General features: G+C 46.1%; 2 protein-coding genes across 2 annotated transcripts; one reads left to right on the forward strand and one right to left on the reverse strand.

Annotated features, from left to right (window-relative positions):
- Positions 1-3,612: 3,612 nt before the first annotated feature.
- Positions 3,613-7,896, reverse strand: LOC119384137 (arginine-glutamic acid dipeptide repeats protein-like). Its single transcript, XM_037652432.1, has 4 exons — positions 6,950-7,896; positions 4,822-5,851; positions 4,265-4,320; positions 3,613-3,643 (listed from the first exon to the last, which is right to left on the reverse strand). The coding sequence occupies exons 1-4, from the start codon at positions 7,894-7,896 to the stop codon at positions 3,613-3,615; spliced, it is 2,064 nt and encodes a 687-aa protein (XP_037508360.1).
- Positions 7,897-25,305: 17,409 nt separating this feature from the next.
- LOC119384146 (neprilysin-1) lies at positions 25,306-59,931 on the forward strand. The gene is made up of 8 exons (XM_037652441.1): positions 25,306-25,565; positions 26,569-26,796; positions 33,403-33,754; positions 40,731-40,847; positions 43,868-44,041; positions 49,961-50,251; positions 52,266-52,457; positions 59,575-59,931. Exons 1-8 carry the CDS (start codon positions 25,306-25,308, stop codon positions 59,929-59,931), a joined length of 1,971 nt encoding a protein of 656 aa, XP_037508369.1.
- Positions 59,932-69,488: the final 9,557 nt, after the last annotated feature.

The following is a 69,488-nucleotide window of genomic DNA, read 5'->3' on the forward strand; positions in this document are numbered from 1 at the left end:
ACTGGGCTCCCACACAGAGGGCCCAGGTTCGAACCTCGTTCCATCCTGGAATTTTTTTCTTATTTCGTTTTTTTTCTTATTTCGAGCGATACTGGTTACGGACACCGGCGGCGGCGGCGGCGGCGGACAACTACGGCGCCAAAAACGGCCGGTGAAATGATCTCATAACAGCTTTCGCTGTAAAATCACGCCATATCCCCGAAGTGAATTATGATTGAGGAGCTGGCGCCACCAACTTCAGGTATTGCGACCGCTTTCGGCGCTTGGCCGCTGCATCCCGCGCCCGTACCTCTTCGAGGTACTTTTGCCGCCGCTTCCGCGCTGCTTCGGCTTTGCGGGCTTGTATCTCGGGGTCCGCACGACGCTGACGTCTCTCTGTGGCCTCGCGAGCTCTCACCGCAGGGTCTTGGCGGTGAGCCCGCGATGCTGCTGCCTTGCGAGCACTCCGCTCCGCCGCCTTGTCTTCTTCGTTCATGGTATTAGTAGAGACCGGATTTTAGGCAAATGCCTATTTTGTTCCTTGCACTCTTATCGCGCCATTTTGATATATGAGCATGAATTAGAGGTTAAGAAGGGTTTTTATAGTGTTTTTATAGTGCGTATAAATGCCTATTCTTGGTGTTTGTGCCTAAATGCTTACAAATGCTTATAAATGCCTATGTTCAAAATGGGCACTTATATTAACGCTATTTGGCCTCAAGTTTCGCTCCCGGGAGCAGTTTGAGACCGTTATTCATGTTACCGCGCAACATTGACTGTTCGGAACTATGGGGTTCAACCTAGTCCTCCAGTTCAACCAACTCCCAGCAACAAGGGCTAGCAGCCGAGACATGGCGCGAGCGGTTAGCGAATTCGAGACCGTGGAGAGCCGTTAGCAGAAAGGAGAGTGAAGAGCAAAACAGAAAGAAAAATGTGATGTGCGCGCGGCTTTTGCTTTTGTAATTTACTTTGCAAGGTGTTCACTGCACTAACATAGCCAGAAACTTATTTTTGGAGGGGGGGGGGGGGCCTTCAACCATACTTCATTTATGTACTTACATCCGTGCGCTTAGATGTGTGCGTGTATTTATACACATGCAAAACGGAAAAGTTTAGGGGATGGAGGAGTTGAAGGAGGTGTTGGTTGAACCCCCCGAAACCCCCCTCCCCCCTGGCTACGCCGGGTCCACTGCCAGGGGAGAAACTGGCTTTACGCGATTCGACCCGGCCAATAGGAGGAATTCCTCCCTTCTGGTCTTTTAGCGATCTGGCTATTTGCTCCTGCTCTGTCCTTCTAAGTCATGCCGAGAAGACACCCATGAGTGAGTTGAATCGACAGTGGACACTCGTAGACCGTGTTCTGCGAACCGTGCGGGACAAAGCACGGCCATGTTCAACTGTTGGCGCCTTTGTGCCATCTTAAACTATAACATTTGTGTTTTCCTGTTGTAGATAGAGGTCTCGCACATTTTCGTTTGAGATTATTTGCATTTATGTGAAAATTTATTGCGCCTATATTTACGATTTTGGAAGCCTAAAACGTTGTTTTGCCTGCCTATTTTTGGCGCCCATAAGGAGCTTTTTTAATGCCTAAAAATCCGGCCTCTAGTTATTAGTATCGAAGCGCACTGACTGACGACTGTCGAATGAGAGAGGAAGCGCGCAGTTGTGGCCCTCTAGCGGTCTCCTATCAAACTAGAGCACGCGCCGGAGTGGAGCGAGCGCCGCATGCTACAGTTGGCTATGCTATATGTGGTTTTGCCTGCGTTATTATCATCATCAAGGTGCTCGAAGAACATTTTTCGCGCGAGCGTGCGCATGCTACAGTTGGCTATGTTATATGTGGTTTTTCCTGCGTTAATATCATCATAAAAACGCTCGAAGAACAAGAGGAAGAAGACTTCTCTTTCGCGCGAGCGTGCGCATGCTATAGTTGGCTAAGCTATATGTGGTTTTGCCTGCGTTGTTACCATCATCAAGGCGCTCGAAGAACATTTTTCGCGCGAGCGTGCGCATGCTACAGTTGGCTATGCTATATGTGGTTTTGCCTGCGTTAATGTCATCATCAAGACGCTCGAAGAACAAGAGGAAGTACACTTCTCTTCGCGCGAGCTGCGCCTGTAGCGGACGCCTCTGGAACTAAGGTTACGGCGCGGGACTTCGCCCAAGCTTAAGAACCTGGCGAGCCAGCTCCTAAAACTTGGAGGACGCTTGAGCGTCGCCTAAAAGAGTAGAATGCAATAGCGTAATCGCGCCCTGTGAGCGTCGTCTTCGGTTCTCGGTGCATGCCTCAACCGTGCTACAAGGAAACGAACGACTGTGCGCGTAACATTAGCCGTTTCAAACTATCCTAGAATGCCACTGCAAGTGCAGTTTCGTAGTGCCCACTACGCCATAATTCTTCCTTTTGCGAATCAGCGAAGGGCCCACTTCCCGTCCGTAAGGCAACACGCGAACCTACGCAGCTGCTCACTTTGTTGATGCTTTTGCTGCTGATCATGATGGTTAAATATGTCTGAGCGCTTTGTAATGGGTGGGCCTTTAAAACACCCACTCGATGCGCAATTCACATGTTTTGACACCGGGCGCGATCCTACGCTTCTGCCACGCAATATTACATGCGTTAAGGAGACTCCTCCCACTACACGACATTCATATAGTTTTTTTTTTTTTTTCGAAGCTGTTTCAAGCAATGGCGTGGCTCTGTGAAAGAACACCTGCTTGCCATGCAGACGGCCTGGGTTCGATTGTCACTCGAAGCAAAATTTTTTATTATTTGTTTCATTTGCATCTTTCTCGATTTTTCGGTCACGGACACCGCTGATTTTTTGCTCACAACGAACGACGCCGACACCGACGGCGGAATTTCTGCGAAACGAGCTCTCTAACGCTATCGCGTTAATATATGCACACTTAAAGGGGCCATGGCAGCCAATTTTCGATCATAGTCTGTGTTACGTGAGTTAATCCTTGTGGCTTCACAAAGAAGCTGGACAAATTTTAGCGCATTTGGTCGAACACTTAATTTATAACGGAATATTTTTACAAACATGCAAGCGGCGTGAGAGTAGGGCAACATTGGCGCACTCGCGAGCCGTGTCGTAAAAAACTGCTTGCTGTGCGAGTGTCTGCATTCTGGCGAATGATTTTGTTCCGTGCTTTGCTGCGCGTGCAATCGAGCTATCTAATATTTGTTCAGCTTGGCACTGAACGATTTGCAACGGCTGAAACTTTGATGTAGAAGACGATGGCTCCGCTCCATGCAGCACATGACGTCACACACGCCATGGCAAAATGGCGGTCGCCGGTGGTGGGAAGGGTTTATAGCGCGCTACTTCTAGGGTTTATTTTGCATTGAAATATTATTTTACAGTCCATTTTTCATATATGTGTAGGCACAATAGACTCTTCTATTTTTCGCTGAAAACCGCAAATTCTTGGGTGACCGTGCGGCAGACGGCAGTGCGAATTTTCCCTGAGTAGGCGGTTTCACGACATAGAGACCCCTGCTGCAGTGAAACCACCTTATCAGGTAGGTCACATGCGGTATATATGACGAGTACTACATATGTGGGCACGTGGCCTTCATGTACTCAGCCGAGAGACCTAGTGCAGCTGCCACATTCGGGATAGTCAGACTACAAGACGCGTGATCACCTGGCTTCTGAAAGAAATACGAACAAAAAAGAGACAGCCTGTTAAGTGGCCAGTAAGCATACAAAAAAAAGGGGGGGGGGGGAGGGGGCTACAAGTAACTAGAGAACTTGACAAGGGAATCCACGAAAATATGCCGAATCAATTTATAACAAATTCTCATCGTGGTGTCAAAAGCGATCGCGTTACCATAGAATTCTTGTTTACTTCTGTCACTTGCTCAGCTCACGCAATCATTATGCGTGATTGCACATTACATTTATGGTCCAATATTTACGACCTAACGTTCACAGTCAAATAATCTACTTGCAACCACGAGGGTCATAGCCAAAACCTAAAAATTACACACCGCACAAACCTTCCGCTGCCGTGCACGTGTTATCTTCGGGATTCGCTGTTATATAACTTTTCGTGCTCGTCGGACAGCTTGTCGTGAGGGTACACTGTACAGGTGCTTCTCTCTCTTCTGGACGTCAAACCAGTCGCCGTGGCCTGTGGTTCTAATGAAGTCTTTTTCGAAGACGTACGGCGCGGCTGCCCAAGCATATGCACTTCCTGAGTGCCAGCGGCCGAGCAGCGTCGCTCCCTGCCTGCTTTACTTGCAGGCTTACTGAGCGTCGGTGAGACTGACCCGATCACAGCATCATCCTCGCTCGATGATAGTGCGTCCTCTTGTTCTGCTGCCGTCTGCAGTTGTTGGCACAGTCGGTAGATGCGTTACTAGAAATACGTTGGTGTCAATTCGATAGCGCTAATACTGGTGCACATACAACATTTTTTTTTTTCCAAAACCTCCATTATTCCTGTCAGCGCGCAACAGCGATACGTGTGCCCCCTAAAAAACTTTATTCACGAAGCCTTTAAGAAATATAGACAGCTATAGCTGCTAGTCTTAACATTCCAATTTGTTGCTATCTCGCATTCATTGCTTCGCCCTTGTGGCGAAACTGTGACTTTTTTCGCTCGCATGAGCATTCCCATACTAATGCACTAAAAACGAAACGTGAGATAAGCGAAAGTCACGCGTGCAGTACGCATCAGAAACTCAATGGAATCGACGAGAAGAAAAATGATCAATGGAACAGACTGACAGAAAAAAAAAATTGTTTTCTCTTTCGAGTCGACTTAGGCGAATGCATAAAAATGCGTCTGACTTTTTGCTGAAGACCTTGCAACAACAGTCCTCACCTGGTTGTCTTGGCTGGCACCAGCGGATGAGCGAGCTATTTCTTGATCCTGCGTGCTGGCCAAAATCTGCAAGACGGCTGCCGTGGCCCTGGCTTCCGCTTCACTCTCCCTCTCGAGTGCCCGCTGCAAAGCCTTGTCGGCCTCACGTCTTCGCTCAAGGTCGGCCAGGAACTGTCGCTCCTCGCGGAGCAGTCGTTCCTGGTCCTGCATGCGCTGCCGCTGCTCAAGCCTCTCCTCTTGGCGAATTCTCTCTTCGCGCAGTTGCCGGCTACGCTCGCGGAGCTGCTCGTCCCAGCGAATGTCGTCGTCGTGTCGAAGAATCTGCTCCAAGCTCGCGCCGCACAGATCGTCCGGGTAACTGCGATTCTCACTGGCACAGCTGTGACACTTATGGCAACAGCTGATCGTTGTTTCTGAGACATTCCTGCTCGAAGTAGACGGAACAGGCTGCTCAGAAGGCCTGGATGATGTCGGTACTGAACGTGGATGACAGGCGCGCGTTGCGGCCGTCTTATTCATGGTCCAAGCTATTACTTTTTTAGCGGGAATTGGCCGCTCCTCTCTGGAAGTGCTCGGCCGGCTAGGCGGGGGTGCGGTTCTGACGGCCTCCGTCTCGACAGAAGTCCCAGCATGGAAATGTTCGCCAGCCTGCTGTGTAGATTTAACGGCTGAGCTGAAGGCACTGCGACCATGACGAGTGCTGCTGGTATCCATAGCCTCAGGCATCATGTTCCTTTGAGAAGGAACCGCGGATGTGTTCGTTACAGCAGCTATAGCGGTTTGCGGTCCGACGTTCCGTGCTGGCTGAGGCGTCTGCGGGGGCTGAAAGTAGGTCCGGGTCGCACTTGCGTCGCCGATGCTTGTAGGCATGGCATTTTGGGATGCTTGACTGTAGTTGGGAGCTCGATTTGGCTGTTGTGCATAAGCAGCGTCTATGCTGTAGATCGGCCGCATTGCGGACGGTTGACCACTCAGTCGCTGGCCGCCAGCCCCAATGGAGCCTCCCGTTTGCTGAGAAACTTGTGGATACCTGTAAGGGGTAAGTGGTGCTCTCGGCAGGAAAGGAGACCCACGAGGGTATCCTTGGCCTTGTGCGAACATTCCTAGGTTCGACGGCGGTAGCGCTGCCCTGAAGCCTTGATAAGGACCTTGGTTAGCGAAAGGCACCAGCGGAGCCCTAGGACTATTTAAAAATAGTGTAGGATTAGGCTGTAAATACGGTGGCTGCATTATACTTGGTCTATATGATCGGTATTCAAGGCGGGGGCCGCCATAACAGTACGGCGGAAGGAAGCGCTGGTCTCTCATGAAGGGTGGCGATTCTCGGTACATATAGCCTGCACTCCTGGTACCGTCTGTGGGGTCGATCCAATCATACATGACACCACTGCGCACCTCTTGCTCGGACATCGCAGCTTCTCTATCGTTCTCTAACGAAGAGTAACTACGCGATCGTCGGCGGGGTATTCCGGTGGATTCAACGTATTCTCTGCGATTTTCTCGCTCATTGTCGTCCCAAAAAAAGCTTTCGTCGTAATCCCAACCATTTTGTTCCACAGACTCTTCATGTGCGTTGTACTTGCTCCCTTTAGTTCTCGCAGGCTTGCGTTGTTTCCTTTTGTGCTCATGCCTTCTTCCAGGTACACCGCATTCATCCTCATCGCTTCCGTCTTCGGATAATTGATCGGCATCCACCGCGCTGTCTCGTTGTTTCTTTTCTGCCGCCTTACACTTTGCGCATACGTTTGCTCGAGCCGTTGTGGCGTTTCCCGTGTAGCGACTTTTGACATTTTCACCGCCGCTTTGGGAGGCAATCCCTGAGGCCAAGTTTTCCACTCTGTTGAGAACAGAAACTAGCTTACTTGCTACGTCCGGTGATAACACGACTGAGTCAGCCGGAACCGTGCGGCTTCCCGCCGTTAGACTGAGCTGTTCTTGAGCGTTTGCGGGCGTTCCTGGCGTTTGTGTGACCAACTTGTATTGTTGCGCAGACCTATCTTTCATATGTATTTTAGAAGCACGGCGACCAACTTTTCGCATAAATGGAAATAGGGCTTCCTCTTCGTCCTCTGAAGCTGATTCCTCATCGTCGTCTTGGGTCATATGAGCGTTGGGTCTCTGCGCCAACTTCGCAGCCATGCGCGCCAGCGATGGTGACCGTTGTCTTATTGCACCGTTGGGCCGAGCCGCCGTGTGGTGGGTGCCACCAGCAGTAGACGTAGAAGGGTCGGCACTTGGGAGTTCACACTGCTGCATCGCTAACTCGCTGAGCGCAGCGCAGGCTTCATCAATTTTCTGCGGAATATCTTGCGCCGGAGGTACCAGTGGAGGAACCAACGCCGCCACAGTGGCTGTGCGGGTGGTTGTTGCCTGTTGCTCAGAGCCAGAAGGGGTCGCCTTGCCAAAGTCAGCAACTTGCCCCGAATACAGTTCTTGTTGCGCAGCTGTGACGGGCATCCCTGGCAGACGCTCTGGCGGATACGGGGCAGTCGGAGCAGCCGTCGATGACCCTAATGGTGCCACCATGACAGGAGGAGGTGGTGCTGGCGCGGCCTGTTGGGTGCCGCCTAATAAGTATCCCGCGTCGGCGGCTGCACCTTGTAAAAGTGGTCCAGACGTCACGACGGCCATTTGCGGCGGCACCTTCCCACTAGCAGTCGTGCCTTTCCTCTTAGGCACGGCTGTTGTACCCGAGGTGCCCGCCGCTGTGCCTGAACTAAGCGCTTCAGGAGGGATGGGTGCCGCTGTAGTCTCGGTACCTTCGTCGACCTGTAATGTAGAATGCTTGCGACGGCGGCGGTGACGTTTCCTTTCTTTCTTGGGTGCCATAATCGACGCTGGCTGGTCGGGCGCCGGCTGGGTAGGTGGTGGTGGTTGTTGCTTTCCGATGGGTGCACCCTGATACGGAACGCCGGCGCCGAGATCCATCGTGATTGCCGACTCCATGTCCTTTTCTCGGAGTGTGGGCGAGACTCCTTCCGCGTCATCTGGAGCTGTGGCCCCAAACGGGTCATCTTTCTTACTTCCCCGCCGGCGTCCCGACTTGCTTCTGCGGCGCGTCTTATTTGGTAACATCTTGTTTGTTTGTTTGTTTTGCCTTCTGTTCTATGGCACGTACCCACTCTGGGGGATGGGCCAAGAATGCGTAGTTGAAAGTTAAAATCTTATTCGAAGAATGTAAAATGTTTAAAAAAAAGGGAAGAGAAGAAACGGCAATAATAAGTAATACATCAAATTAAGACTTCAAAAATTATGCTGTTGAGCTCGTATTCCAGATAGCCATATTAACCTGATCGGAACAATTTTGATGAGATTAGATAGATTTAACCGCATTTTAATGACGAGTATTTTTTAATTCAAGATTAAAATGGCACACGTTTAGTGGTTTTCATGAAATTACACACGGAATCGAAGGCATCCCTATGGCAGTATCGCAACCCTGAGGCTCCGAAGCTTAGTACAATTTCTTCAGTTAAGTTTAAGCGTGTTGGCTGGCGCATGCTTGCATGCATGATCTTTAAACCATGACGCTGACCCACTATGGAAATTTATTTTCTATAGCTCAGATCTACACGACCAACTTTGGGCAATCCAGCGGGCCCGGGCAGCGGTGGAAATGATATGCCTCACTGCACATAATGCCCGGATGGCCTGACCCCCGGCCGGCAACCTTGCAGGTGCTTTTCTGAATCAAGTTTTTTTTTCGTCTGTCCTTCTTATCCCACAAAGCCTTGTTTAAGGTGTCTGCGTATCATGACCACTGAGCAGCTGGTGTGAAACGAACACAAAAATATATGGAACTGAATTTTGCGAAGCTGTACTTCGTACATCCACTTTTTCACTCCCCTGTCTCCTTTGGCAATTGTACGTTTGTCCGTAAGGATTCGCTAAAATCTTCTTTTACAAACAATTCTAGAGTAAGGGCCTTTTGTAAACTTACAAGAAATCTGCGGGGCAAGTCGGCTCATTCTAGCAAGGAATAAAAAGCACGAACACATGGGACAAGGGGACGGCCCTTGTCCATTGTCCCCTCGTCACGTGTAATGTTTACGCTTTTTATTCCATGCTTCTTGTGAATATGGCACCCAAAATACGTGATTTTATCAAATCACGAGCGTACGAAGGCAATCCTATTACCAAAATATAAACATGGTTGCATTCTACCCGTACTAACATATCGGAGAGAAAGAAAAAAAGCTTGGAATTTAACGAAGAAGCCTGCGACGATCCGCGTAACGAGTTAAAAGACAGTTAAACAGTGGGGTAAATTAGAAGGAAAGCTTTCGGCAACCGATATTCTTTAGTTGATATTAAGAGGAAGAAATAGAGTGGAGCATAAACCAGGCCTCGTAAAAATCGTAAAAAGGATCACGTGCTTCGTGACGCCAGCAGGCAGAAAAAGAGTGTTCCACACTCGCCGTCATGGCTACTAGCGGCGCTTAAACTCCAAGGTTTAAATGCGCATATATACCCCATAATGTGGGCGGGAGGATGACCGCTGCCGTCGCTCACTTGGTAGAGCATCGGATCCAAGCTTCAAAATTTATTGCTGAAAGCGAGCAAAGTCACAACTGGATAATATATTCTGACTCCAAATGAGCACTGCAAGGGATTGAGGAATTTCATTTTCATATAGATCATAGCATCATATATGAAATCCTGAAAAAAATTACCATCGCTTCTCCGGCGGGTCACAAGATCTGTCTTCAATGGCTACCGAGCCACTTAGGAGTGTTAGGAATCGAGATTGCTGACAACTTAGCCACTGCAGCGCACAAAAAAAGTCACTTGACACCAGTGACTGTTTACTACTCAGAAAGCAAGAATGTTCGTTCCGAACTGCGCCACAAATTGTACAAGGACGCTTGGTTTGATGACCATACAGTCTTCACACTTGTATTAGGTAGATCCGTTTCTACGATTTACGCCGAATCAAAAGATCGATCGACCATTTGACTCACTCCTGCATCGTCTACAATTAGATGTTGCATACACACCTTAAAACGGTTAGGAACTGCGCGGTTGACAAAACACAAGCAGTAGTACACCGGACGAGCGCAGTCCTGTGTACTGCTACTTCTTGTGTTTCGTCAACCGCGCACTTCCTTACCGTTTTAATGTCGTACCAACTAGCCCCCCAACGCACTTTACTTGCATACGCACGTCACTTCTTGTGCCGCATCAAAAGAAGAACGTCCCTACACTGCGACCGCTGTGATCATCCCGATGCGTCAGTGGAGCATATCTTTATTGAATGCCTGAAATGCGACGAACAACGCGCTCAATTGAGTGATCGATTGAACAGCCTCGACAGACGACCACTTACAATTAGCAAAGTGCTTGGACCGTGGCCACGTCCTGATAATCAAAGACACTCAGTGAGCGCTCTTCGTGATTTTTCAATGAACGCAAGTTTAATGAACTGTTTATAGTTGTTATTATTGCTCCCTTTAATAGTGTTGAGTTATTACTGAGCATATCTCATACTCACGGTGAGTATATTTCATAGTCACGATATATATTATCATTATCATTATCATCAGCCTGTCTACGCCCACTGCAGGGCAAAGGCCTCTCCCATGTTCCGCCAATCAACCCGGTCCTGTGCTTTCTGCTGCCACGTTATACCTGCAAACTTCTTAATCTCATCTACCCACCTAATTTTCTGTCTCCCCCTCACGCGTTTGCCATCTCTTGGAATCCAGTCAGTTACCCTTAATGACCACCGGTTATCCTGCCGACGTGCTACGTGCCCGGTCCATATCCATTTCTTCTTCTTGATTTGGACTATGATATCCTTAACCCCCGTTTGTTCCCTGACCCACTCTGCTCTCTTCCTGTCTCTTAAGGTTACACCTATCATTTTCCTTTCCATCGCTCGCTGCGTCGCCCTCAATTTAAGTTGAACCCTCTTTGTAAGTCTCCAGGTTTCTGCTCCGTAGGTAAGTACCGGTAAGATGCAGCTGTTATATACCTTCCTCTTGAGAGATAGTGGTAGACTACCATTCACGATATATATAACTGCACAAAAAAAAAATATCTGTACGGACTCTATCCGCTGTATGTACTCGAATATGCCCTTAGACTATGGTGATGCTTTATACGCCACATATTGTAAATGTACATAGTGCTTCTGATTATTTTTTTTTATTTTCTTATTCTTTTAAATGTGAAGGATTTCTTAGCGAACCTTTGGCACTTGGAGCGTTTCTATCTATCTATCTATCTATCTATCTATCTATCTATCTATCTATCTATCTATCTATCTATCTATCTAGCCGCCTACGTCTGGGTGCTCTCATGATCGCCCCCTTAACCTGGTGTAGACTAAAATTGGCGTGAGGGTAAGAGGATTTGAAGAATATGACTGTCGGGTCATGACATGAATATCGTGAAAATCCTGTCGCGTACGTCGTCAAACCCTTTCCTCCAGACACGTGTGGCACATACCCGTTTACCGCGGTGTACGGGTATGCTCCACAGGTGATTGACAGTTTATATCTACCCAGGAAGGGCGAGAACAGACATTGCTAATTTAAATGCGAGCGCCTTAACAAAAACCGGCGTCGGCAGCGTTGACCCGACGAGTGGAAAGAATAAAAATTTGGATCCCAGCAGGAATCGAACCCAAGCATGTTGCGTGGCAATCAGGTATTGTACCACAAGGCCACGCCAGGTTTATCAATTGGTTTGGAAAAAGAGCGTATGCAGGCGTAATGTTGGTGCAACGTCAACTGTGGTTGTGGTGCTGGCTATCTAATTTTACAAGAAAGCAATGAACACTACATGATGCTCCTACGATACAGGCGTCATATCAGATTGACGTCTGTGGTTCCAGTGTTGACTCCGCTTTTATAGCAGTCTAATAAACATTACATTTGTATTGCTATGATTCTGCAAGCTATATTGAAGCGTTGCTCCTCCCCGCAGGAATACATTAAAGAAAGTTACGTATGATATTCACATGGTTGTTAACTATAAAGTGCACTTAGTTTCGATACTACTGACGTATGCACTCTAACGTGAGGGCTGACGTTACGTCGCACCATAAGTTACCCTTTAAACGTCAGTGTTGTCGACGTGCCTGTTAAGCCCACGACGTGCACAGAGCTACTACACTTACAAAAACACGTCGATGCACCTCGTAACGCTTGGCTCAAAGCCATAAAATACAGCATAGAAGTACTCGCTGACTGCTTCGCATGAAACCGATTCCCACAACGCGTGGGATCTGCCGAATTTTTATTCTTCTTATAATTTTTCTTGTCTTTGTGTGTTTCTTCAATACTACTATCAGGATGATGGGATAGCCGGCTCTAACGTAGCCTACCTACCCATGTTTTTTTTTTCATATATAAATAAAAAAAAGTTATTCGAAGGTAGCAGGTTCAGTCACAGCCAGCGGCAAGTTATCTTTTCGTCCACTTTACTTTTTTCACATTGTATCATAATTACTACAAATAACATCCCGTATACTTTCCTTGGCTCTCTTGTCAGTTCTAAATAATTTTGAAAGTACACTCTTTAAAAAATGTTTGTCGTATAGCTTTTATCTATCGGTTACTAGCTACTTGTCGCATATGTTAGAACCGCGTTAGCAACGGTAACGTTAGTGACAGGTATACTAACGCTTCATGCTATAAGTACAACTAGTTTTCTTTCAATCTGTTATTGCATCTTGCGCACTTACTGAGTCGTGAGGCCAACAACGCCGGTGCCGGCGATCCTCATTACGCCAGCGTTGTTAGGCGGCTATATAATGTAGCTGCCGGAATGTTTTTCGTATACGATGAGGTAATAGTTTCCTCGCCTATATGTCGCTCCAGCGTGCACCTAGAACAGTCGCTGGGGAGCTGCTGTGCAATGATAAACCTTGCTATCAGATTTAGCACTTGACCATTTGGGTGAAACTGCCAATATATTGCACGACTGCACATGAGTTCAAGTTGAACGATGATTTAGCACGTTGCTTCAGTTGCGTACACCTCACGTATAGGTGGCGCACATGCGATAGTTTGACGGAGGGGCGGAGGTGGTACATTTTTGTGGAACGTAATTGATTACGTACATCGTAATTCCATCCTCCCTCAATTTGCCGCCAATGATGCCTCTTGACCGTTTTAGCTATCGGTCATTATATACGAAGTTAAAAATTTTCCTTGACCTATTCTCACCTACTTCACTCAAATTTACTCCTAGCACCTATACGCTCACACATTCTATAGGAAGCGGCCGTACTATTATCCAAAGCCGCTCAGCTTGTAGTTTCATGTAGTATACGGTATCTAGAATTAAAAAGGAATTGTAGGGTTTCACCTGCTAAAACCACGACATGATTATGAGGGACGCGCTGGAGGGGAAAGTCGGGATAAATTTTGACTACCTGAGATTCCTTGTGTGGGAGGCGCGCAGCAGCCTACAGGGACAGTGGAAGCGCCAGAGGCTGAATCGGTATCTGCGGCAGAGAATAGCAATAGCACGTTTAGACAGGGCGATTGAGGATCACGCGAACCGCTCAGCCCGACAGCAATGGAAGTGCACGTGCAACAGCATGGAGGGCCAGCTCGGGCTGAGCAAAGCGTGGAAGCTCCTTAGATGTCTCGTAGAACCTGGGGTGGCAAAACGGCACAGAGACAGAAAAAAGTCACTCTTGCGCGACGCGACGAAATCATTCGCCACACACAGGACAGATACATGGGCAACATGACACGAGAATCGCATAACGCGTACACTGACAGGGAGAAACCTCACGATTGACGAGGAGATCACCGAGGCCAAGGTGAGAGCCGAAATACCCAGTCTGCGTACAAATCGGCGCCGGGCTCGAATAGTATCACGAACAAAGTTCTCCGAAACCTTAGCGACGAAGTATCACTGCAATCACAAAGTACATAAACGAGTGCTGTGAGCGGGGCGCATTACGCGGCAGTGAAAAACTGCGCATGCGGTGATGATCCGAAAACCGGCAAGAAGATTACTGATTGAGAACCTCAGGACCATCTTTCTGACCGTCGTGCGTGGGGAAGCTGATGAAGCACATCGTTCTCACTAGATGCAACAACTACACAGAGGGCGGAGACCTGTATCCTGCACTCAATGATTGGGTTAGGGCTGAAACTTTCCACGTAGGACCTCCTGCTCCAAATCAAACATCAAATCCTCGACGCGTGGAGCAGAGGAGTGACCATCTTTGGACTTGACGTCACCAAGGCCTTCAACAACATTACGCGTAGTGCGGTTCTGAAGAACCAAAGGGACCAGGACGTGGTTCGCAAAGACTACGCCTACGTCTGTAACTTTTTCTCGAACCACACAGCTCAAATCACGATCACGAAGACATCACGAAGACATCACGAAGATCAAGCGACATTGAACTCGTTGTTGTCCCTCCTTCTGTTCAGCGTAGCCATAATAGGCCTGTTGAAAATCGCAAGATCCGTGGCCTCAACCACAGCTAGTACGGTGATGACATAACACTGTGGGTGACATGCGGCAGCGAGGCCCAAATTGAGGAAACCGTCCACCGGGTTACAGAATCCGTCGAATTCGCTACGCGACGGAGAGGGGTTGAAGTAGCTCCCCGCAAAAGTCCAAACTCCTGTCGATGTATCCCGCGACTAGGAAGCAATGCGGTGGAACACCGAACATTAATATCACGTCTAACATTAAAGGGGCCCTGCAACACTAACCGTCTGATAGCTTCATTATTAGAGCTTATTGCCTCACGAATCAACGGCCGCAAAATGTTTTAGAATCCGTCAAGTATGAACGGAGTTACAGGGATTTGCCGCACGCTTTAAGTGCTTTCTCTCTCCTTTCGTACCAGCGAGCGGGCTGAAAGCTACGCAGGGGGAACGACAAGGGGGCAAGAAGACGCGTCCCTTCATCGGCGCGCGCCATGACCTTAAGCACATGCTTTTCATTTTTTCTTCGAACGCGCAGATTACTTTCAGTGTAATCGCGAGAGCGCACGCGGGCGCGGGGCGGCATCCCGCGGCGGCCGCGGTGACTATGCAGCTCACGATGCTCAAATCAGCCAACGGCCGTGGACTTTGGGTATATGGCGCAGTATTTAGGGTATATGGCATCATTTGTAGAGAGAAGAGTGAGCGATTTCTAGCTGACTTTGAGAATTAATTGTAAATTCCAGGCCGCGTGTTGCGCTATAATGTCTGGCTCTCGTATTCTCAGGAGCCTCGACTACTGGTCTGCAGCTTTTTCTGACCATGCTGAAAAAGTGTTGCAGGACCCCTTTAACATTTTGATTTTGCCCCGATACCCATCGTGGACCAGATCGAAATATTCGGACTCCGTGTGCATCCGGAGCGGAGAAACCTCGATACCATAAAGGCGCTACAGAATATAGTGCACAACAAACACTAAGACTAATCCACCGGATTCCCAATAAACACTAAGGCATGAGGCAAATCGGCCTAATTAGATTAGTGCAGGCCTTCGCCACCAGCTGCATCGGTTATGTGGTACCGTACCTCAAATTTGGCGTAGCAGGAACAAACAAGATTGTAGGCATCATATTGTACAAACAGGAAGTTAGCGTCCCAATCACAATACCGTCCGGCAAATTCTTAAGATTTAGGGATACACAACACAGCTAGACAAATCAATCGAGGCGCACACCACCGCACCACACGAGTGACTCATGCAAAGCTCCACGGGGCGACACATTCTGCAGAAACTCAATATTCATTACGAAGCGCAACGTGGCACGAAACGTACACCACTATAGAGACGCGGAGAAACTCGGAAATTCCTCCGCTGTCCTTAGAACATACACCCGGAGCAATATAAGTAGCGATGAGAGCGATGCAAGGGCGGTCCACATTGAGCACAAATACCACAAAGTAAAGGCGTGGGCTACGTAGACGCCGCGGAATATAAAACAAGCATGGGCATATCCGTCATGATAGCAGACGCGGTCAGAGAACCTCTCGCGAGCTGTGCCTTGAAAACTGACAATCCGAAGTAGCGGAAGAGGCAGCAATAGCATTAGCGGTGGCCTCTACCAAAGCTATACTCTATTATCATTAGCGACAGTGCTGGGCAGTATCGAAGATACATGTATCTTAGATACTAACTTAGATACTCTTTGGGTATCTTGTACCTGTATCGAGAGACGTCTCGCAAGACGTGTATCAGTATCTGTATTTCCGATACATTGAAGAATGTATCGTGTATCTTAAAGGGACACTAAAGGCAAATAGCAATTTATGTCAGAGTGAAAGCTCAATGTATGACAACGTCTTAAACGGCAGTATTATCAACAGCAGTGCCCTACTTACCGAGAAATTAAGCTAAATGTATCACACGATGAGTGCCACGAGTGGGACATTTTGGAAGTGATCCCGATGACGTGGGAGAGTCTCAATACAATTAATCACTAGTAATCAAACAAGCTGCAATAAAAAAAAGAACCTTCCGTGCATCAAGAGACGTAATAAAATGCTGCTTGTTCGTTTCTGTTTCATTCATGGAAAAAAGAACCTCTTTGGCGTTGCCATGGTGAACGGCGCGCGTGGTTCAAAAGTTCCGTTTTCGCCGAACTGCGCTTCGCCCGGCGCCCTGCTCCGCTCACGCGGTCGTGTCTCAGTGGTAGTTTCGGTATCGCGTACTGCGTGTGTGTTTTGCACGCTCGTGCAAGTCGCTCTGACAGAAAGTTCGACAAAATACCGCATGCACGTGATGTTGCCGGATGCCCGAATGGTGCACGCCGCCGCGCAGTAAAGGCGGGCAACGTTGGGCACGGCAACAGTGACGTGCGAAATACCGCTTTCAGGCGGGTGATTCGAAGTGCGCTAACGCGATGCGGACCACTAAAGCGTGATTTTATTTCAAAATAAGCACTTCCTTGGCATAAAAGTAGCACTACGAGGTTTCTGGACCGCTATTTCAACAATCAACATCGACTTAATATTTGCCTTTGTGTCCCTTTAAGGTACAAGATACTGAGATCGCGCAACTACCGTGCAAAACAATAAACGTTGGCTGAACTCCGCTTCTCAAGCTGATACTGCTGCCACCAGAATTAAACTAAAGGCAGTGACATATTATTTTACCTTTACACCAGAGTTTTCCAGCGAGGATAGGCGAAGAGCTCTGAGTGTCCCTATTGGGGGATCAAAGTCACGTGGTGGCGCTCGCGTCGTCTCGACAAACAAGCGCGCGAAGTGCTTTGACCTTTTGTTTTCTCGTTTTTTTTTCTTTTTAGTTGTGTGAGTGTCATGACACTTGGCACTTAGTTACTGTCCTGCATGTGCCGCGTGCTCCAATGCGTGCGGCGTCTTTCGCACACATTCTGATGCCGCTGGGGTGTCATGATCGAAGTTTCTCTTGCGTGGTACTTCGTTACGAAGGCTGAAGAATGCAAGAACGGCGGGGGGGGGGGGGGGGGGGGTTGCTTTGCGTCTCGTGGCTTTTACAAATCGGCGATTGAAGGATTTTGTGGATGTAAGTTTGCCTTACACGCAATGAGATTGACTTATATGCAAACAAAATTCTAACAGCTATAGCACCACCGGTATCGATGTTGGACCTAACAGAGCAAGCATTCACCTGACAGACTATCTTGGCATACGTCTCTTTTTCTTTTATTCAAAGAGCTTTAATATCATAACTTCATTGACAGAAAAAATTTTGTTAGCTGTCCTTTTCCATCCAATGCATTACCTATGTGTCAATATTTTTTTTTTTTTTGGTCTGCTCACAGAAATATGTCTTTAACGTTCTGCAAAAGTAGGGTCTTTGCTTTATTCTTACTTTTAACTGTCTGCGTCATTTCTGCTACTGTTTAGATACTCATATTCCATTTGAAATTACTGATATGTAAAGGCGATGTTGAGAACAAACATCCGGGCGCGCCTGGAGTATACAGTAACAAAAATTCGGCTTACTAATCAGTAAAATAGCGAACTTGAGTTTGCATTATAATAACGCAAATTATAAGGAGCCATCTTGACTATGTTAGCAAAGGTACTCGAGAAACATTGTTATTCCATATGCTCAGTTTTTCTGATGAGCTAGTTAGTTAGTTGATTTGTTTTTTTATGGCGCAAAAGCAGCTGAGGCTATGCTGCGCCAGGCACAATTTTCTGATGAGCGTCCTAAGGAGATGTTTTACGCTATTTTCCATGGGCACTGAATTTATTTGTCCTAGCTATTAGTGGTAACCCGCCGCAGTGGCCTAGTGGTTATGGTGCTTGACTGCTGTCCCGAATGTCGCGGCGGCCGCATTTCGATGGAGGGAATATTCCAGAGCCCCGTGTGCTCATATTTAGGTTTTAGAACCCTAAGTGGTCGAAATTTCCGGAGCCCTTCGTTACAGTGTCTCTCGTAATCATATCGTGGAATTGCGACGCGTAAAACGCCACAATTATTATTAGTTCTTGTGAGTGCCGCCTGTATAGTGTTTCTATAATTATTAGTCGTGTTTGATAGGCAACCGCTTATTTATTTTACTTAGGTATATTTGTTTTTCTTGGTTTAGGCTTCCTTAAGTTCTTTTACTGTTACTAATCACCAGGTAATCGGAGCTATAAGTGGCATGGTGGGAATAGCGGCGGTGTCCTGCGGCGCTTTGGGCAACTGTACAATACGTCTGAAACGTTTCTGGTCTGCACATGTTCTTGGCGACGTACACCTCTCCGTGGATACGTTATCGCGAAAACCGTAACACGTTTACGGGCAAGGAAGAACTACACAGCGCCATCGTGCCGGATACTTCTTATTAAAGTTCCTGTGATTAGATGACAACCCGCAAGCAGGTCGGCAAGTAGAGCAGCGACTCCTATCAATTACAAAAGCGACCAGCAAAAAGTCACAGTTTCGCCGCAAAGGCGAAACAATGCATGCGATAGCAAAAAATTACAAAGTCACATGAAGAACACCAAGCAGCTCGATACTTGCAGCGTGCCCATCAAGCGCAGTGTACTCACGAAAAGAACACACACAGGATGACCACGAACTAAAAACGACAACAGCTCGACCCTTGCAGCGCGCTGCGCTGCTCAAACACAATGAAGGACGCTCGAAAAGAGCGCACAGGTATACACAGGACGAGCGCGAACTAACAACTGTCCCAGTTACTTATTCGTGTTTGAGCGGCGCTCTACAACCCAGCGCTCTTAGATATTTTTGTTTTATTTAAAACTGCGGCGCGTGGAGTGGCCTCTCCGCGTCTCCTGCCGCGCGGTGGCGTTCGACGCATTGTTTAGCCGGCGTTCCACATCGCGCGTGGGTGCAGAAATGGGCCACTTCTTAGTGCGCGTCTCCAGGGCTGTTTTCAGACAGAAGCAAAATCTAAGAGCATTAAAGCAGGGACCTTAAGGAGCATTGCTTTGAAGCGCACCCTACGTGCAATCTCGGGGGTGATACTGCACAAGCGGAAGCACCTCCGATATCTGCATACCGCCAGCGTTAAATGGTGTGTATAACAAGCAATTCTGAATTTCTGGACATTACGCAAACATGTATCACACCATAACACCGCCTTTAATTGTACAAACATGCTACCCACCCCTTATGTAATACCCCTAACGGGGTCTTTAAGGTATTAAAATGAAATGAAATCAAATAAATAGCTCGCCGTTAGTATTCTACACAACCGGTGGCGCGTGGTTGAGTTGTTTAAAGCGGCGCGCTGTACAGCGAAGGGTTGCAGGTTCTAATCCTGGTGGCGCACTTCGAAATTGTTTTTCTTTCTGATTTATTTTTCTCTGTTGGTTTTATTTGCATATACATACATATACATATCCGGGACATGACGGCGACCGCAAAAATCAGCCGAGAGTGTCCATATAATTGTCATCGCAATAAAAACCGCTCTCACCAAAGTGTACAAAGAGCTGTAATGTTAAGGAGCTAAAGCAACGCCAATAAGTTGTTTCGGTATGAAACTAATATACCTTGGGCAAGAAGTACAAAACCTTTGAGATGTTAACAAACATTTCATTTGATTGAAACGAAATTGGTTGGACTTAATAAATTTTCAAGCTAATATTTTAGTGCATAGGCGTTTAGTGCTACATTGTATAGATAAAGAACAACAAATTTCCGAATGTATCGAAGTGTCTTAAGATACAATTGGAATGTATCGTATCGGATACAATCAGCGTTGTAGTATCTTGTATCTGTATCTGAAATACTTCTTGCCCGAGTATCTTGTATCGTATCGCGATACAATTTCAAAGTATGTTTGCTCAGCCCTGATTAGCGACTCAAAGGTCGCGCCTCATACTTCACGAAAGGACGCAGGGGCCCTAAATGTGCTAAATACTAACAGCGACCGCCATCACTGAACGATCCAAGTTATTTGGCCTGGTGACGAAGTAGGAAGCTGGGGACCCGGTGGTCCCTGTTGCCGTGGATGCTGTTTTCATTTGAAGTGGTCACACGCACACGTACACCTTTGTTCGCGGCGCCCCTAAACGGGACATTTAACGGGCACAACCGGCCCTAAAAGGTTGGTGGCGCTGATATCCGAATGAAGAGTTCCTTGTATGCTTGTAAGCTTGTATGAAGGATTCTTCCTTCGCCGAAAGTTGTCGACATGGTTGCCTTATTTAGCCCCCTTCTCCTCCCCTACGAGATCTTACGAGGGCTGTCGTGAACCGTCGGCAGCCGAAATATTTCCTCCGCTTGACGACTTTCTTCGGAGCTTCTGGTTCCTTGTTGTGGAAACCGACGATGTCAGTGACCATTGCTGAACAGGCAAGTTCAAGCCGTCCCTTTATGTCAAACACTGTAGAGACGCACATGTTTAGGCGTTTCCGACCGGAACAACCAGATCAGGTGGGCCCGCGCACCTGACCTCCTCAAAAGGGGGTAATGAACTCGAGAATACCGGAGAAAGGCTCTTGAGTGCGGTTTCACTACGGGCGCAAGCAGCACGCACGCACATCAGCGCGCACTCAGATGGTGAACTGTGGGTACTCGGTAGTGCACAGGCCCTTCCGAGAAGGGGAGTTCAGGCACAACAGCCGCCGCCGTAACTGGGATTCGAACTCGCGTCCCTGATTCACCCGCGTCACAACATAGCCGCTGTGCATGGAGTATCGAATGTAATGAACACAAAGGACGTTAACGTGGGCTGCTTAAAAATATTAAGGCAGCTTCGCACTCGGGGTGCCAAGCCTGAAGGAAGTGGGAATCACATCTTCTAACATCACCAGTCAGCTTTTCTTTTCGCCCACCTCTCAAGATTACCTTTGTCTTGTAGTGCTGCCGTGTCCACACACCATTGTGAAATGTATTGGCGAGTGTTTTTCTCTGGCCGGAATTTTGTTATTATCGGGAGATGTTGAAAAAAATCCCGGGCCTACACAGGCGGAAATGATTAGGGAACTTCTTGAAACACAGAAGGTAATCTTGAGCAAACTTTCAGAGATTCAGGAAAAACAGGCGTCTTCTGAAGCAAGCTTGGTTCAAATGAATACCAGACTATCAACCATTGAAGGAAGTTTGAAGGAATTTGAAGCTGTGAAAAACAGACTAACCAGCGTTGAGGGTGCTCTGAATGAAAGAGACAGGAATATAGATTCACTCAACCGGAAGGTTGATGAATTAGAAAACAGATCCAGGCGAAATAACCTAATGATAAGAGGTATTAGAGAAGAGGGACGTGAAACTGATGACATTTTGATGAAAAAGGTGAATGACGATGTATTTAGCGGCGTCCTGAAACTTAAAATAAATTCAATTGAAAGAATACATCGCCTAGGTCAAAAGACTGCAGGTAGAGACCGTCCCATAATCCTCAGGTTAGCTGACTTCCGAGATAAAACTAAAATTTTGAGTCACTGTTCAATGCTTAAGGGAACGAACATAAGCGTCAGTGAGGATTATTCGAAGAGGCTTGTTGAAATAAGGAAATGCCTTTGGACGTCCTCGGAGGAGGAACGGTCAAAAGGAGCAAAAGTTAAGCTTCTTCACGACAAAATCAAAATTAATAATGTCCTTTACGCGTGGAACGAAAACACGAAAGAGCGCTGCAAGTGTCAAGCTCGTCAGGAGAATAATTCTGCTTGAATTTTGGAAAGGGATTGCTTCAAGATATTGAATGTGAATGCTAGAAGCATGTTAAAATAAGGTCGAGGACATCGAAGCGCTGACAATAGAACATGAACCGGATATTATGTTGATTACGGAGACATGGCTTCATAAAGATATATTAGATAGCGAGATAACTCCCAAATCTTATGTCATAGTCAGGAAAGACCGGAATGGTAGAGGTGGGGGGGTTGCATTGCTAATTCGTGACAATATTGAGTTTACTGTACTTTCTGTTCCTTATGACATTGAGGCAATATGCATTAGGGCAGTTTTTAAGAATCGCGTCGTGCATATATGTGGTATATATAGGCCTCCAAGTTCTCCAGTCCAGGTTCTTTCTAGTCTCCGGTGCTTCATGGATCGCAATGTGCAATATGGGTGATAATATTATACTTTTGGGTGACTTCAACCTACCTGGAATAAACTGGAACGACTACTCTCCTGGAGTATCAGAAATTTCGAATTGTGAACAGCTCCTTGAACTTGTTTTTTGTTTTGGTTTAAGCCAGGTGGTGAATGACTATACAAGGGTCTGTACGCGTACTTCATCTATCCTCGACCTTGTTTTTGTGTCTAATCAATTGTTGCCTTTTCTACTGGCCTGTGAGACCAGCGATGGTATCTCGGATCATAAGCTTGTTATACTCTCTTTAAGTCTTTTGCCCACTGTTGTCAACCATTCACCAAAATATGTTTTAAACTTTGCTAGAGCTGATGATGTTGGAGTTCTGGATTTGTTAGAGGGCTCCTTTGAGCGTTTCTGTGAGTATTGCAAGCACAACCAGAACCCAGATTATCTCTGGGGATACTATTCTAACTTGGTCATGTCTTCTATAAAACTCTTTATACCAAAACGTCTTAAGAAAACAAGTAATAGAAGCCCTTGGATAACAAGAGAAATAATACACTTAAAAAGACAATTAAAACGAAAACGTAAGAATTATAAAAGTAATCCTAGTGCTCAGAATCAATCAACCATTCGACGTCTTGGTAAGGATATAAAAGTACTTCTGAAGGAATCCAAGCAAAGGTTCTTTGGCATCACAGTTTCGAAATTTTTAAGGGAGGCCCCGGATAAGTTTTGGAGATATGTTAATCCATCAATAAAAGCTCGCTCATTGACTCAATCTACAGGAGGTCCTACCGCTGAGAGTTTTAATGAATACTTTGCATCAGTGTTTACAGAAGATAACGGAATTTTGCCAATCATGGAATCACCATTAGACAGGCCACCTATGACTGACGTCGAAATTTCTGAACAGGGCGTCCTAAACCTCTTGCTCAATTTGAACATAAAGAAAAGCCCTGGGCCCGATGGCATCCCTAATGAGTTTCTATATCGATACGCTGAATGGAATTCGAAATACCTCGCATTAATTTTCAGGTCTTCGCTTCTCTGTGGTTCCTTACCCAAAGAGTGGAAGAAAGCTAAAGTTATTCCCATTCCTAAAAGCGGCAGTACTGACAATGTAGCAAACTATCGGCCAGTTTCAATTACTAGCACTTGTTCAAAGCTGCTTGAACATATAGTCTTGAAACATCTATTAAGCTATATAAATGAACACAGTTTATTATCTAACTGCCAACATGGTTTTCGACAAGGTTTATCTACAACATCCCAGCTCGTCGAATTAGTCCATGATCTTTCGAAAACAATTAACTCTTGTGCACAGACGGATATGATTTTCATGGACTTCGCGAAAGCTTTTGATAAAGTATCTCACAGTAAATTACTAAGAAAAATTGATGTTACGTTCCAAAACCCTACTATTACAAACTGGTTTTCATGTTATTTTCATTCTCGTGAACAATATGTTGAAATTGGTGGCACTAAGTCTCCAGTTTCAGCTGTAAAGTCGGGAGTACCCCAAGGTAGTGTTCTGGGACCACTTCTTTTTCTTTTATTTATAAATGATCTCCCGAATGAAATAGACGTTTCTATCAGGCTCTTCGCAGATGATTGCATCATATATAAAAAAATAGACACAGTGAATGATCAGGTAAAATTGCAAGAAAACTTAGAGAAAATAAGGAAATGGTGTGAAGAATGGCAAATGGTGCTAAACCCTCTAAAAACTGTAGTTATGACAGTCTCTCGAAAGAAAAATTACTTTAACTATATGTATTATATTAATAATCATGAACTTAAAAGAGTTGAACAACATAAGTACCTTGGTTTGATTTTTACGAGTGATCTTCGCTGGAATCATCACATAGATTATGTATGTGCAAGGGCCAACAAGTCTCTCTGGTGTCTTAGGCGCCATTTGCCGTTGCAACGCAAGAAACAAAATGTTTAGCCTACAAGACGCTTATTAGACCCATCATAGAATATGCTAAAATTGTCTGGGATCCTTTCTCTGTTACCAACATCTCGAAAAATTGCAAAAATTCAGCGTCTAGCAGTCCGGTTTATATTCAATAAATATCGTTGGACGGATTCACCATCTCAACTGTGTGCACTAGCCGAGCTACCCACGATTCAGGCTCGAACTAAATACGAAAGACTTAAATATCTTTACCTGATTATTAATCATCATGTTCATATAAGGTATGCCGACTATTTTGATATTCTTCGTCGTGAAACTTCTAGACATCGCCATTCAATGTTCATTCGTGCTCCTGCGGTTTACACTGATTCTTTTAAGTATAGCTTCTTCCCACGAGCCATTAAGGATTGGAATTCTTTGAGCGAAGAAGCTGTTTCATGCTCATCTGTAGATTTATTCTTAAAACACATAGATCACATTCTCGTTTGTAGTTAACAAAGCTTTATTTGTCTGTACTTGATCTAGTGCATTTAATCTTATTATCTGGTTGCGTTTCTTGGTGTACTTCATTTTGTCCCTTTATCTGTAAGTTCTGATTGTACATGTTAATTATGTTCTGATTCTACAATGATTGTTATGTTATTATGTACTGTTTTCCACTCCTGTTATAGCCCTTTGTAAGGGCTGACAGTATCTGTAAATAAATAAATAAATAATAAATAAATGTGGGTACGAGCCACATAGTGATGAGCTTATCACCATCGTCGTTGTTGTTGTAATTTTCTCGCACTAAAACATGGCTAGCACTGCTCACGCTCTCCACGCGACCATTATTCTAAGCACGTGTCGACGGCAAGCATCCGTGAGCCAGTCTCCCTTGGTGACAAAAAAACAACAACAAAACTAACAAAGCAACAGAACGGCTTCTTGGCCAATCCCCGGTAGTGGGTAGACGCCAGAAATAAGGAGCAAGGAAGCACGCTTCTTAGCGATTGGTGCCCATCATTTTTCACTGTAAACCGCGTTTGTGCACCAACCGGCTATTTCAGCTTCGCGTCCATCGAGCACAATCATTCACTTGGGTCGACTTGAAGCGGCAGTCTTTCTCATCGAGGGAAGCGCTGGAAGGCGCGGGCTTCGCTATCGGTCCATGTCCTCAAGGCCTACCGTACAACTGGCGCTGTCGTGCGCTTACTGCGCACTGCGCTTGTCCTTCATTTGGCTGACCGACCGGCTATTTCCGTGGTGTGACCACCCGTCGCACTGCTTCGACTTCACCCGCGAACTCGCTGCCAGCGTGAACCACCGCGTGGACCCGTGCGAGAACTTTTATGACCACGTATGCGGATTCTGGAACTTCACTCACGGCGCCTCTAGAAACCAGTTCGAACTACTCGCGTCGCGCACAAGGTACGTGGCGACGTATCGCGTCATAGACGCAATCACTACAGCACGCTTATATCCATGGACCGCGGGACAAATGACCTAAGAGGTGCGCTTGCGCAGCCGCCAAATTTAACATGGCTTCCACATGAACATACGTTGCCACGACGTACTTACAGGCCGCCACTATACTCGCACTTATGTACCATATCGCTAATTCGAGCCTTGCGTGTAGATATTCCGCCGTTATGGACTACTACGAAGAATGCGTAGTTGGTCAGGTAGGTTTAAAATGATAGAAGAGGGCAAAGCGGTGACAATGGCCCAATGTAAACACTGTGGTGCGTTGTATTTAATGTCTTTCCGTATTCTGTATAGTGTCATTGTCGTGTCGTACTTTCATCCATCACGCAAACGCGCTTTGCAACTCACTACGCTCTCTTAGAGAATTTCGCTTATAGGCGAAATTATTTTACAAATATAAAGCGTGGTCTTACCTCGGCTAACCGAGGGGCAGACAGGATAACTAAACCACGCAGTCGCACACTCACTGATTGGTTTGCGTTGTGCGGCCACCTGTCATACCACTTCCAGTTGGAGCGCGGGCTTCCAGGTCGTCCTGATATTACAAAACTTTGGCGATTTTCAGTTGATAATCGTTCGCCGTCGCACGAATGGCTCATCGAAGTGATCAACAGTGGTCGAACTATATAGAATATATCGATCCATCAGGCCGGACCGAACGTTTCGAAAAATGACTTGTTTTGCCCCACGGATCTTGCCCTTATCGCCAGGCACTTGTTGCCGCGACGAATACAGACCCATGGTGAAAAGGGCAAGACAAGTGCTTTTTCGAAGTTTTGCAAGATCTCTTGCCCGACGAAGACAACCTCGTCGAAGTGCTCAACCCTTGTTCCCTTGCACAACGATTCTTGATCACTTCCATGTCTGTGATCATGTGATTCCGTCTAATTTAAAATTCTCACCGAGTGAGAACAGTTGTGTGTCACTCCCTGCCTTTCCCTCGCAGGCTGCTTTTGTTCGAGGAACTGGAGAAGAGTCCCAGCAGCTTCTCGTTCACGTCCGCCTCGCGGGTGACTACGGGATACCAGAGATGCCTGGCCGTCACTGCCGAGAAGCAAGACCACACGCTCGTTCTGCACGAACTGCTTGCCGAGTTCCACCTCGAGTGGCCCACTGTCCAACCACCGCGCAAGGAGTTCGATTTCCTCCACTTCCTCGTCGGCCTTGGGCTTCGGTGAGAGCGCACAGGGTCCAGCCGAGAGCGCGATGGTCAGGCGCTGAACTCAATAGAGCAAAACTGGGTCGTTGCACCCGATGCGCCGCAGCATTGTTACACATCGTTCAATGAAGCCAATTAAGCTTTCTTTACCTCCTTGTTTCGACATATCCGCTGTTGCTGTCTTGTCGAATAGTTCACAAAGGTCTGCAATCCCCCAGGACTAGCACCTTTATCTTTACCACACATACACGCTGCGCTGGCTATCGGCCATGTTGTCAGCGGTATTCCCTGTGATACAACAAACGATACGTATACATCGTTATTGTAGCATATAGACACTAAGAAATTTTTAAATCAAACATTTCTATGCCTACTTTGCCGGTCTTTCGGGATTGACCCGTTTGCTCGGTCTATCTCTCGCCGATTAAACTGCAGTTTACTATTCCATATCTCCCGAATCGAGTCGTCGGCACCAGTGGCGTGTGTTGTGAATAGAGAAGATAGGCCTTTAGGTACGTGCAAATGAGCATGTGATCGCTGGGCATGGGGCCCACTGGGGATGAGGGCGGGCTAGGATTTTTCTCAGTTATGAGAAATTGGCATAGGCTCGAGAGAAAGTGTTTTGTTTCATTCCACATATCCTGTTTTAGCCGGGCGCAATTATCAATTGGCACTTGAAATTCTAAAGTACGCTAGATGTTTCTTTGATGGGCAGCAAATATCTGATTGCGCACTGACTTGTTTTTTATGCCAGAAAAACTCATGAAGGAATGAAAAGAAGATCTTGCAGGGTTCTGATTCGTTGCATGTGACCGTGAAAAGGTGAGTGAGAAAATTTAAACGCGGATGACAGTCGCGCAGTGGCGAGTCACGTGGTGTCCACGGAGTTCTTCCACAGGCGTGAACTTCTCAGAAGGGCGTAACGTAGTGCTGGCGGATCGCCGAGGGGCAAAAGAAGTCGTTGCCCTGCAAGGTGATTGTGATGTCTCGACGAAATTATTTCTGACACGGAAAACAAATCAGTGATGCATGATCGTCGATGTGCTACTCACCACACACACGTACTTCAGAAGTTTTCCTTTAAAATAAGAAGGTTAAAATATAAAATGTGGCAGGAAGCAGATAGAAAGCTTACATTCAAGCACACAACAGTGTCATAACTAAGACCTAATTCCTGCAGACTCAGGCCAGAAACTTTCCAGCCGACCCTTGTATGTGACCGAATAGACAACTTCAGCCTCTAGGCGTGTGACAATGTGCTGTGAGCATCCTGGGCCAATTTGCCAAAATGGTATGTGCGATGGGCAGGGGCCCAAGTAAACGAACAAGTGAGCAAAATAGAAGGACTGTGTGCGTTGACCAAGCGTACGTTAATCCACATAGAAATTAAGAACGATAATCGAAGAGAATATATTTCAGTTAACAAGAAAACTTCGCTGAAAGCCGATTCCTTCAAATGCATGGGATTCGTCAACCACAGAAGATAATTATAAATATCGCTAGTGTTATAAGCGATGAATAAGTCATCAAAAATTCTGCTATCACGAACGGTTCGTTCTGTGCGCGTGCCCAGGACTTTAGGTTAAGTTAGGTTAGGTTAGGTTACGCAGTGTTACTATCTCTCGATCGAGGAACACTTTTTATCCCCGCTTTGCGCAACCTCATAGCTAAACCCCCCAATCTAGCTAAACCAACGCGAATCCGAAGGAAAGCCAACAGAACCATACGCAAAATCATGCATTTACTATACGGGCACCCATGCAATGCTTATCCTGCCAAAAAAAAAAAAAGGGGCGTCACTTGATCATCTTCGAGTGAGGATATTATTTCGCACACCTACAGATAAGTGTAGTTTTGAGCCGTACCCGTTAAGCACTGAGCTATGGTGAAAGTTGCACTCTGTGTGGGCGGGGTGTGGAACGTGCGCTGCACACGCCGGTACATGCGCTAGTGAGGCGCCGGCATTCACTGCGTAGAAAGAGACAGCTGGAGCTGCCCGAAACTTGAAAGATTGGGTTGATCGGGGTTGACATAGTTTTCAATGAAAGGACGATTCCCCAGGCAGCAACGAGCACATACTACTAATAATAATTGTTGGGGTTTAACGTCCCAAAACCAGGATATGATTATGAGGGACAACGAGAACACACGAACGCAGTTGAAGGTTTGTCGAAGAGAAGAACCAGCACGACACGCCAACTGCCTCTCGCGCCTATCAGTGTAACGTATAATGACTCTAGAACGTGTTCTTGGCCAACTTGGTGCTTAGGTTTGCTGGTGCAACGTAGGCGATGTGAAATAAAGAGATGATTCCTCTGATGATCACGTTATCTGTTAGTCTTCTGTAACCGGCTGCCTCTCATACCACACATGCAGAATGCTTATAATGCTTTCTACTTTAGCACTAGCCGCGTGTAATCTCAGTGATACACAGATACCGTGACATGTGCATGTGTGCGGGTGCCATCATGCGTTTAAAAAGGGTGCGTGATAAAACGTACGCTGACAATGTTTAATTAAGTAGTAATGTTTATTAGAGCGAGAACTCTACCACGCTACGTCTCCCAAGATCACTCATCGTGTCGCAAGACCTTGAGCCGCCAAAGCGCTAGTGTTGCAGGCGTGACATCACGTCACGTGATTCGCTGCGGAGACGCGTCGCAACTGCACTCGCTCGGAGCCTCGCCGCTGCAGTGCCATGTGACCAGGCGAAGGCTTAAAGGAAGGATAACACTAGGAGGGAGCGTTGCGTGACAATCTTGAAGCCTATAGTCAGATACAACTTTAGAAGTCAGCGGCATTTCCTCGTCAAAGGCGGATGCACACAAGCCTGCACCAATGGGTGCGCAGTGCAGACTGAAGGTCGAGACAGACGGTACGATTTTCCATGCGATGCGACATCCGACGCGGCGGAGGGGAAACCGGAATGGTGACCTTTCATAGCACGGACAGCCACCATTCTGGCTGTCGCACCGCCGGGTCGGACGTCGCATCCGAAGGAAAATCGTACCGTCTGTCTCGGCCTTGACGTCATGAGATGGACAGCCGGTGAGCCCGCCTTCGGAGAACGTTGCGAAGTGCATGAGCGGGACTATTTCAGTCGAAGAGGCGACCGGCTGCTGCGCTTCGGTTATCTGGGCGGGGCCTCCACGGACTTCCTAAGTTGTATCCGACTAGTCATAAAAATTAAAGGATCAATAGGCCTTGGTCACGTGATAGGCAAGTGATTCTATCGGTTGCGCTTGTTGCGAGTGCTGCGGGGGCCTAACCCTACCCAGGACGCACCGCGCGCACTTATGGGGAGGGGCGGCGTCAGAGGAGGTTGGCTTGCCGAGGCTAAAGTCACTGGAACGGGAAAAGTACCGCGACCGTCGTGCTCGCCGCCATATTTGGTCCAGCGTGGCCGAAGCTGCGGCGGTGCGGCGTTGATTTCTCGCGGAGTAACGCATGTTTTACGCATAGCGTGCGCTTTTGTAGCCACGAATGAAGCATACCGTTGTCCTCTGACTGATTAGGAAAGTAATAGCGGCAAGTTTCACTTGCCTACTGCGCACGCACGCGTACTAACGCGATAAAAAAAGCGAACTGCGCGGCATTTACGCGCTCGGCTGTCTGCATTTATTAACTTCAATAACATTTGCTGGCAGGCTAGTTGGTGATGCATAGTTCATGGGTAAAATACAGCACAAACCAGACGATTAACACAAGGAAGACACGGGACAGAGTGCTGACTTTAACTAACAGTTTATTCTTGGGCGAGCTTACCTATTTATGCAAAACGATCAAAATCAGACAAGATATCTCCCAAAAATAACAGATCAAGAAAAACATTAACAAAAAAAAGAACTTGAATTTTTGTCAGCACGTAGGGGATGAATTTTTATGTTCTGGAAGAGATGACGCAGTGGCGCACGTGTTTGTGGTAAGGGCTTTTTTGTTTTCTTGATCTGTTATTTTTGGGAGATATCTTGTCTGATTTTGATCGTTTTTCATAAATAGGTAAGCTCGCCCAAGAATAAACTGTTAGTTGAAGTCAGCACTCTGTCCCGTGTCTTCCTTGTGTTAATCGTCTGGTTTGTGCTGTATTTTACCCATGAACTATGCATTTATTAAATGTTCTTAGCGCATTTCTGTGACTTTGCATCTATCTATCTATCTATCTATCTATCTATCTATCTATCTATCTATCTATCTATCTATCTATCTATCTATCTATCTATCTATCTATCTATCTATCTATCTATCTATCTATCTATCTATCTATCTATCTATCTATCTATCTATCTATCTATCCGCCCCCGACTTTGCGCTGTCCTGGCCGCTTCGTTAATCGGAAGTACACCAAATTTGGTATGGCATAACATGACTGTATGACGAATTTAAATTAGGGTGATAACATGAAAATAATGACAGGCATGCCATGTACGACATGATTTACATGCCACGCTCAGGGTGCGATCGCGGCCGCTTCGATAGCTTGATACACAACAAAATTGGTATGGCGTGACAAGAGTGTATGACGAACATAAGTGACTGGTTATAACGTGCAAATCATGACAGACATGCCATGTAAAATATGATTTACATGACATGGTTTCGGGGCGCTCGCGGTCGTTTAATGAAATGCATATATACCAAAATTTTTATGACGAGCTATTTCTGTATGACGAACGTTAGTGATAAGTGGTAACATGAAAATCATGACTTCCATGTCATGTACGGCATGACTTACTTGCCACGCTCATGCTGCGATGGCGGGTGGTTCGCTAGCTTGAAATGCACCCAAATTGGTATAGCGTGAGGTGACTGTATGACGAGCACGAATGACAAGTGGTAACGTGAAAATCATGACGGTATCTAAGTTGGTCATACAGTCACGTCACGCAATACGATTTTGGTGCATATCAAACACGCGAACCGGCCGCGAGAGCATCATGAGCATGCCATGTAAATCATGCCTTACATGACATGCGTGCCATTATTTTCATGTTACCACATGTTATTAACGTTCGCATTACAGTCCCGTCACGCTATACCGATTTTGGTGCATATCAAGCAAGCGAACCGGACGCGAGAGCATCATGAGCATGGCATGTAAATCATGCCTTAGATGACATGCGTACCATTATTTTCTTGTTACTGCACGGTATTTATGTTGGTCATACAGTCACGTCACGCAATACCGATTTTGGTGCATATCAAACACGCGAACCGGCCGCGAGAGCATCATGAGCATGGCACGTAAATCATGCCTTACATGACATGCGTGCCATTATTTTCATGTTACCACCTGTTATTTACGTTCGCATTACAGTCACGTCACGCAAACCGATTTTGGTGCATATCAAGCAAGCGAACCGGCCGCGAGAGCATCATGAGCATGGCATGTAAATCATGCCTTACATGACATGCATACCATTATTTTCATGTTACCGCAGGGTTTTTATGTTCGTCATACAGTCACGTCACGGAATACCGATTTTGGTGCATATCAAGCAAGCGAACCGGCCGCGAGAGCATCAGTCATTATTTTCATGCTACCACCTGTTGTTTGTGTTCGTCATACAGTCACGTCAGGCGGTACCAATGTGTAGCAGTCAGTTTTCATAGCGCGCTGATCATTATATGTGAACCCAAAGGCGTCAGTTTTACGCCAAACATAATAAAATGTTATTGTGCATGAACCTCCTGCGACAACCACGCGAAACAAGCTGCACTAGTGCAGGGTAGGCGCAAACATTCCCCGAAACATTCGCGAATTCTCAATGAAGCGCTTACCTGACAATGCGGGTATCAGTCGTGGGAACAAATTTTTCCCGCCTAATTCTGTGCAGCCACACAGCCCGTCGTTTGGCATCCTTTTTCCCGCCGGGAATAGCAAAGAGGGCCTTACCCGGGCATTCTTCGATGCCTCGATAGGCTTTCGATGAAGTCTCAAAGCGATACGGGATGTTGTAATGTTCCTGCACGCTTTCCTGAGCCTATAAAAACAATCGCCCTCCAAAGCGGCGTGCGTCTGCGGCCGGGAGACACTTGCGAGGCGAGCGGGCTGGACCATTTATGTGGCGAAGCCGTCGAAAGAGCGCGGCGGCGAAGAGAAAAGTAACGCGGTACTTTTCCCGTTACAGTGACTTTAGCCGAGGCTAGCGGAATCACGTGACACTCCCTCCCATAGTTTCTTTTTTTTTCCTTCCTTCATGGGTATAACGGCTACTTCGCCCGCCGGCGCTTGGTCGCTCATTGCTCATTGCTCAGTCGAGCCATGGATAGCGCGCCGGCTGGGCCGTCTGTGCGCGCGCTTCAGCGCAAGCGACAGGGTGAATCCGATCGTCCAGTAGATGTAGCTACACGGCTGGCTGCGAAATCTCAAGCAAAGGCAAAGTTCGTGCTGAAACACCGGAGAAAAGGACGGCCTGATTAGCACGTTATAGAGAAGCTTACCAAGCGCGTAAGCGTGCCAAGGTCGAAGCTACCGCAGCCACTGCATGTGTGCATAGTCTTTGCAAAACCAAGCCAAATATACCTTTCGCTCGTTGCAACTAGGTTTAGAAGAGTTAAACTTCAGCCATTTTTCCCTCCCTTGTGAATTCATCTAACCGACTGCTTCGTATCCAATCGCAGGTACGACATCCACCCACTGGTAAAGTTCACCATGGTGCCGTACCTGCTTACCGACGAGGGCTACTCACTGATGGTGGCTGACACCGATCGCCAGTCGTGGCGCACTGCAACCACCGACATGCATCCGGACTGCCTGCGCGCTTACGGCGTCTCGCTGGACCTGAAAGCCGTGCTTGAACGGATGATGCGCGTGCGCAACGACCTGTCGGCGCTTGAAGTGATCTCGCGCGCTCAGCACCCGTACTCACCTCGTTACTACGAGTTCAAACAGCTGCCCGCGCTCACCCGGGACCGAATCAGCGACAGCGCCTGGCTGGATGTCTTCAACAAATACCTCCAGCCGGACATGCAGGTACGCGCACGGGCGCACGCTGCGGCAGTCCGGCTCTCGCGCTGTACACTGCGAGAGGGCGCACTTGCAGATAGATAAAAAAAAGCAGAAGAAAGAAAGCGTAGGTTATTTAGGTGGTCCCTCGTGCAATTTTCGAGCCACCGATCTTGAACCGCGGGTTGCGCGGAATCACGGTTGCAGAGGGAATGCAAAAAGAACGGCAGCTTTACAGGCACGCAGTCCGAAGTTGATGAGTAGAATATTATCAAAATACGTCAAAAGTCAAAGCTGGTTCTGCCCGAAAGGCGAAGCACTGGTATCGATAGCAAAGCAACGAACATCATTATAAAGGTTCGCCGTTTTATTGGCCCTATATCTTCCAGTAAGCATTCATTTACTAATTAAATTAACGACCATGGCGCCTGCGCGTACATAGATATACACGAACACACCACACCCGATGACCGCCGGAACTGTGGCTTTCACAACACCGACCTGGTGAACAGCGCGAACCGAAGGGAGCAAAAGCGTCGAGTTGTGGCTCGCTATTGTGCTTTTTTGGGTAACGTGAGTTGCAGCAATAAAGGGAACCTGTAACGCTTTTTCACCATGGTCAGAAAACGCTGGCGATCGGTAGTCGAGATTCCTGAGAACACGCGAGCCAAACGTTATAGCGCAGCACACGGCTTGGAATTTACAATTAATCCTCAAAGTCAGCTAGAAATCGCTGCCTCTTCTCTCTACAGATGATGCCATATACCCAAATTACTGCGCCATATACCGAAGTCCACGGCCGTTGGCTGATATCAGCATGGCGAGCTGCATAGTTACCGTGGCCGCCGCGGGATGCCGCCACGTGCCCGCGCGCTCGCTCGCGATCACACAAAGTGAGCCGCGCGTTGGAAGAAAAAAAAAATAAAGTGCTCAAGGTCATGACGCGCGCTGACGAAGGGACGCATCTTCTTTGCCCCCTTTTCATCCCCCTCCCTGCGTAGCTTTCAGCGCGCTCGCTGGTACGAAAACAGAGAGGAAGCACTTAAAGCGTGCGGCAAATCCTTGTATCTACGCTCGTACTTGACAGAGTCTACAATTTTTGGCGGCAGTCGACTCGTGAGGCAATAAGCGCTTTTACTGAGACCATTAGACGAATACTTGGAAAAGTGTGGCAGGGCCCCTTTAAGCGCGCGGAGATTCGGGGCAACACGAAGGAAGCAACTCGTTCAGCCTCTGGAACAGCCGCATATTACTTGCAAAATAAGGTGCACGCGACACATTTATTGCGATAGCAATTATATGAACACTCCAGGAGCATTTCTGCCGTCACCGGCGGTGTCGTAGTCGCCGTGATGTTCCGTAGAACGTCTAAAGGCGATAACATCGCCCCGCGCAACGTATGTTCTATGTGCGAGTGAAAGCGTGCGAGGGCAGCCGACAATCGCGGCTCAAGCGAAGTTGAAACGCACCGGCTGTCCTCCGTCGTGCGAAAGGCATGTCCAGGAGGTGGGAGACTGCGTGACTCTGGCGGAAACTGCGTACTTTGATCGGCCTGGCGCGGTTGCTCGAACGCTACCTTGACAGGGATTAGCAGACGGTTCATACCTCTGTACGTGCTACGTTCTTACGGCGCAGTTTGCGTTGAAGCGGTAGACAGCACAAAGGTCGCTTGGCTCGCTGCAGCGGCCGCGTTTCCTTACACCGGCGTTTTGCTGAGTTTCATTAGGTTGGATGCTAATAAGAGGGAGCTGATAGCCTTACTTCGTATAACGTTCCAATTTGTTGCTATCGCATTGATTGATTCACCCTTGTGGCGAAACTGTGATTTTTTATGAACTTCACCGCTGTTTGACACTCGACAACCCGCGCTGAGTACAGGAGATTATTACTTTCGAGTGGCTCCAAGTAAAAAATGGATTCATTTTCCAGATGTTTCTGAATCAACTCTGTTCCTTATTCATGGGGAGCGACGACGAAGACGTCGAGATGCAATTTTCAAGCGTCTTTCATGGTCAAGTTGCGAGAAGGGGATGTTGAGCTTCTTCTTTACCGATATGGATATAGGTGGGGGGAAATCGGAGTCGGCTGGCAAATAATTCCAGGAACGCTTTTCCTTACCTTTTCCCGGCTGTGCCTAAATTGGGAATATAAACTGATGCCTGGTTTCCTTGGGAACGGTTTAGGTTGGTTCTGTGTTGTTATTAAGTTGTTTTTCGTGAACTTAAATTGTTCAGCTGCAATAGATGTGATAACGCCTGTTCATAACAAAAAGGTAAGATAACTCTTTGTCACCGCCCATTTTCAAAGGGGATGCCTTTTAGAAAACAGCACTAACAAGGGTTGCACATGCATAAATGATAAGAAGGCAAGCGGGGGAGCAGCTCTCGCCGTAGCACTATATACTTGCATAGTGCACCGCATGCGCAATGCGGAAGTTTAGGGTTCGGCTCCCATCGGTTGCAAGTTGTTATTTTTCGTGCACTCTAACCTGATCCTATAATCACTGCGCTTCAGTTAATTAATAAATAAAAATAACCTCCCCTATTCTTTCATTGGCTTTATGTAGCCCTGATTAACGAAATCGAGCCCTTCGATCGATTCGCCGTGTTTCGGTCGATTCGTTCGTGAGAAGCCCAGTAATTCGAATTTACACTACTACCAATGTAAGCTGATGCTGTGAGAAATGACTGTTCACACACAACCACTGCTAATAAGAGAGCGGCGGAGCGGCAAAAGTGCCGCGAGTTCAAGGCTATACGTTCTTTCACGCTGCGAAAACCACAGCAGCATTTAGCCGTACACGCGACCTCTTTCGGTCATAAGACATAAGATAACACACTTCACAATGGATGAAAAAAAAAAGAAAATGAAGCGATGATGGGCTTCTCACAATGGCCTGCCTTTGGTTCCTGGCTTTTCTGAAGATGGGGAAGTAAACAGTTCTTAGAATGCAACATCAGGGGCCTTAAGCCGCCGTCGTAATCAAATACCTGCGTGGCCATAACCATGCTCTTTAAAGAATGAAGGAGCAGGTCCGACTGCGTAAACGTATGGGGCAGACTTTGCGCCCCCCCACCCCTTAGACGATTAGGGGTGGGGGGCTCCCCTGCCCCTTCATGTGCACGATCGATGTGTGTGTACAGTGAAACGTGCGTTTCGAGCCATAATGCATGAGTGCGCACGGACCGCCATCACCTGGAACGAGCGATGGCAGGTTCATATGTGTCTTGACACCATCAACTCACTCCCGGCCGCCATCTTAACGGTTTGCACGCGCTAGGGCCAGTGTTTCCTTGTGCCCTGGAGACGCGTCCTTGTCACGCGTTCTAGCTCAAGTGGCGAGTTGGGCGTGTTGGTACATAATTACCAGATACTGCAGCCCAAGAAACACACCGGACGGGGGGAAAAAATGGCAAGGACGAGCGCTGAACTTGCAACAACTTTTATTGGGAAATTCGCACGCATATACTTGCTGTCCGACACAGACGTCATCAGCTGCACATGCGTAAATACGCCATATCTGAAAGTCTGTGTGGATGGGACGCTTACGCCCCCCTCCCCGAGATAGGAAATACGTTCGGCTTCTACGATTTCTCGAGTGACGCGCGTTTTGCTAGCTCTTTCCCTACCGAGATTTTTTACCAGAAAGGATACAAATATAGCGATTTTTTTATTTGCATAAATGATTTCATGTGTGTTCAAACAACTGAGAAAGAGATAATGGAAGGCGCTTTATTTGCAAGATGCACGAAAAAAAAGTTTTGATTCGCTATAAAGGATTGGCTTCTCTGCATTGCACCGCGGAGAGTATCGGTACCTCTCTAGTTCTCGGTGCAGATAATACCTCTTCAAAATTTAAAAACTAAAGCAAAGTGACAAGCGAGGCCCTGAAAAGACACCTTGGACGCCCCTGGTGGCGCTTTGTTTACATCTATCGACGTCCACTGCCGATACGTTAAGACACGGTCGTTGTCCGAATATGATGGTTCAGAGAAGATATACTGTTCTGCGTCGTCGCCGCCGCACTCAGAGGAGAACAGAAATTATTCTTCACTCTCTGAGTCCGACAAAACTTTGGCGAACAAGCGTCCTTTTTTTTTCTTTTTGCGATCGCAGCTGTTGCCGATGCACGCGCTCAAACACACATAGGAGGACGCCATTTTTAATTCCGGTTGTCGGAATTAAATTGTTTCTCGACCGAAATGCATGCTTTGAGCGAGTTTTTAAACATTTTACGGAGCCATCTGCCGAAACCAAGGACAACTCAGCAAGATAGATCAGGGTGGCTTGATTGCGGCACCGCGAAACGCTTGTTTCAGCGTGGACGAGGCAGCTCGATCGTCTTCTGTGGGAACGGTACAAACCGTGTGGACGAGCTCAGCTCGTCTTCGGTAAGAAAAGGGTTGATGACGGAAGTGTTCTTGAGGTCGGGTGAGCAATCCTGACAGGTCATACAATGGCTAGCCAGGAAAACTTCAAAACCTTTTCCTTAATGCGCATTTTTCACGTTGTTAGCATGCTCTTTTAAACTGTCTGGAATTATTCGAATGCATCTTACGCTCCCCAAGAGCGGGTCAAGGTGCCAGAACTGTGGCGCACAGCCCTTCTGGTCCGACCTCTCCCCACTAAAATGGACAGAGATGAACACACCGCACGACGTGAGGCGCGCGCTCGGGCGCTGGAGCTACAATATGGACAGAAGACAGGTGTCTACTACGTGGACGTCGCTGGCCCAAACCCCGAGGGGTGGTACACGGATGCAGCTATTCACGAAGGAACACAGGTGGATGGGCTAACCTTTAGGGCGTATACTGTAACACAGGCTGAAGAGGTCGCCATTGCCCTTGCGGCCTCTCACAGTAATGCCAGATGCATTATTACGGATTCGCGGGGCGCGTGTCGCAACTACGTAGCAGGGTACATCTCACCCTTAGCCTACAAAATACTGCGCAACTGCATAAGGGACGCGGACCCTCACCCGAAACGTATTATTTGGACTCCGGGTCATCAGGGATTGCGGGGAAATGAGGCTGCAGATGCGGCTGCCCGAGCGCTCATTTCCGGGTTTCCTCCATCAATCCCAATGGAGACAGACGGGGAGGGTTACCCTCTCCTCCGGTATAGGGAAATTCTAGAATATTAGAAGGAAATTCATCGCCGCTACCCTCCTCCTGCGAGAGGGTTGAAGAAAGCAGATGAGCGCATCCTATTAAGACTCCAGACAAACACAATGTTATGTCCTGCCATCATAAAACATTTCGACCCTACGGTCACAGGACAGTGCCAGCACTGTGGGGAGGTGGCAGACACCTACCACATGGTGTGGGCCTGTCAAAACAACACAGCCCTTACTACTCACCCGAACCCTACACGAGAGGACTGGGAGGCGGCCCTTCTCGGCTGCTCAGACCTTCAGGCCCAACAGGCCTTGGTACAGAGAGCCAGGGCGGCGGCTTCAGCCAATGGGGTCCCGGAATAGAGACTCCACCTAGTCTGTAGGAACCTCTAAAGAGGTCCCACACCTCTCCTTGTAAATAAATGCTTTTCACCACCACCACCACCCATGGGGAGAAAAACAAAACATGCGGCCGGTGTTATATCGGCATTGCACCCGCGTGTCCTGAATTTAGGCAGTGTTTGGAATAACAGCTACGACCACGTCCTGCGCCTCGGAGCACGTATTATACAGCAAGTTTGCTGGATCACTGGCAATCTGAAAAGCTCTAACTGGGCTGCCGCATATATACATGAGGCACAACACGCCGCATACGTTGCGTCAGTGGTGCGCCTCACAATCGTATCGTGGTTTGGGCACGTAAAGCTCCAGAATGAGCCTTTTTTTAACGTCCGTTGGCTATTGTTCGTTTAGCGCTACCCGAATTCCAAGCGTGACAGAGCAACCATAGCACAAATTACTGCAGTGCAGTGGCGTAAATCATGTGGGGTCCGGGGGAGTCCCCACCCCTCTTGTATTCAGGCTGGGGGTACACCCCTTGCAAGTGTGCCCCCTTGAGATTTATCTTTCAAACATCGTATATGAATTGCTTGACAGTGGATATAGCGCACTCCCCCTAAGATAAACTATGAAATTCGAAGCCCATCCAATGAGTGGAAACGAAGTGCAAGTGTTAAAGCTGATTATCGTTTCGAAAGGCACTGTAGCGCTTAGGCTTCCTGAAAGGCTACGGGCGACTTCGGACGTGCCGCGAATATTTATTATGCTGGGCTTTGAAGCGCTAAATAAATAAGGTTACCCTAACATCTACCGTTATTTATTTATGTGGGCGATTTATGGGAGGCCGTTCACAATGAAGTATGAATGCGATTGCTCGAATGTAAGTGTGTTATTTAAAAAAAAAAAGATTGTTGGTGAACATAAACACGCTTTACAAGAAAGATTCCAGGGGTACATGGTGGGGGGCTAACAGTCAGACACGATGGGGAATGGACCTTTACGCATTATCATAATAATAATAATAATAATAATAATAATAATAATAATAATAATAATAATAATAATAATAATAATAATAATAATAATAATAATAATAAGTGCTAGCATTTTCATTTGATGGTTTAACCCGAGTGACATATTAGCTAGAAATATGCCGGAGCCTCCACCTACGAGTTACACTTATAAACTAACTTTGCCAACTACATTGGCTGCACAGGCCCATGCTCGTGTTCTTGTTAATTTATTTGAAAACGCCATTTTAATTTTTATATATTTAAAAATAAAACATATTTATGAAAAACAAAATGGCCGCTGTGGCATCAAGATGTGTGTGTGTTGTGTGTGTGCGTGCGAACGCGCGCGCGCGCGTGTGTGTGTGTATGTTTGTGTGTGTCCCTTGAGATTTTGCTGGATTTACGCCGCTGTCATGATACTGAAACCTCGGCTACATGAATAAATTAAACAATAGAGTTACTGTGCTCTTCAATCCGGCTTAATAGAAGGTGTTTCTGAACGCGTTGGTGATGCACGATGGTTCACTTCTTGCAGGTCGGCCCTGAAGACCTTCTCCTGGTCTCCAGTCAGGGCCCGTTCTTTTTGCTGTGGGGCGTGTTGTCCCGCTACGAGAAGATCATGGCCGACGTGCTGTTGGTCTTAGGCTGGAAGGTTAGTATGACACATTCTGAGCACAAGTGACGTGACCGTACACCGATGAATTTTTTACACGTGGTACATTTCGTCCTGTCCGTCTAGTGCCATGCATATGGATGGCGCACTATATATGTCTGCGCCATTCAGTACGGCACTAGCTAGAAATTTATTTCAATAACGCCAAACAATGGCGTATAGATCACAGTGTTCTATTAAACACACACGATGCGGGTCATCCGCATGATCACGGTCACCTGTACACGCAAATCTGCAGGTTTTCTGAGAAGTTGAGAAAGGTTTCATAAAATTTTCATTTTCTAAGCTCCCAAAGCAACTATAGGTAGATGTCACGGACGTGGTAGTGAACTATACGTATCACTTTCTACACCTGAATATATGAACAAAATTCTTCATTCCGTCTTGAAGATTTTTTTTTTTCAACTCTTCAAACCTCCGCCTTCCCCTTAATTTGCGTCTTGTGACATCTAAGTGTCCTTTCTTGACAATGAAGGGAAAGCTACGGGGGGGCGCAGCATTTGCACATGTACTCCTACGCGTATAGTAGTCCGGTATGGCGCGCGTTTCGCACCGCTGTGGAAAGTGATGGCTGCGAGCAATCAGCGTTTCACATCGACGCACACGCCCGCTGAGCGTTCGAGGTACACGTAAAAGGCGTGACTTTCTCACGCGTGCGAAAACGCGAAGTGACAGCGCATAAAGCAAAACAATTAGAAATGCGTCTCTGGTCTCTGGTGTGAGCTGCGTCCTGTCTCAAACAGCTACATGCAGAAAATAAAGGAGAATTTTTTATATCTCACGCAGAAAATAGCGACACAATTGTGGGACTAGACATTCATTAGCGGTAGGATACGCGTGCATTGGCTGTGTAGCCTTCGCTTCATTGCCAAGGAAAGCTGTCCGTGAGTAAAGGAGCACAGTACACGAGTAGTTTTACGCCGCGCCGCTGTCGTAGTGACAATGCTAACGCCATAATTGCCAGCGCTGCCTCGATACCCCATTAGTAAATGGCGTTCTGCTGCTGAGCTCGATAGTCGCGTATTCGATACTGGCTGCGGCACGCGCACTAGAAATGCAGTACCTCTCATGTATGGGGGCGAAATGCAATACCTCCCGCGCGCACCGGGATTCACGTTCACGTTAACCAACCCTTAGTGGTGCAAATTAACTGAAGTCCCCCTGTACGGCGTTCCTCACCATAACTAGATCGTGATGTTTGCTGGTTCCTGAGACACCAGAATTTATTTTATGAACATATCCAGAAATCGTTGCCTATCGGCGGTGAAGCTTCTTGTGAACATATGATCCAAACGATCCTAGAAAACTTGGAAAATTAACAACTAAAAAGTTGATCAAGAAATTTTTGTTAATTATTCATTTCAATACAACTTTAGGTGCGGCAAAGTATTTTCGCCTCGACGTATATAGAGTGCGTTTGCGAAGACGACAGATATACCTGACTGCCACAACATTTTTATTTTAAAAATCTGTATTGTCTAAAAAAAACACCCTGAGCGAGGTACTCTGTATTTATTTTGACCACCTGCAGGGTTCTTTTGTCATGTGTCATTTGCAAAGGAAGTTCCATTGCAGTCTTTCTCTTTGGGACCTAAAACTGCGTGAAATATCATGTATGTCTCTGTTATTGTTACAACGAAAATTTGATTTCACGGGTTCCTGAATTTAAGTATACTAGCGTCCTTACATTTCACCCCCATAGAACTGCGGCCGCCGCGGCCGAGATCGAACTCGTGATTTTCGAGCTCAGCTGCGCAGCGCCATAGCCGCTATAAGTCGTGGCGGCGGGTGACATCGCTAGTTAAGTCTTTCAGTATTTCTGCTATCTCAATTTTATTATCCGGCTCCGTGTTTCGTAGTCAAACCACCTCAATATTTATGCTTTCAAGGTTAATGTCGTCGGTAATTCGTTCCGCGGCGCTAATATTTGTAGACTATTTCAACTCTTGATTCTTTTCGGCTTTGTGCCTCATCGTGTCTGACGCTATAGGTCAGGGGCGTAGCCAGAAATCTTTTTCGGGGGGGGGGGGGGGGTTCAACCATACTTTATGTATGTTCGTGCGTGCGTTTGTATGTGTGCGTGTATATATGCGCGGGGGGGCCCCAACACCCCCTTGGCTACGCCCCTGCTAGAGGTATCAGTCATCATGAGTATCAGTGAGTTGGTTGGACACGCAATCAGAAATGAATAGAATATGAAGAAAGGAACGTTTCGAGGAGTGAGCCCCTGAACCGCTTTAGATGCCATTCACGATTCGCGAAATTATGCGCGAATCGAGCTTGCTTCTGTTTTCACACGACTTAGCAGTGCGACGTTGCAAAGAGCATCCATCACCGTCAGGACGTTTGTCGTGCGTATACATTACGTACAAATACACTTGACCAGCTGTACAGCGGGACAGCTGGAAGTGTGTCCGCCCATAAATTTATCGCTACATTGTAATATAATAATTGTTGGGGTTTTACGTCACAAAACCACGATATGATTATGAGTGACGCCGTAGTGGAGGGCTCCAGAAATTTTGACCCTCTGGCGTTCTTTAACGTGCACCTAAATCTACGTACACGGGCCTCAAGCATTTCGCCTCCATCGAAATATGCGGCCGCGGCCGGGATTCCATCCCGCGACCTTCGGGTCAGCAGTCGAGCACCATAACCACTAGACCACCGTGACGGGTTATCGCTACACTCATTCCATGGTATCTGGCCCAGTGGCCGGCGTTGAGTCGCATGCTGTATCGAGGACACACGTCTCTATGGCTGCGTTCTTCACGATAAGCCACTGCCTGTGGTGACCGCCAGTGGGTGTTCAGTAAGCCTGGGCGTGGTGTCACCGTCAACTTTGTTTCCTCCGTCGTATTTTTTACCGCGCGCATTATCGGCAAGATTCTCGTCGCAAAAGTGTATTGAATGTGATCGGCGGAACTGGTATATCGCTTCCGGTCCTGCTGTTTAGGATACGACGCGACTGATATATCGAAATGACCTTCCTTTGCCAGGTAGTCATGGACGAGGCGTACGCCTTCTCGGCAACGCTTTCCGAGTGCTCCAAGATCGTCAGCTTCCGGGATTCGCCCGTGGTGAGCGCCGACATCTGCGTGAACTCACTGCTGCAGCTGGCACCGGCCGCCCTAGGCCACATACTGTTGGGCGCCATTGGGCGCATGGGCATGGTGAGGCGCTCGGGGGCGATCACCGAGCACATACGCAACGCATCGATCCACTCCTTCGAGACTCTCGCTTGGATGGACGCAAACACTTCCAAAGCTAATGTGGTGCGTTCCCAGTTTTTTCGCTTTATCGCACAGCTCTTTTACAGGACCCATTTGGTCGCTAGGTGGTCCGAAGAAACGTCAGGGCTGCACGCGACACTTACGGGCAACGAGTGTAACTGCTATTAATTGCAACTTTGAAGACGTCGAAAGAATGTGGATTACATTTACGGCCGTCAGGCGCTGGCATGCGAGCCCGTGCTGCTAACAGAAGTGATGTCCCAGATTCAGCGTTCTTCAGAGCTCCCCGGTGCCAGAATGCGCGAGATTCAGGCGTTCGCTCGGGCATGTTTGTGTATGATGTCACCACTGCTTGCGATGATGCTTACTATACAAGCAGCAGTATTAAATGTAGGGCCTTCGCTATAGACGCACGTATAAACTCTCTAATGTCATTCCATGTCAAGCGTCGCGCGTCTTTTAGCGACCATCTCTCACATTTCCTTTTTAAAAATTGTGCATCTCAGTTTACTGTCCCACGCAGAGCATCTTCTCAACAAAATATTGCTATATTGCTGAAAAAACATTTTGTCTTCAGTGACGCGCTTTAGAAGTGCGATTATGTGTTAACAAATTAACTAATATATTTTGTTTGGGTGAATTGATACAAAAGTTCGCCTGTAGAACGTTTAATGACTAGAATTTATTATGCGGTAGCGTTTGTTCGCAATGGAGAACCTTTCAAATAAGAAGGAAAGGGTCTGTATGTGTCAGCGACACGTAGATTGTGTTATACACATCTGGATTGTGCTTTTTTACTGGACAGATGTCGTGATGACATGCTTGGCGTCATGCTTACGTGCATGCTTCGTTTCCTGCCTATGGCCGCTGAATAACAGTTGGTAGTTGGCGCTTCTCAGTTTCTTCCCTGTCCTCTTTTTTTCGTCGTTTAAGCTTTGCGCCGAGAACAACATGTTTAGCAAGCATAGACACCAACTAACCCAGTAGGAAGTTCTAGTGGGGGCCGGGAATGTTTTTTACGTGTCGACGATTCGACAAGGTTTCGCCAAAACGACAGTATTTTTACCAAGGAAAGTACCGCGAATTTTACTACTTCTTTTAATGCACTGCACTGTTCTAGGCGTGTGCTGCACAGTAAAAATATTTCGGGACGAATACATCACATGTGTTTTATGAGGAAATGTCACAAATATGCACGATTTCCTATTTCGGTCTGTTTTTAGTCGCCACTTTCTTTTCGCGGAGGTGCATTAAAAGACAGAACTAACGTGCATTGGATAGGCCTTCATGTTGACATTCCATATCCGTCACTATCTCATTTTAATTTTAGTATTCCGCAAGATACCAATTTCTCAAGTTTGCACAATTCTGCATTACCAATTCGCCACAGCGCACGACGGTTGCCGCTCGCGTGGTTGCGCTGTGACAAGGATTCTACCGGCACACGATGGTTCGACTGAGTTGGTCAGCCCTATGCGATGCATTAAAATTATCCCATTTCGCACAATGACTTGGACCTGCGTAATTTTTACTCGCCAGGGGCCGTTTTACAAAGCACTGAATTGCTAATTTCTCACGGCTATTGGTTGACTGGCTTGGCTAATGTCTGTAGCGTCAGGATCTGCCGGAAATTTCTTTCACTAACAGTGCTAGTGTGAGAACGTTTCGTGCGTACGGACGCAGTTTCCTCATATATAGCGTTATCGGTGAAATTAAAACTGCGACCCCCGCACGCGTGCCTTCGCGCCAACGTGTTTTCACGTGTTCTGCGATAGGGCGAACTTACATGCATGTATACAGGCAATATCGCCTAAAGGGACGTTGGCACGAAGGAAATATGCCTGCTGCTGTGTTAGAGTATCGTGTATCTTGTTCTTGTGCGAGTGTTTGATCCTAACTAAGGGCAAATGTCTCTTTTTATTACTGTATATATATATATTTTTTGTGCGAGATACTATTCCGCATTGTGCAACAGGACCAGCACCAGCCACGGTCAGCAGAGTCCGTGAGAACTGGCCTATAACGCAAGAATGCGTTCATTGTAAATAATATATATCAATAAAAATTACGGCAGATCCCACGCACTGTGGGAATCGATGCAATGCGAAGCAGTCAGCAAAGAACTGCATACATCGCTTTGTTTTTCTTTGAGGCAAATGAAGTCATTCATGTCATAACATCTAGTTCACTATATATCGCATTTTTTTCATGCAGGCATGCATGTACAACCTGTTAGATATCATGCTAATAAAACGTATATTCTGCTATATATGATGCATGACTTGTCATTTATGTTCGTTGCGCACTCATGTCATGCCATACCAACTTTGGTATATGTCCAGTTAACAAAATGGCCGCTAGCGCACCAAAAGAGTGATATGTAAATCATGTCGTAAATGACATGCATGTCATGATTTGCATGTTAGGACCTGTCACTTACGTTCGTCATGGAGTCACATCGTGCAATACCAATTTTAGTGTATATCAAGCTAGCAAACCGGCCGCGAGCGCACCATGACCGTGGCATGTAAGTGATGCAATACATGACATGCATGTCATGATTTTCATGTTACCACTTGTCATTTATGTTCGTCATGCAGTACCGTCACGCAAAACCAATTTTAGTGTATATCAAGCTAGCGAATAAGGCGCGAGCGCACCATAAGCGTACGTGGCAAGTAAGTCATACCTTACAAGACATGCATGTCATGATTTTCACGTTACCATCTGTTATTTATCTTCTTCATACAATCACGTCATGCAATACCAATTTTGGTGTATATCAAGCTATCGAACCGGCCTTGAGCGCACCATGAGCATGGCATGTAAATCACGCTGTACATGACATGCATGCCATTGTTTTCATGTTGCCACCTGTCATTTATGTTCTTCATACAGTCACGCCACGCAATAATACCAATGTTGGTGTATATCAAGCGAGCGAAACGGCCGCGAGCGCACCATGAGTGTAGCATGTAAGTGATGCCATACATGACATGCATGTCATGATTTTCATGTTAGCACTTGTCATTTATGTTCGTCATACACTCTTGTCACGCCATACCACTTGTGATATATATCAAGTTGACGAAGCAGCCGCAAGAGCACCAAGACTTTGGCATGCAAATCAAGCCGTTCATAATATGCATGTCCTGATTTTCATGTTATGACCCTCATTTATGTTCGTATTACAGTCATGTTACGCCATACCAATTTTGGTATATATCTCATTAACGAAACGACCAGGAGAGCACAAAGTCGTAGGCGGCTAGATAGATAGATAGATAGATAGATAGATAGATAGATAGATAGATAGATAGATAGATAGATAGATAGATAGATAGATAGATAGATAGATAGATAAGATAGATAGATAGATAGATAGATAGATAGATAGATAGATAGATAGATAGATAGATAGATAGATAGATAATAGATAGATAGATAGATAGATAGATAGATAGATAGATAGATAGATAGATAGATAGATAGATAGATAGATAGATAGATAGATAGATAGATAGATAGATAGATAGATAGATAGATAGATAGATAGATAGATAGATAGATAGATAGATAGATAGATAGATAGATAGATAGATAGATAGATAGATAGATACGCTCAAAGTCGCAGAAGTTCGCTAAGAAATGCTTCGCATTTAAACCAAGGGGAACGGAGGGTTCCAATTCCCCTTAGGCACAGTCATTTGAAGCCAGCGGGCAATGAAGCCAAGGAAATCACAGTGTAAATTACTTTTTTATTTAATTGAAATAGAAAAATGATAAACTCAAGAGAAATGACAGTGGGCCGAACAACTTGCTGACGGTGGAATTTGAACGCGCAGCACGTTCTTGTATTACGGGACCGATGTTCTTTCCATTTTTTAAAGACGATAGTCTTTCTTGGGATATTTGAACGCAGAAATTTTGGTCTGTCTGTCTGTCTGTCTGTCTGTCTGTCTGTCACACGATTCAGCCACCCGGCCAAAGTTTAGGCACTTGCTGAACGCCCAGCCATCTTGAACTGGTAGCTGCGTTCATACTTGTGAACATTGTCGATCAAAAAGCAAATAGTACGCATATCTGAGGCGCAACATCAATAAGTAAGTATTAGGTGGTGTGTTCCTTTACTAGAAAATACATAGATACGTAATTCTAAAGACCCTAGTGTTTCTTAGGCTGCGCTCAAAATGCGACGCTATGCACGAAAAAGCCATCTGCCGACGATATGGCGCTGCCACCTGGCAGTGGTCCTGGGAACAGAATCACGGGTGGCCGCGGATGAGACCAGGACTCGTGTGGTACGGCCGGCAGAATACTATGGTCTTTCTACGACATTTGCAGCGAAGCACGCAGATACGCGGCCAATTTTTTTTACCTCTTTCCATTAAGATTTATGCCTGTGTGATATATAATATAACACTGGGAGTGTTAGTCAGTGCCACTATTCACGATCATGGTGGTGAATGTACTGCTTCATTTGTATAAGGCCTACGGTAGACATAGACGAAAAATCCTTGAACGGGGGTGTCACTCGAGCCAACGGTGCACCGAAAGTGATCTTGTCGAAACGTTGGTTCCAGCGACACTCCCTGTTCGAAGATTTTTCACCTCTTTAAGCCTCCATCTTCTCCCGAACTTCTGACTTCCTTGGATTTGTACAGTTGACAGGAGTTAACAGATTGGTGTCTGCGGTATATACAGAGGTTGACATAATGCTATAAGCGTACGCGTACGCTACTGAAGAAAGAAAAAAACATGACTTATCCCGCCGTCGTAGGAATCGCTATAACACGTAAGTGAAACGTGTCTTCCCAGATGTAGTTCGTTGTTTATTGTGTATTGATATATGAGAGCTTGTACAATGTCGATTGGCGTTTGGCAGCTATAGCACCATTTGACGTGGACCACGTTGACGCCTTGTGTCACATCTTCATCCCGACGACGAACGTCCATGATCATGATTTAACCCTTGTGGCAGTTGAAGTTGTTAACATATACCTTGACACAGCATACGGCGAATACCGCGCAAAGATGTCATTAACAAGCACATAATAAACATTGGTACTCGATATGCCCTCCTTCAAAGCGTCATCAATTGAGGAGAGAAACGGCAAGGTGTGCGCTCCCCACTAATCGGGTAACCTACGCCTGTGCTCATGCATGAACTACCACACTGCTCTTCAGGAACGTGGGAGGCAGAGGTTCGCAGCTTTTGCCGTTAACGCGCGAAGAGGTTCCGCTCCCCACTGTCGTGCCTGTCGCTCAACCAAGGCGCGACATTCGCCCGTCGACATTGTTGCCTTTCTGCGGTGCTTATTGCGGCGATTTCATTAGTCAGTACTATCGTACTCGAAGCAATAGGCAGCGGAGAAACACCGTTGGTGCATGTGCATATGACAACTAGCCGTCAAACGTTAATACGACGCGAAAGGCAAGGAATGTAACTGTGTGCGCCTCCTCGATGCCAGCGCGGCCAGCGTTCCTTCGCTGGCACCGAGGCGCCCTAACTGCGTCAACTGCGTCGTCCTTGAATCACTCCCTATAGGCGCTCGTTAGTGTCATGACGCAATGCTTCATTCACCGCTCGCAGACGGCGACATCGCCCCGCCAACGAAGAGCGCCGTGCGAGAGAGAATGTGTGAGAGATATAAGGCGCGTTTGTAGAGCGTCGGTAGCGCAGTGGGTAGAGCGCCGGGCACCTATCGTCGCAGACCGAGGGGTCGTGGGCTCGATTCCCACGTGATCCGTTAGTGTACATTTTACCAACGTCATATCCGTGACTGAAATACGTCAGTGAAGTTTTGGTGGACCCCGGCATAAAACACTTTCGTGTTTAAAAAAAATCTCATCGCACAGGAGCGGATGATGAGCATCGTGAGCGTGGACGGAGTTCCGGCACACTTGCTGGACACGGCGGCTGTGGACAGGAACTACGACTTTCTGCCCTCCTTCGCCCCGGACGACGGAGCCTTCGGGCGGCAGCTGCTCGAGGCGCGCAAACGACGCTTCGAGAAACTTCGGCGCATGATGTACATCGACCCGGAGAAAATCAAGCGTCGCAGCGAGATATCGCTGCCCATCCTGGCAGTGAACGCCTTCTATACGCCCGTCTTCCACGTTATTTTCGTTACCGGCGCCATAATGCAGGCAAGTCTTGCGGTTCGCAGGTTCGGGTGGTTTGGAGACGAGTGCAGTGGTAGTTTTACGGCTAAACAAGTATTTAGGTTATTACTGTATAGGCAGGAAACTCCTTTCAGAGGGCATTTATAGGAATAGTGCAGGGGAACGAGAAACAAGAATGCAAGGACAGGCCTATGTGAAAATTGTTATGCATACGGTACGCTTATCGTATGTTTCCCGTATGGGCAGCATAAGGACACATCCTGTATGCGGCGAAAATATTGATAGTTGGCCCCGCTTGGGATGGACAACACTGTACCGTTTACCGTACGCTGTAGCTCGGTCCCGTGATCGCGCTGTGTGCCGTGTTAGGTTAGAGTTACTGTATATGTTCCCCTTGGCGGGGAGCATACACAGCAACTCTATGTTATGTAATCAGGCCAACGGGACTGGTTATGAAGCGTAATATTGTATATTAGCCTATGTATTACTTTTGTCTGTAATCCTTGTTACCGTCTTCGCCAACTGCTATGGTACAGCTCTCCCGATATCCACTCCTGCGCCCGGAATTGTTAGGTGCCTGCGCACGAACTATACACGGCCACACTCGCACACACTTTCTGATAAAGATTGTCTCTCAGTAGTGTTCGCATACTTAGTTTAATTAATTAATTAATAATTCAATAATGATTACTTCATTACATATACAAAATAATCAAACATTTAAAGAAGTTACTGGTGAAAAAGCAAAAGGAAAAATGCGTTTAACTACTTCATCACGAATCTCTTATCAAATTTACATGACTACGACAACAGCCCACCGCGCCACTTTTCCAGCATGTCACATACATGCCAGCGGCGTTATTACGCTACAGGAAGCGAACACAGCGCTGGCGCTCGTCTGCAGTGCGAGCGGCAGCTTTGACGTTCAAAATTAAAATGTACCAAAACTACGATATGATTGTGAGGCACGCCGCATTGGAGGGTTTCGCATTATATTTTACCTCCCGCGGGGTTCTTTAAACGTACACCTACACCGAAGAACACGGCCGTCTTTTGAATTTCGCCTTCATTGAAATGCGGCTGCCGTGTCCAGGAATCGAACCTGCACCCTCGAGCTTAGCAGGGCCACACCCTACCTGCTAAGATCCCACGGAGGTTCTGTGAAGCTGAGATGACGTTTACTCAATGCTATGTATTACGTTTAAGAGGCTTGAGGTTTGGGCGGGTTGGTATTTAATTCATGTTGCAAGAATGTATCGCACGAATAAGTAACACGGGACTGCATATAAAAGGCGCGATACCTCTAGAGCGGACAGAGAACTCGGAGCGCATATCACAAGGCGTACGTCGACGAGGGCCTTCTACACGAGCAAAAGAATCTCATGCACCTTTGGCGGGGCGTGTATTACTGTACTTTTTTCCCATCTCAAACAAAGTACAGACAAAGAAGTAAAGAAGCGACCGCCACACACGTCTCTCTTCATTTTCTGTTTAAATTTTATGCGGTTTCTTTGGTAATTGTGAATAATGGTTGCCAACGCGGATTTGCACAGATGAATTTGTCTCATAAAGGGCGAGCAGCGCTCTCATTACATTTTCCCGTGAATTATTCCGCTAGCTTAAATACTCTCGTATTTAAGAAGAGACCAGCCTGCATTAATAGTTTGTGAAAGTTAATAATAATAATAATAATAATAATAATAATAATAATAATAATAATAATAATAATAATAATAATAATAATAATAATAATAATAATAATAATAATAATAATAATAATAATAATAAAGTTTACTGTACAATTTGCCGGATAAGATTCTTACTTATGGACAAACCGCTGGACTCTTTAATGTTGCATAACTTATGTGGGGCGTTAGCACAGAAAAGGGACACACAAGGACAGAAGAGAAAACGAAGGGTTCCTAAGGCGTTTCAGAGGTTTGCCACGCGCTCGCGCGTTGCAGCTCACACATGTGAGCGCGACAGTTATACACGTGCCTTTTCCGACATAACACTGCGCGGTATTTGGACGGCGCAGTCTCCGTTTGCCGTTGATATGCAAGAAATGGCCATCAATTACGGCAGCCTGGGACGCATCATCGGCCACGAGCTGTCTCACGCGTTCCACGTGGGCATCTCGTCCCTCGACGAGCACGTGCAGCCGTTCACGCTGTACAGCCCGTCGTCGCGCAAGGAGTTCGTCGCTCGCCTCAACTGCCTCGCCAAACAGGTGGGAGAGCACCGCCATAGAGCTTCTCAAGCTCTCTTAAGTTCTTCAGGTTCCCTACTTACGAGTATAGTGATGTGATGTCCATAGGTCGCCAAACTCACTTATGAGTCGACTCACTCAGACTCACTCAGACTCAGATCGAGCCCGGAGTGTGAGTCTGAGTGTGTCCGGGTGAGTAATATTTTGGTGAGTTTGAGTCCGAGTGAGTTCGATTGAGACAAATTTTAGTGAGCATGAGTCCGAGTGAGTCCGGTTGAGGAAAACTTTGGTGAGCTTGAGTCCTAGGAAGCCCTAAGGGCAAACTTATGTTCCATGAGTGAGTGACACCGATGTGTGCAACATCCCGTTGCCTGCGCACAGATATAAAAGTGGGAAGAACGCTGCGATTAAAGAAAAATTTTGTTGCTGTAATATGAAATGCATGTTGTACTTTTGCACCAATTCACGGTCACTGGTCAAACATCATCACTTACATGCGATTCACTTATAAATATACTCATCACTTATATACGACTGTTTTGGTTCATGAGTACAACTTATCTGCTGTGTTAAAGCAACTAATGTTACTTTTCCCACTTTTAAATTTTGCGCAGGCAACGGGGTGTTGCACGCATCGGTGTCACTTTCCGCTGTTGCGTAAGCACATTATGCCGGCCTTCAATGGACAGCTGCACGTGGTTAAATTCGCTCCAGTGGGGTTCGCATTTCTCGTTGACTCAGACCAATACTCGCTAGTGAAGTATTCAAATAAGTACGGGCAAAGATGATTAGGTTGTCTAGCTGTTCGGTGGCGAACCTCGCGCCCACATATAGGTTGTACTTACCGCTAGACGCGTTCTTTCATGCGAAGACAAAACACGAGCAAGAAGAGACAGCGGCAGAACACAACTTGAAATTTTTTTTCTTGGTTAAAACAAAAAGTAATTTAATAAAACTTTCTGAGTCAGTAGAGAACTAATGTTGCTAGTAAATGCGCTATTCAGCATAATTTTACTAGGACCACCTCAATGTTAAATTTACGACTAAACGTGTGCAAAAATGAACTTTTTTTAACTTTGTCGCCAGCTGTACATACCATTTCACGCCATATACGTCTCAAACTATTTTTGGGCTACAGTAAAACTTCCTGGTGATCAGTTAAAACAAAATATTACATTTCACTGAACGTCGCCTTTCTATAAAAAAAAGTCCCCAATATGGGTTATATTGTCCATATTTAAGGCCGCATAAAAAAAAACACGAAAGCGTAAATGTTCGTAAAACTTATTTTAAGTGAGAAGCCTACGATCGTTATGTAGGGGAAAATTTGTCCTAACCTAATATATGAAGAGGAGATTTTTTGAAAACGCATTTTACGAGGTATAGTTTCGAGTTTTCCGAAAAACTTCACATACGATTTGCGGCACTGAACAATTTTTTTCGCCAAAAATATTTTGGCGGAAGGCTTCTGGCTTTGGATAGATAGTCCCCGATTTTTTTTTCATTCAAATCGCAAGGCTGGGACAGTTGGCGTGGAATGACCCTATTATTATTATTATTATTGCTATTATTGCCGTGTAACGTAGACATATTCTACCAAAATGCTCGTGGTCTACGTACCAAGACACGAGAGTTTTTCTCTAATGTTCTTTCGTCTTCTTTTCCTATTATTGCTATTTCTGAAACCTGGCTAGGCGCTGAAATTCCCTCATCTGACTTTTTTCCCCCGACCTACACCACCTTCCGCAGTGACCGAGATTTCAGTGAAACCAAGCAGAAAGGCGGTGGCGTGCTGAGTGCCATTGACAATTCACTGAAATCCGTTAGACGGAAAGACCTAGAAACTATCGAAGAATCCATTTGGCTAGAAACCAACCTTGAGCGCAGTGAAAAATTGTTGATTGGATGTTTCTATTTACCGCCCAGCATGTCCCCTGCCTCGTTTCATGATGTCATGTCTTCCATTGAACTTGTGGTATCTTCTCATAGTGGGCACAGAATTATTGTTCTTGGGGATTTCAATGCACCTGGAATTGACTGGAGCACGCTTACTTTTTCTCATTACAATCATTTCATAGAGAAAAAGTGCAGCCTGCTCTTGGACTTTCTGGCGTTTAATTCCCTACTGCAACATAACTCAGTCGTCAATTCCAGTGGCAACGTCTTAGACCTGTGTGTGTCAAACGATCAACCCCTTGAAGTTTCCCGCTCCGACATCTCTCTTGTACGTCCGGACAAATTCCACCCACCACTTAACGTAAGATTATCCGCATCAGCCGAAACAACGAGCTTCAGCAGTTACGTAAACAAATCTCCGAGATTTGCCTTCAAGCGAGGTGATTACACGGGCCTCTATCATCACTTGTCTACCGTTGAGTGGTCACAGGTTACTGACAAACCAAATGTTGATGAGCAGGTTGATCGGTTTACGGAGCTTGTACTGAGCAGCATGCGTAATTTTATTGCCCAATATACACCTAAACAACGTAAATATCCCCACTGGTTCTCATCTGAACTTATCAGTGCCCTGAAGCATAAAATCACGCACACAGGAAATCTAAATGTTCTCCATCCAGCGAGTGGAAGGAAGAGTTCAGCTTCCTTCGAACTCTCTCTAAACGCCTATATAAACGGGATCATAGTTCGTATAATGAATTCTTAGAAAAAAGCGCCTCTGACAGGCCGGCTGAGTTTTGGAAGTATGTACGTAAACGGTCCAGCAAAAGCGGAGAGTCCTTCAGACTACTGGACTCAAATGGGGTAGAAGTGCATGCCGTCGCTGACTGTTTTGCCACGCATTTCTCATCCGTTTATAAGGCCTCAGACTCTAGCACTGATATCAGACAACAGCCCAAGGCGGTTAGCTCATCCAGTGCTTTGTCGCTGGATGAAAATCTTATCTGCGAATGCATTAAGCGCTTAAAACCATCCTTATCATGTGGGCAAGATGGCATCCCCTCCGCCATACTAAAAGCTTATGGTAGTATATTTGTCCCAGTACTAACTACGATATTTAATAACTGCCTGGACACTTCCACATTTCCAAGCATGTGGAAAACTGCTCGTGTTTTTCCAGTATTTAAGTCGGGCTCTAAAACAGATGCTTCTAATTATCGCCCGATTTCTCTACTATGTGCCACATCAAAGATCTTCGAGCTGGCTCTTCACGACATATTGTCTTTTAGTGTGAAAAACTCATTGATTCCTAATCAACATGGTTTTCTCGCTGGCCGCTCAACTACCACAAATCTTGCTAGTTTCATGACGCAGATCTCCACACCTATTTCTCAGAGAGGACAGGTTGACGTAATTTACTGTGACCTGAGCAAGGCTTTTGACGTAGTCAGCCACACGCTGATTATGGTTAAACTTGCGCACTTTGATGTTGACTTGTCAGTTGTGAATCTCCTGCAGAGATATCTGCTCATTAGATATTGTTATGTTGCCGTAAATGGCCAAACGTCTTCTTTGTATAAAGTGACTAGTGGGGTCCCTCAAGGGTAGGTATTAGGCCCACTCCTATTTTTAATTTACGTTAATGATGTTTCTTTTGCCATTCGTAATTCTTCTTTCCTCTTGTATGCCGATGACATCAAGATTTTTAAGGAAATTCATTCAGTTAACGACTGTCGCTTGCTGCAGTCAGACTTGCGCTCTTTTTCCGAATGGTGCGACGGTAATAACCTTTCTCTGAATACCTCGAAGACAAAATTCATGTCTATCACTCGCAAAACATCTAGCGTGTCATTTCAATACTCTGTCAATTCTGTGCCGTTATGCAAGGTTTATGAAATCAGTGATCTTGGTGTTGTTGTTGACAGCGCGTAAAACTTTTCTTCTCACGTTAAGCGTGCTGCTATGCGGGGCCTTCGTTCTCTCGGATGTGTTTGTAGAATATCTCGAGAATTCAGGTCTCCCATGGCCCTACACAAATTGTACACGGCAATATGTCTTCCGCAACTTGAGTATGCGTCCGTGATATGGAATGGCATTGCTCAATCCAGCGGTAACACCATTGAACGAGTCCAGAAAAAATTCCTCAGCATATATAACCATCGCTTTGCTAAAAATGACTCTGGATCTCGTTCAAGTACTGCTGAATTATTATCACTGCCATCACTTCAGTGCCGACGAAATCGCTCTGATCTCTTATTTCTTTACAAGCTAGTCCACGGTATCATATCCTGCCCTGTACTTCTCAATTGTGTAAATTTTCGAATTCCGCGTAAGTTAACCAGAGAGAACAGACCGTTTCATGTACCCGCCTGCTTCTTCCAACACTCTACCGTTCACAGAATACAAAGTCTCTATAATGTTAATTTTCTTGATCTTGACGTTTTTCATAGCCCACAATCATTGTTTTTATCCGAGCTTTGCACTGTTTTGACATAGTGTGGCACAATGTACAAAGTCTTCCCTTCTCAGTCTTTCCACATAGCTGTATATATGCAATCTAATTTTTTATGCCCCGTCAATATTTCTCGTGTTGTCTTATTTTACTCCTCCCCTTTTGTGTTCATTTCTCTTTGTCTACGTGTTTTTGCTCTTTTTATTTCTGAAAACTGTCTGTATTGTATTGTTTATTTTTATTGTTTTTTTTTTGCGTGCGCCAGCACAAAGACCCTACGGTTGTTCCTGGGCACGTTAAATAAATGATTGATTGATTGATTGATTGATTGATTGATTGGTTGATTGATTGATTGATTGATTGATTGATTGATTGATTGATTGATTGATTGATTGATTGATTGATTGATTGATTGATTGATTGATTGATTGATTGATTATATACTTTCCACTCTCTAGTCAGCATAAACGGCGCTATCAGGCATCTCGCACAAAAGAATTGTGCGAGATGCCCTGCTTTAGCGATGCCTTAATCCATGTATTAATACGCTTAAAACTTCAGTTAGTGATAGCATAATAAATGAATAGTTTGCAGGGCGAGTTGGCAATCAGTTTTTGAGACGAACAACGTGAGACATCTACGCTGGGGTAAGAAAACAGGTATAGGCAGTGCTGTAAATCGAGTTGTTTTATTGAAAGCGAGATGAACATGCGTCACTCAATGTGCGCAACATATATCACCGACTGTTAATGCGTGTCACGCTTATGAATTATCTCACTGCCTCGCAACGATACCACGCGAGGGGTCGCTTAGTCAGTGACACACGAGCGATCCGATCAGTGTATAAATAAACGATTACATTGTCTCAGGGTGTCGTGTTGCCTTTGCACATCACATGACTCTTGTGTCCGAAAACAACAGGGCGCAGCTGGATTGCTTAGTATGTAGATATGACTTAGATGACGGCTGGTCATTCGGGGAAGCTTTAAGATCCCTCGTCCATTTATTCAGGCAACGCCAGGCGTAGGACCACTGTAACATTACGGGCATGATATGCGAATGTCACACCCGATGGCCGTCCCACACACAACCATTCTTTTATGATAACAGAGAGATGAGCTAGTTGGCACGTAGGACAGCGCGAGTCGCTGTATTAACTAGAGATTATTTGAACATAAGAGACCGCTAACCGGAGGCTCACCTTCTAATCCATTTTTACATTGTCGAGAGTGTAAGTGCACGACAAAGTTCGATGAATGCGCAGTTTTATACACGCACAGGGCTGAAGAAACGCGTCTAATTATTGAGGCATGCTATATCGATAATAGTGGTAGCGCATGCGTGAGCCAACCGTCGATTAACTTGGATCAAGAAGAAATCAATTGCCTCAACAGTTATCTTTCACGTAGACCCCCACGTGGACCGGACTGATAGGTTCGCCTATTGCCTGGGCATGCGCAGATAAGTTCTCGTGCCTTCTTTTTTGCGTCCGTAGTGCGCCCTTGCAGTTGTTAGTCGGCGTCTGGGGTGTCTTGACTTCCTTCTTGCGTCCGTGTTTGCGCGCCCCGGCATTCTTCTACGATACTTAATCCTACACCCATGCCACTCGTTCGCACTACGCTGTCTCAAACGCTTCGTAACCGCAGTGCATGAATTGCCTAGCTTGTTCGTTGCCCTGGAAAATGACATTAAGGCCATAATACATACATTGCCCCTCCTTTCTTGAGATGATGCAACACACTTTACAAATATGGGATGCTTACAGCTAACAAGCCCTTGGCTTCCTTCTATAGCACTTAGCTCTTACCTTAATGTTATTTATTTGTATTATTATCTTTCACGAAACAACACTTTCACTCTTGCTGCTCTAACTGCTGAAAAGGAGATGTATATCATCGAACAAAACACTTCTTGAAATTAAGTACAACCGTTGCATAATAAAAACAATGCGGTTAGGTTTGTTGTCACTGCGTTCCTGTACGCGTTTCTGCACGTTTACACGTATACAAACACTGCGTGGTATCTCACAGCGTAGCTATGCTGCAACCTCAATCGTATAACTCTTTATATTCTACATTGTAGCATCGCATTCGGTGTTTACACGCTTGAGCGGTGACCTATTTTCGTAACTATGTCTCACGTGAGAAAAGGGTGCATGTCGTAAGCTGTCGCAAGTGAGTCACGGGTGCGGTGACTCCCTTTTGACTCTTAAAGCTTGTTTTGTTGAGCGCCCTTAGATGTGCGTCAGCTCTAGCGAATCAGGGCGATTGCGTATTTCTCAATTGCTCCCATAGGCAATATATACGGTCGCATAGAAAGATGGTCATGCAGTGAGAAAGAGAGGGAATGAGAAATAACACTTTAATTAAAGCAGAGAAGTCGGTCGGAGGAGCTGTATCTCTGGCCCGCCACTGTTGGGTAGAGGAAAGAAAAAATAGGAGTCAAAATGAAAATAGCAAGTGCGAATGACGACGATAGTCGTCATTCGCACTTGCTATTTTCATTTTCATCAGACGATAGTGAACCATGTACACGTGCAATATATGCATCCACGTTCTGCGCATACACCTTGCGTATACGTTACAATGCGCACTCGTTATATGAAGGTCGGTTTTATAATAATACTTTCATGCTGAGAATGCTCAGAAGGATGGATTACTGGGCGAGTCGGTAAATACTAGCGCCCACTCTTTTAGACGATGTTCCTTGTTTATGGATATTCAGCAGGCAACACTAACTTAGCAGCGATCGTTTCATTCGGACTACCTGTGCACGTGGTTTCTCTGGCAGGTCAACGACGGTTCAGGCAGCCAGACCTTGGGCAACAACTCCATCTCGGAGGCGTTCGCCGACAACGCTGGTCTCGAGAAGGCTTACCTCGCCTTCAAGGCGTTGACGCAGTCCGACCCGCTTATCTACACCAAGCCGGCCAACCCCCTGGGTTACACGGCGCAGCAGCTGTTCTTCGTCAGCGGCTGCTTCGTGTTCTGCGCCTTCCAGGGCTACGCGTTCGAGCGGAACGCCGTGTACCCGCCGCCGTTCCTGCGCTGCAACACGCCCGCGATGAACACGCGCGACTTCGGGGCCGCCTTCAGCTGCCCCCAGGGCGCGCCCATGAACCCGCTCGTTAGGTGCAACTTCCACTGATATCGACATTTCTTCAACGCACTGCTTCATAAAGCTGATTTCAACAGCGGAGTAAATGGATACGCACGATCTCTCTGTGCAAGTCCGCTTCTGCTCAAAACCATGGAAGAAAGGGCTCTTTAGGAAAGGCGTGAAGGCACATCTACATGCAGGCGGCAGCGCGCCTCAAGATTTCAAGATCGGTTTAAAATGTCAGGGTTTTCTAACGTTGCCTTAAGAGCTTCGCGTCCTCTGGTTATTCGCCATGTATACGCTCGTGACCCGCCGCGGTGGTCTAGCGGTTATGGTGCTTGACTGCTGACCCCAAGGTCGCGGGATCGAATCCCGGCCGCGGCGGCCGCATTTCAATGGAGGCGAAATGCTGGAGGCGCGTGTGCTTAGATTTAGGTGCACGTTAAAGAACCCCATGTGGTCAAAATTTTCATAGCCCTCCACTACGGCGTCTCTCAGCGTCGGTTAACACGACCTGTACCGCAACGGCGGAAGCAGCGGCTATTGCGCTAGCGATAAGAACTAAAGAGACGGAGAATACCTCCGCGCTAGTCCTGTCTGATTCGCAGGAGGTTTGTAGGGTGTTTTTACGCGGAGGACTACCGAGTGTGGCCTCGAGAACACTCGGCGACAAGCTGACACAGGCATAGAGTTTCCTACAATACTTACTAGAGGGAACTCTGGCGCTAGTGTCTATGGGAGCTGCAATGCATCGCGCTTCAGCCAGCATGGGAATCATGGGTAGTACACGGATTTGTCTAAACTTCGTTCTTTCGGCTCCGTTTGGCTCCGCGTGGCCTGCATCCGCTTTGTCGCAAAACGAAGTTGAGCAAAAGTCAGCAGTTTCACTTCGCCACTTTAACTTCTTTAGGCTCACCGATTCAAATCTGGTCACGAAGTTCACAACGATCCATTCTTTTATCCGAAAGAAAGCGAAAACATAGCAATAAACAAAGCCACAAGTGCGTTCGAAGCCCACAAGCACGAAGACTAGGCAAATCCGTGTACTACCCATCATTCCCATGGTGGCTGAACGATCGCAGCGCCAGAGTTCCCTCTAGGTCATTTTAGGAAACTCTATGGACACAGGATCATGCCATAATCTGGTTCCCAGGCCACGAGGGTATCTCGGGTAATGAGCTGGCGCACACTTTAGCTCGTGATTTCACCAACCGAGCGAAGAAGGACGGCGATAATCAATACGACCCTCACACTGCTAGCGATATATTGGAGCATCAACGTAGGACAAGACAGCGATATGCCCCACCGCACAAATCACTTAAACTAGACGAAGCTCGCAGCCTTAGACGAATTCAGGTTAACACCTATCCACATTTGGAAAGGTTTCATCATATAAACTCCAATGTATATCCGAATCAATGTCCGTGGTGCGAGTCGCGACCGACGCTGCAGCACGTCACATGGGAATGTCGGAGCAAACCTATGGAGGCACAGTCGCCTCTGATACTCACGATGCTGGGGGAGCCTTGGGAGGACGTCCTCGCCCGAACTGAACTGAAGACCCAAATGGGTCTCCTGGATCAAGCCGGGCGAGCAGCGGCGGCCACTGGTCTCCTGGAATGGGGAACCCACCCTCGAAAGTTTCCCCTCCTTTTATTTTTATTTTTATATTTATTTTTCTTTCTTCTTCTCATTAATAAACGTTGTATCCTCCTCTCACAATCATATCCTGGATATGGGGCGTAAAACCTACACAATTATTATTATTACGTGCGCCCATGCACTTCTTTTCCCAACTGCTTTACTTCATGCAAAACGCGTATAGTTGACGTGCCCGTGAGGGTATTGCGTAAGTGTTACTGTGAAGAGCGACTGTGCGAAACCAAGAAACATGAGCTACATTTATATGCGTACAGAATTCAAGAACGCTCATGTACCGTGCATCGAGTGTGTATACGTTAAAGAATTACAGGCGATCAAAATCACAGGTGGTCGGAACTACGGCGTTACGCTTCAATCATATCGTAGTTTTGGCATGCAAAATTTCAGAATGGAATCTTTATACTAGGCTGTCATCATAGTCTAAAAGGTGCGATGAACTCCGTTTATATTTGTAAATGTACGTCTTTGGCCTTGAAGTATGAAGTGCCTCAGCATCCAAAATAATCTCAAAATTTATGCAGCCTGTATGCACATAGCCTGAAATCGCCTTAGATTGAACCCTTTGAGATTATCTTGGATGAGACGTAAAGATGTGATATTTTCAATTATTAGGCATGCGATCTTATCCCCACTTCTGGAGTAACTCCAGCGGCTATGCTCTATGTAAAAGTAAATAAATTGAATGACGCATTGTGCACTCGTTTACATTGCATGTCAGTAAAACATCGCCACAATGAAAGGTCAATTTTTCTCGGTATCGTAACTCGTTAGAGTGCACCTGATTATACAATTACATTAATTTCGCTGAACTTTCGTGTATACTCTTATCTCTCTCGGTCTAAACATTTTAACGTTTCAACCTATCGACATGTACGAAAACGTATCTGTGCAATGATTTCTCTAGAGGCTTCGTTCAGTGCCATTGAATTACTATTTTTCTCCATTGCTAACCAGCCGCCGCGGTGGTCTAGCAATTATGGCGCCTGACTGCTGAATCGAAGGTCGCGGGATCGAATCCAGGCCGCGGCGGCAGCATTTAGATGGAGGCGAAATGCTAGAGCCCCGTGGGCTTAGATTTAGGTATACGTTGAAAAGGTGGTCGAAATTTCCGGAGCCCTCCACTGCGGCATCTCTCATAATCATATCGTGGTTTTGGGACATTAAACCCCAACAATTATTATTATCCATTGCTAGTCGGACAACCACGTTCGCACACACATACGTTTTCCGGCCTTTTCTTTCTTGCGATCTAAAGATTGGAATTTCCTTCCGCATCAAGTCGCTGCCATCAACTGTTCATCAAAATTGCTCAAGATGTAAGAACTGGTTTTAATCTATTGAATCTAGGAACACGTTTTTTTGTATATCACGTGCCCATCGCCTATGTAATACTCCCGTCAGGGTCTTTAAGGAAAAAGCGATGTGATGAGACGTAACGATGTGATATTTTCAATTATTAGGCATGTGATATTATCCCCACTCCTGGAGTAGCTCCAGTGGCTATGCTGTATGTAAAAGTAAATAAACAAATTGAATGACGCATTGTGCACTCGTTTACATTGCATGTCAGTGCGTCGCAACCAAGTTGCGGCCACACTTCTGCTTCTGATAATACACGGCTTTCTTGCTCATCTCAAGAAACCACAATAGTTTGGTTCAAATGTCATTTGCCTCACGAACAAAAGCAGACAGACAAGGACATCGCTGAGCTGACTAGCGCAGTTACATAGTATTCTGACAGTCCTTCGCTAACAGCGTGCTTAAACACACACACACACACACACACACACGCACACACACACACACACACACACACACACACACACACACACACACACACACACACACACACACACACACACACACACACACACACACACACACACGCACGCACGCACGCACGCACGCGCACACACACACACACACACACACACACACACACACACACACACACACACACACACACACACACACACATGTTGACATCGTCCTGCGATAAAGCGACTGTTAAAGGGGTCATGAACCACCCCTCGCATTCGGTGAAAAAACACATCCTGGGGAAAGCAGACACGGCTATGAACAGTTCAGCCAAATCTCACAGTCATGCGCGGCAAGGATAGTTTACAAGCGGAGCGCACTGTTGCCATTTTCTCAGGCGCCCTCTTTTCATACAAAGGCCTGTGCTCACTCTCTTCGCAGCTGCCGGCGCCTGCTGTTTGACGTCAAACAGCGCGTAGCATACTATTGGCTAATAACCGACATCAATCAAGAGCGGCGTTTCCAGAATGTCAAGAATAGTACTCCAAGAGAGAGCTCAAGGTCACGACGCGCGCTGACGTAAAGGTAATTCCTTTCCCCCGTGCTTGCCCCGCCACGGTGTTCTATAGTGGTCATGGCGCTCGGCTGCTGACCCGAAGGTCGCGGGATCGAATCCCGGCCGCGGCGGCTGCATTTTCGATGGAGGCGAAAATGTTTGAGGCCCGTGTACTTAGATTTAGGTGCACGTTAAAGAACATCAGGTGGTCGAAATTTCCGGAGCCCTCCGCTACGGCGTCTCTCATAATCATATCGTGGTTTTGGGACGTTAAACCCCAGATACTACTTTCCCCCGTGCTATCCCTCCCTGTGTAGCTTCTAGCTCACTCGTCGGGATGAGAGAAGAGAGAAAGCGTGCGACCAATCCCCGTTCATTACGGATTCGAGAAATCTTTGCGGCAATCGATTTGTGAGGTAATAAACTTCGATGCGGAGGTCGTCCGATGATTAGATGTGAAAGTGGTCCACAACCCCTTTAAAGAAAAATATATATATATACCGTAAAATGCCGAGCAAGCGCCCCCCCCCCCTACAATGAAGGATAATCCGACCAGATTTGGTGTGTGGGGAGGGGGGGGGGGGGCTTCCTTGGTCCCGGACTGAAATTCAAGGTGGCGGCGGGAGAGCCGCTAAAAATTTCTTGAAGCTACAACACTTATAGCGTTGAACAGGAACAATCGCACCGATAATGTTACAGTCCATTTCTTTTCTTGATAATGACAATTTCTTTTCTTGAGAATCTCAATGAGGGTGGACTGACGCAAGTTTACGCAAACAATGCTCGCCTTGAAAAAAAAAATGGGCCGCAGGGGAGGACGGGGAGGGGGGTTGGGGGGGGGGACACTTGCTTCCCCCCCCCCTCCTGAAATCTCCTGAAAAGCAAAGAAAAGATCTCCTGAAAAGGTGCTTGCTCGGCATTTTACGGTATGCATTGTCGTGGGGCCACATTTCTTAAGTATACACTTTTTCTCCTGTTGTATCTTTATCAAAATTTCCCATTCCAATCTATTCAGTGAGTGTCAGATAACAGCAAGCGCGATCGAGCAGATGAGGTCGGGCAATTTAAATGGCGAATGTAAATATTTATTACTAAATGCAGCCCCAGATTTCATTCGGCTCCAGCGTGTACCGAAGGCGACAGCAGCGTACTGCAGCGATGCTCAACGTGTTATGTGTTGCGATATGGAGTAGTGTTTGCGGGCAAAAGCGACTAACAGGCCTTTGGCTGCGCCACTGAACACTACCTACAGTGCACTGTATCTCACCTTGATATTATTGTTGTCTACGGCATGAAGGGCTCTATAAATGGGGGACTCGGGTGGATGACGCTCAATGTATCATTTTTTTCGTCAGAAACAGGCTGTCAGGAAGCAGGGCTGTTCCTTCCGTACCTGTCGCTGAATATATATATATATATATATATATATATATATATATATATATATATATATATATATATATATATATATATATATATATATATATATATATATATATATATATATATATAAATATATATATATATATATATATGCAATAAAAGTGTTGTTGTGCAATGTATAACTGTTGCGCACCCCTCACATTGTTAGCTTGTTAGCTCTCTGTGTTTGATGAGTTTATTCGTAATCACCGAAATATTTGAAGCTGTCTTTGTTACGTGTAGTGGGTTGAAGTTGTTTTTTATTGTCATATGTTCGCTTTATTCATTTTTCTAGTGTATTAACATGGGTGGTCCCGTCTGCGGTTTTTAACCTTGGGACATCCTTCTGCATATTTACCTGAATTGCATTTTATTATTATGTTACAAATAAATAAAGATTGATTGATTGATTGATTGATTGATTGATTGATTGATTGATTGATTGATTGATTGATTGATTGATTGATTGATTGATTGATTGATTGATTGATTGATTGATTGATTCGCGTAATCACCGCAACAGAAAAATGTCTTTCTGCTTAAAAAGAAGACTCTACGAAAGACTGACTTCAGCTGCCTTTTAGGCATGGCAGTTCTTTTCTCATTCGTTTATGTAGAGTTTGAGGCATCAAACGAGGATTTGAGCTCCGCGTTTGTTTGTTTGTTTTTCGAGCTTTTGTGTTTGTGGCAGTTGTTCCCCTCCCCCCCCCTCCTCACCACTACTTGAAAAACCAAGAGCATAAGAGAAGTCAAATGGCAGCAGTTGTGAACACTTGGCGAGCACATAAAATGTGAGGCAGTGGCTCTGTTTTTGTTAATAAATAGGTCAGGAAAACCTTTTTCGTCCAGCAACGCTGCAACGTGGTACACCATCTGAATCGCCTCAATTTAATGCACATAACATCGGCAGTCAGTATTGATAAATGGTTTTTGAACGACTATTCCGAGAAATCAAACATCAATAAAGCGGGAGTCAGCTTCTGAAAGCTTCTATTCCTTATATCGCGTTTAACAATATTGAAACATTGGGGCCATACCTGTATTAAGAGCCGAAATATAGAATTATAACAAGGAAACTTGGAGAACATATACGGAGCGCTTAAGCAAACTCACTCATGAGTCGACTCACTCAGACTCAGATCGAGCCGTGAGCCTTAGCCTGAGTGAGTCCGATTAAGAAAAATTTAGGTGAGTTTGAGTTCGAGTGAGTCCGCTTGAGGAAAATTTTGGTGAGTCCGAGTCCGAGTGAGCCCTAAGCGGAAAATACATTATTCGAGTGAGTCGAAGTGAGCTCCACATTTTTTTGCCGACCTATGCGCTTAAGGCAGGGGTCTCAAACACGCGGCACGCGAACCGTTCGCTAGCGGCCTGGCCCGCACATCTCTGTCTTCGTCCCATATTTTTTTTATGGATTTGTGACTGAAGTTTTGTGACTTTGTTATATGTTTCTAGCATTATTTTCTCGCCTATTGTATTTAATAATGCTTTGTTCAGATAAGCTACACAGACGTGACTGGTTTCAATCATTTTTTTTAGTGAGGCTTCCCATGCGGTCATCATGTGTCGAAAGATAACCGTGGACGAAAAGCTCTATATTTTAGAATTGGCGTCCACGTTTAAGTCATTTTGGAGATCGGCATGGATATGTTTCTCGAATCCTGACGCCAAAACCTTGATAACTGACCCATATGTCAACACGGCCTTCTTGCAAATCGCAACGTTAGCTGACATTTCGTTCAAGCGCCCCCCCCCCCTCTTCCTTCGGTTTAACCTTCGTTTCGTTAAGTTTTGTGAGTGCGGCCCGCTAGCTGTGGCGAGTTTGAGACCCCTGGCTTAAGGGAACTGGAAATGATGGGCATATACATTTAGCTACATGATAGAAAGACGACAGTACTGACTGGAAGTACAAACGCGAACTAATTATGCTACACGCAAAACAGGCAACCAGTTGGCTATTAAACAGGCAGAATGGGTATCCATGGTAACTAAACACATTAAAATGAAGCGAAGAGCAAGACAGGGATATGAATAAGAAATTTGCAATGATTGAATGGGTTGGGTAAATAGGGGAGGACGGCCGGTCGTAAACGGAGGATGGCTGTAAACGTATTAAAACAGGGCACATATGTCAGCGCCGATGTATTGTTGCATTGATAACATTCTGTAGTCCAGATAGGACCGGCCTTGCACAGCAAAAATAATTAATTCAGACTTATAAGATAGAAATTGCGCCGAGTTTTGCTAAGACGAAATGTGCGACTCCAAATAAATTTTTTTCGTGTGCAACACAAATTTATATCGTAGATGAGATAGCAGTTGCACATTCCGAACTAAAACGAGTGCCTCCAATGCTGGAAATCATGCAACCAAACATTTCGAATTCGTTTCGTTCGCTCTGTGTGTTAATATTAAAAAAAAAAACATCGATATTCTTTGTTTTATGAATGAGAGAAACGAATTGCTCGAAGAAAGTATATTAAGTGAAATTCCCATACCCCTCATGTGGCCTCAGAACCGCTAAAGCATGCTCCACCAGACGCTGAGCGTTAGATAGCTTCTGCCGTGCTGCCAAGAGTGCATTCTCGATCGTAGGTGCGTATACAGTGATGTTAATTCGTTTTGGACGGGGGTAGCCATATCACCGTGGATAAACAACACTAAATGTCTAGTGATCTTTGGTGTAACACTTCGTAAACTGTCTTCGTAAATGAGTTGTGAAAGGTCACACTCGCCTAGCATCCGTAAAAGCATGGCGTGATGTAGAACAATCAGATGAAACTTGTATGCCATAAACGCTGTAGCATAATGATGTGCTCACGGTTGTTGATATATTTTGTACGACATAAATTTGTAGGCATTTAATATACATTCTAAAAGACAGGACGTGAAAACGCGGACACAAGAAAGAAGTCAAGACACCACACGCACACGCACACACAAAGGCGTTTGTGATGTCCTGACTTCTTTCTTGTGTCCGTGTTTGCACGCCCGGTCTTTTAGAATGAATACTTACCAACTAGCTCAGCTCTCTGTTCTTCTAAGCATTTAATATATTCGTATAGCTATCCCTTCAATTTTTGTGGTTTATGTGAACGTTCCATCACACATAAAAGCAGTGACGGTACTCCACTTTACCCGTGATCTATTTCCTCCGTCTTTTATGGTACCTAATAAATTCTTTCTTTTAGATGTCACTTATTTCTAGCTGTTTTTTGTTCGATGTTCTGGCCAATTATTCTTTGCTTCTGCAGCTTCGCCAAAAAAATACAGTAATAGAAAAGATCACTGCTAAACTGAAACGGAATTTCATTGCCGTATACGAACCAATGTTCGTTTAATGTGTTGATTATAATATATATTTCAGCAGTGGAAATACAACAAAACATTTCGCATACATTGTAAGTGGGAAAGCATCCGGCTACCTGGGACTGTTGTTCGGTACAAGTTGTTCATGAAAAAAAAAACGAAGACACGAGAACCTACTAAACATGAACGCAAATGTTATACTGGCAAATGCAAGGGCAGTTTTTCTGTCTGACACATTCTGCGCATATTAATAAAATTTTCGACGGGCAAGAAAAAAAAGTCACATATTTCATAGCAGTGCCAAGCTATAAAGGAAGGAAATTTGTGTGGGTTTCTCAGAAAGAGAGCTTCGGTGGTTGTAAAACGTTCGTTCTGACATACAGGTATCGAACCCAGGCCCAGAGCCTTCTCGGAGCGGGCGCAACATGCTAAACATGGGGCCATCCTATCCCAGAGCTAACCCCAAGTAATCTAATGAATGATTTCACTCAGCTCAACAGAAATGATCAAGGTAGAGAAACGCATTTTCGTATCGTGATATTCCTCAGCCTAATTATTCCCGGCTCATAAAAATTCCTCTACTCGTGGATTCTGGTCGAACTGATTGGCCGTATAAATCAACTTTGCAGCATGGAAGTTTCTGAGTAAGTACTTCAAAAGTTTTAATAATAATAATTGTTGGGGTTTAACGTCCCAAAAACAGCGACATGATTCTGAGGGACGCCGTAGTGAAGGACTCCGGAAATTTCGACCACCTGGGGTTCTTTAACGTGCACCTAAATCTAAGTACAAGGCTTAAAAAGTTCTAAATGACATTATTTTTATTTATTGCTGCTTTTGAAGCTTTACGCAGTGATGGCGACAAAAGTGAAGATTATGCACAAAATACCTGAAAGGGCAC

Source organism: Rhipicephalus sanguineus, chromosome 1, assembly GCF_013339695.2.
Source record: "Rhipicephalus sanguineus isolate Rsan-2018 chromosome 1, BIME_Rsan_1.4, whole genome shotgun sequence".
Taxonomy (NCBI): Eukaryota; Metazoa; Arthropoda; class Arachnida; order Ixodida; family Ixodidae; genus Rhipicephalus; species Rhipicephalus sanguineus.

Coding starts and splice junctions, on each gene's coding strand:
- LOC119384137 (XM_037652432.1), bottom strand. CDS start 7,896: ATGTTACCAAATAAGACGCGCCGCAGAAGCAAGTCGGGACGCCGGCGG. Junction 5,852..6,949: donor CTGGCGCGCATGGCTGCGAA/GTTGGCGCAGAG, acceptor TACCCCTTACAG/GTATCCACAAGTTTCTCAGC. Junction 3,644..4,264: donor GAGGATGATGCTGTGATCGG/GTCAGTCTCACC, acceptor TATTTCTTTCAG/AAGCCAGGTGATCACGCGTC.
- LOC119384146 (XM_037652441.1), top strand. CDS start 25,306: ATGTCCTCAAGGCCTACCGTACAACTGGCGCTGTCGTGCGCTTACTGC. Junction 50,252..52,265: donor TTACCGGCGCCATAATGCAG/GCAAGTCTTGCG, acceptor TGGACGGCGCAG/TCTCCGTTTGCCGTTGATAT. Junction 52,458..59,574: donor TCAACTGCCTCGCCAAACAG/GTGGGAGAGCAC, acceptor TTTCTCTGGCAG/GTCAACGACGGTTCAGGCAG.